The sequence below is a fragment of the Ciconia boyciana genome, chromosome 4, assembly GCF_034638445.1.
Source record: "Ciconia boyciana chromosome 4, ASM3463844v1, whole genome shotgun sequence".
NCBI classification, from domain to species: domain Eukaryota; kingdom Metazoa; phylum Chordata; class Aves; order Ciconiiformes; family Ciconiidae; genus Ciconia; species Ciconia boyciana.
In genome coordinates this window covers 79442774-79503721 of record NC_132937.1, presented here as the reverse complement: position 1 = coordinate 79503721, position 60948 = coordinate 79442774, and the positions used below count along the sequence as shown (strand labels likewise).

At 40.5% G+C, this 60948-nt stretch overlaps 1 protein-coding gene across 1 annotated transcript; it reads right to left on the bottom strand.

Annotated features, from left to right (window-relative positions):
* Window positions 1–12831: 12831 nt before the first annotated feature.
* On the bottom strand, window positions 12832–48561 carry WDR36 (WD repeat domain 36). Its single transcript, XM_072860277.1, has 23 exons — window positions 48396–48561; window positions 47189–47216; window positions 44148–44248; window positions 43547–43664; window positions 42525–42657; window positions 40740–40794; window positions 39761–39893; window positions 37792–37967; window positions 37091–37211; window positions 34844–34909; window positions 33778–33861; window positions 32140–32294; window positions 30897–31011; window positions 29466–29631; window positions 29036–29144; window positions 28178–28257; window positions 24233–24340; window positions 22958–23055; window positions 21299–21441; window positions 20525–20641; window positions 20208–20289; window positions 19018–19205; window positions 12832–17237 (listed from the first exon to the last, which is right to left on the bottom strand). The coding sequence occupies exons 1-23, from the start codon at window positions 48540–48542 to the stop codon at window positions 17088–17090; spliced, it is 2673 nt and encodes an 890-aa protein (XP_072716378.1). The 5' UTR covers window positions 48543–48561; the 3' UTR covers window positions 12832–17087.
* Window positions 48562–60948: the final 12387 nt, after the last annotated feature.

Here is a 60948-nt window from a genome sequence, read left to right as displayed (position 1 = left end):
CTGGCTACGTTTTAATTTAGAAGGCTACTGGTCTGCAGACTGAATAGGTACAAATTAGAAATAGGCCAAGGAGATAGGAGGAACAGACCATTGCAAGTGACAGAAAACCAATTCCAGGCCCTGCCCTTGCTGCTGATGTCCTCTGGCTGCTGCACCAGAAGGAGCATCTGCAGCTCGGAAAGGCAAGCGCGACGTGGCCAGCCCCACCGCCACGCACACCCACAGGGCCGTGGCTGCCCCGGCACAGGCAGCACTGACACGCCTGCCTCTCGGGAAAGAAATGGGGAAAGAGGCCACCTTGGAGGGGAGCTAATCCTGGCAGCAGCAAGGAGAGCTTTTTTGGTGGAGGATGAAGAGGCTGTGGACAGACACAGGCGCTGAGGCTCCTGTGATGCTTCATGGCGTAGGGGAGAAATGTTTGTCAGGGACCTCATTTGGGAAACATAACAGACACTACAACAGACCAAATTTAAACTTCTTGGGCCTCCGTGGCTTCAGGACACTTCCAGTGGCTGAGAGTATGTTCCCCATGCCAGTCTCCCCCACTTGCTCTTAAACTGCTTACAATATATCCAAGAATTTTATAACCAGAATGCAAACTAGCAGATGAAAGGAGAAGGATAGTAACAAATACATGCAAGTTACAAAATTATCTTCAAGAATGGTAATTCATTTTCTCATTAAATGGTAGGTCAAAAATATCTGTTGCCTCCTGGCAATGTAAGCAGAGTACCACCAGTTAGATGCTATCAACATGCTCTTCCCCCCCCCGCTTCCCCATCCAGAGCTTCCTGATCAATTTATCACATATGGTTTATCATTAAAATCTGGCAGTCTTCAGTGAATTTACATTTCTGCCTCTCAAGCCTGCTTAACTCCCTGAAAAACTGTAACAGTCGCACTTAGTGCTCACATCATTGCTATTACCGATATAGCACGTGCTCCTTTTGTAACAGCATTAGCTAGCACAGAATTTTATTCCCAGCAGGGATCAAATAATTTACCACGTGAAATTACCAAAAATTACTTAAGACCATGAGATAGCAGAGTTGCTGAAAATGTTTTCTAGCCTAAAAAAGATAAAGGCAGAAAACAGTATGAGTTAACATGTCTGCAAATCTTTGCTGCCTTGCAGCTGGTGAGGTCCCCTTTGCTTGAAGATCCAAAGATTTTAAATGAGTGATGCTCTCCTCCAGTTTAAAAACAAATCCTGGACAGATTTTAATCTGTGAACACATCAAGAATCAGCTAACACACTGCAGACAGCATACAGAGCACTATTAAAAACTGACTAGGTACACAAACTTGTCATTTATCAGCACAACTGACTCTTGTGATATTTTGTCTTTTCCCTACAGCCCCAGAAGCTGACACTGGACTGCATCCGAATTCAACTTTCAATTTTAAAAAGTTTAAAAAAAGCAAATTTTTATGCTTGTGAGTAACATTTATAGGAGAAAAAATGGAAAAGTTAACGTCTTGAATGCAAGAATTAAGAAAAAAAATAATTCAACAGTTGTTTTATAGATCTCAAGTGTTTTATAAATCTCAAGAGCCTTCACTGGGGAACCCACCTCTCCTCCCTCTGCTACCTCCTATTGAAATGAATGGCAATCTCCTATTGACTGATGGCTCTTGGATTGGGTTGCTACACATGAAGTGGGCTGCTAAAGAGACCATGTTTTCTTGTTCAAGCACTACAGACTTCCTTCTGCTATTTTTGAGTCACTTTTTAACACTAGCTTTACGAGTGAGTAGGTTTTTTGCATTCAGCATCACAGATGATGCCTGACCTCCAGCTCCACTATATCCTGCATCAGATTTTGCTTTTCTTTCTCAGACAGTATCTCAGCAATGGTGAAGTCATTAGCTTTTGCAAGGTAATCCAATGCTTTCACATAGCTATAAAGTATAATAAAAATATCATTCTTAAAGCATGATGACATTCTTAAAGCATGACTACAACAGTGGAAGAATATCTGGACTTTTTTAAGACTCAGAAATTGGTTCTGAACAGACTGACCACTTCTCCACCAAAGTGAGTGACTTTTGCCCCTGAGGCTCTCCTGAACTGCATGTACTAAAGGTGGGGAAGCTGCACAGTGAGGCAAATGCTGTGGGCAAATATACAACAAGAACTTGTCTTAATCATCAGAAGTTCCAGGAGTAAAGGGGAAATGGGTAGAGTGACAGCAACCTATTACTGTAAGGCCTAGGACCTTCAGAGCAGATGCGGAAGCAGGAGAGCTACCCGCCACCTTGTGTGTCAAGAATAAGGAGTGGAGCTTGTGGAAAGACATTTTAGCAGATGGCTTAGGAACTGGATGTGATTTTTTACACCTGATTTCTACTGATAAAAGCACTGTCAGACCAGTCCTACTTGTAGATACCTTCTTTCAACAACACCACATCTACTACCTGCTACCTGCTACTAGATGGCTACCACATCTGCCTACCATCTGGGTCTCATCTATGACCCTGATCTCCCTGGCCACAAAAAAGACTGTCTAAGTCTTGCAGACTCTTCGCAGATAGTATTTTTGGATATGTTTTTTCCTACCTATCCAAACTATTCATATCTCAATTAATTCAAGTTCTGTTCCTGGGCTTCAACAAATGCAATGTACCCTTACTCAGAATGGTACTGATAGAAATAATTTCCCTCCCAGACTGTTGGTTTGTTTATACAACTCCTCTAGTTCAAGTCAACAAACATAAAAATTACTTGTTTGTGCCTCTGAGTCCCTTCAGAGCCTATGACCACACTCCTCACACCTATCACTCACCATGAAGATGACAACTCCTCCATTCACTCGATGGTGCTGCCCACTGACATTCCCTTGTTACGTCTGTGTAGAATTTCAATATTCCTCCACGTTCTGCCCACATGCATGGGATGGCAGTCTTTTAACCACCTGCCATCAGAAGATTATTTCACTGTCCATAATGCAAAAGGCCGAACATTACAATTGTTCAGGAATCTTAATATGCCTAAATTTGGCACTTATGATCAAGAGCTGCCAATATAAATTTGTAGCAAACCATGTGCTTGTCTGGTTTGAGTCAGGTCCAGTGATGTTTCCACCAGTTCCTGTAATAGAAATTCCTGGCAAATGTTTTTCTCCACAACACACTCAATCTGAAACAATCTAGGTTACTGGGAAAAGAAGGAGTGCCTTGGAAGGCATCCAAATTACTCAATCATTCTGACAGTTACGGGAGGCCAACTGCTGGAAAGATTTTGTGAGAGCTAAATGAAACTGTTCTAACAAGACATGTATAAGCATAATATGATACTCCGGCACAGAGCAGGCCACAACCTTTAGGTGCCGATGTATTACTCGCATGTTGAGCAGGATGTTCCCTTCTCGTCTGCTACTTTGTTTAGCTTGTTTTCTAAAAATTCCCCTGAATTCCTGGTAACAGTAACACACTGAGCATTGCTTCACTGACGAAGGAATTCAAGAATACATTACTGATTTATTTATAGGCACTGAGAGATGGTGACAGATCTGAGAACAGAACTTACAACTTTCTGTTCCAGTTTTGCATGCAACACAAGAAAATTCTGCGTTTTCATAATCCCAGTCTTAACTGCAAGTTTTTACCTTTTTTCAACTTTGGTCCTTCTTGTGATCCCTGCCTAGTGTATTTGTCCTTACAGGAGTGGAACCGATCACGGGAATTAGAAAGACTTCAGGCAGCTCAAACTGCTAACCAGATAAAAAGATCAGACAAGAGCAGCCTGAAGTGCTACCGAGAACAAGTACCCTTAATGGGAACAAATACAGGCCATACTCTGTAATTTCCATTAGCTCTGGGTCAGCACAGAATCTAGCATAATAAATGTCACATATAATTTATCAATACCCAGCATTCACTTTACAGCACTTGAACATTAACATTGAATATGCTTTTTGAAGTTTGTACAGAGTCCCAGAGAAGTTGCTGGGTTCTTAAATAGTGTAAGTGATCCCATTAAATAACAAAAACATTTAAACGTGTATGCAAAAGAGAGAACACAATAAACTATATTCTCAGTGATTTTTCTATCTGTTTAAGTGTTAAATATGAGGTCACACTTTGCAACATGGGTGCTCTGAGATGGCCAAACATGCTTCACCAGCTGCCAGCTAACTCCTCTACAGTGAAGGAGAGAAAGAGTGCTTTGATCATGACATCCCAAATAGGGCTGTCCACCATTACTGTTAATGGCTCCATACACTGCAAAGAACCTGCAAAAGCATACTCTCCATCTTTTAGAGGGTCTGCACAACTTGGAAGACCTGTCCCTCTTGGGCCAGGATCTCGTCCAAAGCACTGTTTACTATAAAACTTTCAAGGAAAACCAATGTTATTGTGAAATGGTCTTCCTCGCAATGAAATCAAATGCAGATTTTGGAGTTTGACAAGCTAGGGCATATTACTGACAAAATGCTGATACATTCTGAATGAACTTTTTTTTTTTAATTCCAGAAGCAGTACTTGTTAGTTCATGAAGCATCTGAAAACAACAATTTAAGTTTGTTACCTGTAGTTTGTCTCTCATTTGCTGCTTTGTGAACATTTTTTTAAGATACACTTAAAAACCAGGATAGGGATTCCAAAAGGTTTGCCTGTATTTTCTTTCCAAATTAATACACTGCCAGCTAACTAAGAGGATGATGCAGCCAGTGACTTACTCTCTGATGTTTACAGTTATCCCAAGCTGCCTACAACTCAAGAAATAATCAGCCTTCATGGTTGTTTATGAAAGCATTCAAAACATGAAGTAACATAAAAATTATTTTTCATTTTCTAAATAAGACTGCCTATGTGGCTCAGCATTTATACATAGCTATATCTACACTGCTTAGGCAGAAGTTTTTCCTTCCCATTACAAGGTCATCTTTGCAACGGTTTCCTTTTTAATTTTATCCAAACTAAAGACCTAGAAAATCAAGAGGGGGTGGGGGGTGGTGTGGTGTGCAGAACCCAGGATGGATAAGGATTAACTGTTTGCTGCTTTCTGCAGTGAAAGAACTAAGGGGAATAAGACAGAGTTAGCAGCCAGCCTCAAAGCAAGCAAGAGGAGGTAACTGTGAGCAAGTAAGCTGTGGAACTCCTTGCCATGGGATATTGCAGATACCAAAAACATAGATAGATTCAAAAGAGGCCAGGCAGATTCATGAAAGACAAATCCACTGTTCAATATCCCAGAACAGTTAGAAACCACCTTTGCCTCAGATAGTCCATTAATTTCAAATTGGTAAAGGCTGAGAAAGTATTTCAGAGGAAGTATCAGATATGCTTGCTGTGTTTCACTTTTCCTTGGCACCTGCCTTTGGCCACTTCGGTCAGATCTAACAGAGCCGTTATTATTGTTACACAAAAGTTTCACATTTGTTATCTCAGCATAAGGCAAAACTTAGGCAGCAGGTTGGATAAAAATATGATCTTACTGAAGTGATTCTTCTATAGGTTGTTTTCCTAAATAACTTTTCAGTTCATCACAACACAGAAAAACTTTGGCCAAGAAAATCTCCTGCTGTGTGGGCACTTCTGAAGACTAATGGGTTTGACTCACAGTAAGGCATCTGCACAGCTAATTAGTTAGTTACTAATTGTTTATGTATATATTCTGAAGCCCACCAAGTTTGGAACTCCATATGCTGCCTCACTATGGCCTAAGAGCTGCAAAGAAGTCTGACATGGGATTTCTGATGCCATGCGGTACAAGTATGATTGAAGTTATGTGCAACTAAAACCAGAAACTATGGGGAAATGTTAGGCCACTTTAATAATGCATCACAGTACTAGATCCACAGATAATAAATATCCTGAAAACCAAGCACACTCAAAAGTCAGGCATATGACTAAAGCATATCTTCTCGCCTTTTTGTTGCTCCTCCATGTACATTTACAACCCTTCATTATATGAACTTCAGGGATATGATTTGTGGACTCTAAAGCAAATAGTCAGGGCCCCACAGCACAGGAAGGGAAGTAAATGCATGGCTACACTTCATCTTCAGCTCTTTGTCCCCATTGTTTAAATGTAAACTTCTTTTCACCATATGTAAAAAGAATGAAATAGCTGAGGGACAGCGACACATTCTTTACTATCACTTTGGCTATCCAGATAGTAGTCTTTGTAGAGGAAAAGAAGAAAGAGAGAGGACAGCTTTTAATAAAATTGTGACTAGATTTGTCAGCACTCAGATGACAACATAATGACTCACATGACTGAAGTTACTTGAATTCACAGAGCAATTCCTCATTCATTGCATTTCTGGGTAGAATCAAACCCAGAGGTTGCTATCTGTCCATCTATGAATATGAACACTATTACATGAACTGGTCTTACTAGGAGCCAGACTTGACCATTTAGTAGTCTTTTATTCTTGCTAGAAAGAAATTGGCTTTGAGTTGAAGTGGAGTAAGGCTGTAAGCATTTGACTAGGTGGGTAACTTATTTTGCATAATGGTGATATACCATTCTATTTTCCCTATAAACCTATACAACCATAAACCCCTATAAACTCCTGAAATCTTGATTTTCATTGCTCCTCTTCCTTCACCCCCAACTTTCTCAAGACAGGACTAATACTGAGCGGTAGGACAAGGAGCTAAGAGTCGGAATTCCTCTGTACTATTGTTGGTCATTCTGCTGACTTGTCAGATGACATTCAGCAACAATGGATGTATCAAGACTGCATAATGAAAAAAGCAAGAGAAAGCAAGCTAGCACCAAACTATTTAGGCCTGGAAGCCACAGCTGGGAACCCAACCTCTAGCTAACACTCCTACATGACAACATACAGATATTTCTACATGGTACTATGCTACATGGTCCATTTCCCTACATGTCACACAGTTCTGATACTTACCTATAGTCATGGGTTGCTGTCAAGCTAAATTTATGCAAGTCAAGCAGTTGAAGTCTTTGGATGAAAGGACCTCCCACTGAGCAAGTGGAAATTACTACCAACATTATAAAATGCGTGGGTGCTGCTTAGACTGAGAATTAGCTCTTCAGAACGTGGTTGCTAACGAAATAACAATGGGAAAAGAAGCACTTGCCTTTCAAGTTAGTCTCTAACAGGAATAGAAGCAGACTGTAACAAAGGATAATTGTTACAGTTTGAATCCTAGAGTGGAAATTACAGAGATTAATGGAACAAATAAGATTTTTCCTTTATCTTAATACAATCTGAGGAACAATCCTGTCATTTTAGTAAGATACCCTCCCTTTTAGTTAAAGGAGAAAAGCATAACTAAGCAATGCAAAGAGATAATCTTATTTAGAAATGTGGAACATAGGTGAGAAAATGCTGAACTGACCAGATGTGTCCACAATGTTTTATTCAGCTCTTAACATTTCTGTAGATGATACATGGAAGAAGTGGGGTGAATACTGCAAGAACAATTTCACAGAAATTAAGAAAGGATTGGCAGAAATAATTGGAAAGGTCATCAATTAATGCTAGTAAACCTCTGCTTTTTTGGTTTGGGAAAGATGATAGTTATAGCTAAGAAGATCTTGAGAGTGTCTTTTGGGAAAAAAAGTAAAAGCTGATTGGAAAAGGAGGAAAATGATACAATTCTCTTAAGCACTTAATTTTTATATTTTATTATATTTAAAATCTGTTTTCATTTGTCTGTTGCTATCTATACGTATTTCCAATACCTAGTTAGGTTAATATTTGTGGGAGGCAAAAAGCCTGTGGCAATGTAGACTCATTTCAACAGAACAACAGAGACTGGAACATCACTCAAAACTGTCAGTTGTCTTTTTCTATTTAAAGGCAATGGATTATTTCATTTAATATTCTCCAATGCACATAAAACAGTTACATAGCTTTTCTGAATGTAGTTCTCAATCCTGATTAATTGAGATTCAAGGACTTTATTTAGCAATCTTGTCTTCATAAGCTGTGCAAGTGTCTCTCTTATTTAAAGCTTTTACCCCAATCCCTTTTCAACATAACATACTATTTTATTATGGAAAGACAGTAGAAAACTCATGTATGGCTTATTATAATTTTTTTTTTTTTCCTGTTATTACAGCAGACTGTCTTGCAGTATAGAAGCCTGTTTCTTGTCAGTGGCTACAGATTCTCTGTAGATATCTCTAATCAACAGGAACCTGTCATTTTAATTGACAGTTCACTTAGGGCTGTCAGTTACTAAAAGCAGAGAGCTAACACAGCTTAATAGTTATCTAGACCATAGCATCTCTTTTAGGACTGTAACCAGTATTTAAAACAGTATTTAAATCAGGAGAACAACAAATCTGGACTAGCATCTAAAGCTGTACTTCAGAGGGGCTGCTGTAACCACCCTCTTGCTGATGGAACACACTGAGATGGCAAGAATATTCCACCACCACAGTTTGCGTTTGGCTCCTTCTCCACCATCAGCATTCAGCTTAACATCAACACTCCCCTCCTAGGCACCAGCCCACGGCTCTCGCTAGATTAATTCAAATGAGGTTAGATTCATCTTATCTGAACCATTTTCATGTGATGCCACAGTCACTGCATTACATTTCTGTTTAGGCTGACCAAGCATATCAAGGAGCTCATGGTCATGTTTAAATTGTGTATCAACCTACAGGGCCAACTTCTGCTAATCTGAGAGCTCCATCTGTGTTTCTTAGTCCAGAGACTTAAGTGGAGTTGGGGTGATAAAAGCAGGTTACCTTAAGATTACTGGTAACATCTGTAATGATCTGGGGCTCTAGGATCTCCTCCTCCAACATATCAAGATGATAAATAAGCTGAGGAATGAGTATCTGAGCTGTGCTATGGTTCTGCTTGAAAAAATGTACGAGATTTTTCAAAGCCTTTCCTTTCAGCGTGAAAGAAAATGGCATGTGCCAGAAGAACAGCACCTCCTCAGTCATGTCGAAATAGTCTGTTTTATACTTGTATGCTACAATCAAGATTTATTCTTTAGCTGCCAGTCACTGGGCTCAGTTAAGCAATATTCTCATATGCATGGAGCAGAGAATCTAACATGGTCAAACTTCCATTAGCACATACAGTTTGGAGTATCATTATCCCTTAGGACTGAAGTTTACTTCATTATTTTACATCTAATATTTCATTGATTTTTTCTTCCATTTTGACAATTTCAGTATTCGCTTTCTTTACAAAGTAGATTCATCAAATACTTATAAAGTAGGTTGACAAATTTTCCAAGCTCACAGAAGAAGATATTGTAATGAAAAAATAAATCTTACCTTAACCTTCTATTTTGTAAAGACAAATCTGTTCAGGTCTTGACAACCCTTAGAAACATTCAGTGTATCTCACTAATAGGTTTATGTTGGGGAAAAATTGGTACATTTTCTACATAATTTTATCACGTAAATGCTTTGACAATATCTTTGTATTTGCCCACTACATAATTTCTTTCTGTCACCCTTCAAGATCTTGACACTGGCAATCACAATACGCAGACACGAATCCAAATTTATATAGAAAACCAGCTACAGTTCTGAGAGAAGCTGAATTCCAGCTTTGGCTCCTCTGTTTCAAGGAAATCATTCCTATCTGGTCCCTTAAGGAAGTCCAGGAGACATCTTGCAACTTGCATGTTATCAGGCATATGATATCCTCAATGTTTAACATTAGCCAGCTGGGGCCACTTTTGTACTCTGTGACCCTATCTAAGCAGAATTGCCCATAGGAACTATGTAAGGCATAAAGGCAAGATCTTGCAGTCACCTTGCTGTAAAGGAAAAGAATGCTTCTACAGCATGGCCACAATGCTCCCACTGCTAGGCAGGGAACAGGAGGAACATGTGGATGCCCATCTTTACCCTTTACCACTATGGGCTTTCAGCAATCAGATCCTTGCTTCCCTGCAGGATCACCGCTATTTACTTCACTGTCTCCCATTCCTCCTGTGTAAAAAGAGACTCTCTGTTCCTCTCTTCCAAGCAGTTTTTTTGTCATAACTCCTGCTCTAGTATTCAGGTATCTGCTGTGATATTCTCATTAATTATTGTGGCAGATCCTGCAAAGGGGACAGCATCACTAGAGAGAGGACATCCTCTCCTAGGCCAAGTACCACCCTGTACTGGGGTCCATCCACTTCCTGAGGACTGACAATCTTTCTTACTTCTGACTGTACAGGTTCTTTACAACACCTCAGGTGTTTTCCTTGCTAAGGAGTGAGATTTAATTGCTCTAAGTCCCCAGCTCCTGAAAAGATACATCCCAGTCTATTTCTTGTACAATTTTGAGATTCCTACTGTCTCCAAGCCTAATCAGCAGAATTGTGCTCCAGAAATACATTTCTAGGCACCACCTTTTCCCTAAGACAACCACAATTTGTGTCTCTTTCTCAGCTGGCTACATGCTTTTACAGGCTCTCTTAACAGTGTTTCTTGGACCTCTCACCATTCCCAGACTAAGTGCCTTGTAGCCTACGAAGAGGACCTTTGCTCAAGCACAAATTGTGTTACCAAATGGTTAAAAAATAGTCAGTCTCCAGAAGCTATTATAAAAAGAAAGATCTATAGCTGCAGCAGGGGACATAATATGGTGGTGATACACGAGAACGAAACCTCCAGGGATAAAAGGCAAGAACTTGTAAAATGGTCAAATCTGTTGTGGCACCCACCAATTTTCAAATAATTTTTCTTATCAGACATTCACTTGAAATACTTTCAACTCACTTGGCAGTCTAATTCTTCTACGCCTCACTGCAAATCTCTCAAATGCCAGTAGCATTATTCAACATTGCTGCATCTAATTTATTGAGCTTCTTCGCTACGGGATATTTAACAGAATAATAATGCATTAGGCATAATTAGAACATGACTAAATTAATTTCTGTAATGCCGATTATACTGGATTACTGCAGAAGTAATTCACACCTCTGCTGTAGACCCAGTATCACCCGTAAGCCAACTTGCAGTATAAAGGTACATGACACACAGAATGCAATGAACAAGCACCAAAATTTGCAAAATCTTAACTGACAGCATGCCTGTTGACTTCAACAGTTGCAATTTGCAATGTTTAATAATAAACGATTAACTAATTATATACTGTTACACCTGCACTGAATTTTATCATTACATTCATCGCTATTCCTTTGTCCACCTAACCAGCCATTTCATCCTAGAAGGCAACCAGCTTGGTCAAGCATGATTTGCCCTCATGACTCTCTGCTGGCTGCTCTTCATCATCTTGCCCTTTGTGTACTGGAGATGGATTCCAAAAGCACATGCAGCACATGCTCCATTATTGTTTTGGAGACCGAGATAAGTTTGATCAACCAATAGTTCCCTGGATCCTCCACTTCACCTGTTTTAAAAATGGGCACAACAGCCTCAATCCAGTTGTCGGGGACCTCCTCGATCACAATGCTTTTTTATAGCTGATAGGCAATGCTATTATATTGGACAGCATTTGTGCAGAAGTCCTGTGCAGTCCCATGGTTATAAGGTGACTTCAGAGCACTGCGCTCTGAAGTCTTCCTAACTCATTGCTCCCCCATTGTTGGCAGCTCCTGTCCTTGAGAAAGGATGCTGGTACACACAGAAAATGAAAGCAGGCTTTGCCTGTGAAGTCTGAAGCAAAAAAAGGCATCAGGTATTTCTGCCCTTTGTATTTGCACCAGTAGGATGTCATCCTCAGCCATCAACATGAATGGAGCTGCCGGGATGTCTGTACAGATGATGCTGTTTATTCTAGCACCATGAATAAACCATCTCAATTAAGCACTGATGTAAGCATTGCTGAAATAGTTTATGTTTATTTTGATTTTGTTGAAATGGAATTCTTCTAAGAGAACTGGGCAGTCATCCCTCACCCTTTCATCAACCCAAAGCAATGGGCAAATATAAAGCTTTATCTCAAATGTGAACAACCAGCTGCACAACCCTGTCTGATCGAACCTTACACTTAACAGAAAATGTAACCTGACACACTCTGAGAACACATTTACCTGGGCTTTAAACTTTGCCCCAGTGATAGGAAGGGACATGTTGCGTTACAACACACTGATGACTTTTCAGTTCCAGCCATGCCAAAGAGATGCTAACATTTCCAAAGCAGTAGGGAACATCACTGATTGTAAGAGAGGAATGTCATAACCACTTTTTTAACGAGCTAAGTTTACAAAATCCTTTTGAGACACGTCAATCTGAATAACCCTCAAGGAGAGTGTGGGGTCCTAATGGATGGGATGAGTTGCTAAATTTACATCTTATTCCGAGACGAACATTGGGCAACTCAAGATACAGTAAGTGCTAGATCTTCATCTATATAGCTGTAGGGCAACTAGCAACTTGGCTACAGACTAACACAAGATGAAAGAATCCTCTGGACCTAATTTAAGCAGGTAAGTTTCTTTTTATTTCCGTAGCCTTTACAAACATAGCAACTGAGTGAGGATTCTACAAATATATTATTTTATTCTACCTTATTCTGACTTATTCTATGGGTGATTTCAGGTAACTGCCAATCACCAAGGTGGTCTGATCCTTCAGGGGGAATGACCCTTAACACTGGCATACTCTAATACTCATAGAGCCAGCACATCAGTCCTTGTAACACACTGGAGAGTCAGGGCAATAGTATGTACCTCCATGTAGACACCTGGAGTGTTTTGTGAACCAGCAGTACACACATCAGTGGAGAAAAGGTATCTTCCAGAGACTGCCACTAACTGGCAAAGCTCCATGGTGTGCAACAGAGCATCAGAGACCTCACTCAATCCTGCTGGGGAAGATGTAACAGCTAGGGTAGAAGGATCTTAGTTACTTTGACCTTAATTTTTCTTTCCTCAATTTATCACTGCTTCACAAAAAAGAAAAGCACAGGTGCTAAGGACATTTAACAACAGCATTTTATTCTCCTCTAACACATACTGTGAATCCATCGAAAAAGTAAAGCAGATTCCTTGCACTGACATCAAGTAAGGCACCAACTGGATTCCTCAACTCTAAAAAGGTAAACTATTTTTTTGAAAAGATAATTTTTCATCAAACAAGTAATTCTTAAGAAGCACAAGTTTTACAACTGGTGATATGCTGAAAAGACTGATATGCTAACGTACCATGCTCAGGCAACATCTGCTGATGTCAACAGTCAAAAGGAAAAACTGCTTGTATATTGGTGATCTTTAAACAATATTAAACTCCTTCAACAGAGCTCACCAACAGAGTTCAAACATGCCAACAAATACTTTGGCTTTTTTATTTCAGAGAACACAAACGAGTATCTTCCAGTTTCCTTACTCTGGGACAATGACACTTGCATTACAACCATTTGCACACACTTGAGACCTTTCCTAACATTTATTTTGAAGAAGCAAGAGTTAAATTTGAAACATACTAAGTGTTCAAGTGCTTCAAGTCAGTGGTCTATGCTGGCTCCTGAACAATGTGTAAACATTTGCATCCGCTTACTCTAACTTCACATTTGCATGCTTTTCCTCATAATAACTCTATTTTTACTTGAAAGAAAAAGGAAAGTAAAGATTGCAGTGAAGGCTTATTATGGCTCAGAGAGGAGCAACCTTCACTGTTCAGAGTTTGAATCCAGCCAGCAACCAACTCAGGGAACAAGGTCCAACTAACCAGTTTGGTGTCAAAACAACTGTGAATACCAAATCAGTTTGGAAAGCACAACACAGTCAAAAGAAAATAGTGGAAGTACTGAGAACTAACTTGACAGGACTGCTGTGTACAGGAGTTGCTAAGAGGAGAAGCTATGCTCAGAAGCCAAAAGAGCAGAGAAAATCACGATGAAAATGGAGACAGGTAACAGACTTGAGAAGAAGCTGGGAGGAGTAACAGTAACATGGAGAATCAAAATAGCAAGCTGCTAGTCAGAGCTAGCCTAAAATGGGCTTGGCATTGTCTAAGAGTAGTAAAATCTTCAGTAGTTGTCCTGCTTGGAAGAAAACCTAGGGCTCATGACTATATCCCTTAATCCAGCTAATGATTTTTCTCACACCCTATTGCACACACCATCACAATGCCAATAGGCTAAAGTGAGTTCTTATGGGTAATGCGAAGCCCAATATATCAAATCCAACTGTAATGTGTCTTACCACTTGTAATCAACTACTTTTGACTAATATCACAAGATACTGTCCTTGAAGTCTTGGGTGAAGGAATAATACAGGAAGTAGCAAGTGAAATGTCCACTTGCATCCACTAGCAAGTGGAAATTATTTTTTATTTCTTAAGAAGTTACTAACAGCAAAAAGTGGCTCACCATTTTGATGCGGGGGAAAAAAAAGGACAAAATAAGAGACTAAGAACAAGAAGCAATCAGAGCTATTGGTGTAAGACTGGAACCAGCTTTAAGAATAGTCAAACACTCATGAAATAGCAGTGATGACTAGGAATGTTGAGGAAAAGACAAACGAATAAAGGAGGTGGGATATCACTAACATCTAAAGACTATTTTCTGAAGGAAACAATTGAAGTGTGCCAGGTAGACTTAAAACACATCTGTGTATGATACAAGAAACTGCATTAACACATTTAATGAGATGATCCAGACTGCAAATACTATGTCAGCAGTGTTATACAGAAATTGTTCACAAAAATTAGCTTGCTGGTTCTGCTTTCAGAAGAATAGCCTGTTTGGCAAAAAGTATGTCTTTTTCTCCCGATTACATCAAGTAGTCAAGACAGACAGACAGACAAAAAAACCTCCTCTACAAATCTTACAAGTTTTGTAGGCAAATCTTGTACACACAGATTTAAACATCTGTGCCCAAAAAAGGTTCTTGTATGTCAGTGAAAAAACATATGTGCGCATTCAGTAAAATGAAGTATCTCCTTCGCAAGTAGAAACCATTTTCACAACTCCTCTGTGGCTGAGAGGCAATTAAGCATGAAGACTAGAACATAATTATCATTTCTCACATTCAAGAAGTAGGAGGGGCATATAACATTAGAAAATAGCAGCTCTGGAGTATACAAACTTAAAAACATTATTTCCCTTAGTATTTAATTAAATTTTAGGTCCCATTACTACAGGATGTTGTGAAGGATAAATGGGTTCTAAAAGAGATTAAATTAACTCACAGAGAACAAACAGGTCTGCCACAGAATATTAAACACAACTGTTAGAATACAGCTGGGTCATGAAGTATCTAAATAACTGTCTGCTGAAAGCTGGTGTGATGTGGTTAAGAAAGGATCACTTTATACATTACCTGTTTGCTAGACCCTTTGCATCTATTCCTTACTCCAGCTGGAGATAGGACACTAGGCTTGACAGACTTTTGCTCTGATCCAAGAGGAAAGTTCTTTATCCACTGTTCCTTCTTCCACTGTTCCTTGAGACAGGTCTCCAACTACTGACTTACCCATCTTTTAATATTCTAATGTCTTGGTTCAAAAAATGATTCTTTAAGAGCTTCTAAATTAGTTACAGTAACACCTATAAGCTCACAGGTTTATTATATACTACACTGAAGTCTGAGGGATTTGGGACTGCTTTAGATCCATTCAAGAAATTGGGAGTAATCGGTTCTTGAGAACCATGTCACCAGAAGCTAATCAGTCTACAGTATAAAGGATTTTCTTAAAACTCAGTAGTAAACTTCATAAAAAAACCTCAGGTGTACATCATTCCCATGGACTCCACATTCTCAGTCCTAACTGGCTAGAATGCCACAGTCTGTAAACTTCCATAATATTTCTCTGTTCTCTTCAAGCTTTAACATGAGTCAAAGTTATGGATAAAGAACAGCCGGAACAACACAGAGAAGCTGTAAAAGCTGACCTCCCATCACCTCCGCACTCCTTTGATAACCTTGATGACTTTTCTTGCAAATTTGAGTAGCCAAAAGGATGCTGATCTCATGATACATGTGGAATTGTCACTTGTTTCAGGCAGTATTCTGTACTCTACACTGCATGTACATGTTCGCAGATAATTTGTTCCAGGATACATGACTAAAAAGAGCTCTAGTTTTAGTGAGTACATGACTAAAATTGTGATGGCATTAAAAAAAATCACATATACAGAACAACAAAACCACACTATTGTTTCAGTCTTATGCCAAATGCAATGAACCCATCTTTCAAGTTTTCTCATCAAAATTGCATACATTTGTATCAGTTACTGACTTAGTCTGTGTCTGTAGCTGAAGCCTGTGAAATATAGCAAAGGCCTTGTTCAGGAGATTCTTCTGCTGTGAGACAGTACTCTCAAAACAGCAAAGTTTAAGTTTTAAGATAATCCCATTCATGAGTTCCCAAACTCTGCCCAAACCTTATTATTTGAAACCTAACTATCAGTTAATAAAAATAACATCTCATTTAACAATTAAAAATTCCCCACAATTCAAAGCTTTTATTCCAGTAATCTTTATCTCCTTAAGAAAAGAATCCTAATTTTTGTAAGAAATTCAGCCTCAAAAATTAGAGCAAGAAACCTGTTTATAAAAAATGTGTGGGTTTTTTTGGTTTAGGTTTGTTTTTTTTTTTTCCCCTAAGTTCCTTCATTTATAGTGCAGCTAGAAATCCTTGCTGTCAGAAATAGGTGTCTGAGGCAAAATAGTGAACACAGCTTGCCAAAGTGAGAAGAAAACTAATTTTTACAAACTTTATAGGGAAAGCGCTCTGATTGCAGATGAATGCGATTTTTATATTCATTTGCTTTAACCTAATGTTAATAAATTGTTAATTCAGACTTTGTTTTATTTTTGCATCAACAATAATTGTTCATTAAGCACAATATAGGTTTTGGTCTCCTGCACAGAAATTACATTCCCACTTTTTTTTTTTTCTTGGCAAGTCAGTTCTTCATTCTGACTTACATTTTTGGTCATGAAAGCATAAGGTAACTAGCTACATTACCTACAGCCGTCCAACTGTTTGTTCATTGACAGCACAAACTAATACAACATGAATATTTCAGCTGCACATATTAATTTTTGCTCTGACTGAAATGAATAAAAATACTCAGTTATGCACGTTCTAAAATACTTTGCCATACACAGATGTATAAAATACAGCATCAGAAGTCCCAGTATAATTCTTGGAACCCAGTATTTTTGGTAAGAAATTGTACTATTATTCCAAGGAGAATTTTATGCAGACAAAACCCTTTAGTATTTTACAGCAAAGCACTTTTCATATATGTTAACACACACAGACTCTGATTGAAGAGAGTCTGCAAATGAATCCAAGTTTCCTCGAGTTGCGTTGACAATCTGGATACTTCTTCCAGTAGGTTTGGCTCTGATGAGAGAATCTTAAGATGTAACTGAAAATGAAAACAAGCAGTTAGTGAAACAAATGCAGATAATAAAAAAATTAAAAGATCAGTTTCCTCATTAAATTCCAATACTTTGCTTTCAGGAATGTCCCAAGTAAGGGAAGGACTCTCTTCCTTCATTAATTTCCTCTGCTTAATGCTGCCTCCCTTTTGCTAGTCCTTTACAAGCCATTTTACTCCCACATATATATTAGATGGGATAAGGCAGCAAAATGTCTTAAATATGCTATCGCTTTACTAGATCATCTTCTGCCGCTGCTGCTGAATCTATCCTAATCAGACACTTCTCTAGAGGGTAACTTTCTGCTCTTTCCAACCTGCATCACAAATTCCTCCTTAGGCTAGAAAGGCTAAAAAGATGCCCTGAGGTCAACCAGGATTATTATTTTAATTATCCACATTGCATAAAGCAAGAAGAATGATGCCAGCACACTCTATACTGATATAGAGAGATGATGTCTCTCTGTGTAATAAACAGTAACCTTGGTAAAGCATAAAGAAAATAAATCTATCAATCCTGTAGAGAGGCAATACATTATTACCACTTAATGGATGGAACAGTTATTTTCCTGGCTACAACTTAAATCTAGAAGTCTTGCTAAGCTCAAAACTGTTTTACTTGGAACCTACAAAGAAAGATACTGGTGTTCATGTGTCACAGGGTGAGTTTATATTATTCTACTATAGTTCAGATCAGGAGCACATTTCTGAGGCAAATTACCTAGCTGTGCCTAATCTACCCTGCAAGAACTAAATTTATTTTGTATGAAACTAAACAGAAAGATGAATTCTAACATCTAATATTGCAACTATTAATCATATCCCGTCCATGGGACCAGACTAATAAGAAACAGACATGATAAAAAGCCACTGGTGAATGAATATCAAGACCTCAACTCTAGGTGTTTCACTCTACAGATCTACTCCTATTCATCTGCACTACTTGTTCTCGTGGAAGCTGCCCCACACGTTCTATTTAACCCCAGCAAAAGGAAAAGAGCAAGTCATATTTGACCAGCATTACACTCTATCTTTAAAACCAATCCCTGCAATATTGCTATTAAGAAATATTCAGTTAAATAGACAGTATTACATGTGTCAATGTTTATAACAACTTTTTCCTAGTAAACTGTAATTAATTGCTTTCCCCCAGTTTCATAAATCAGAGCATCTTAACAAGGTAAGCATTTGTACATCAGGAAGGGTTTCAATCTTCTGCAGAACCACTTTCTCTCGAAAAGTAACTGCTATTAATCACAATAACTTTCTAACTTCCACACAGCTGGGACTTATCTCATTAGCTCTATGGTGCTCAACAAGTAACAAAAGAAAGGCAGCCCACTAATATGGAAAGTAAAAGTCAGGCTTGCAATGTCTAGTGATGTCCAACAAAATGCCCATTTTATTTCCCCAAACACTGTGCGTTGAATTATTTTGATACTTAAGACATAGCATTTCTTAGCTTAGCAATTAACAACTGTTAAGAAGTTAGGCATGTTACAAACAATAAAAACAATTCTAAGTAACAAATACTAAAATAAAACCTGCCTGGTATGGTCCTCTTCACAATATCTGTTTTTTGCACATTTTTCTTGACTGTGACCAGATGTGTTGTCAAATTATCCAACACATTCAGTCAGTCATTTTAAAACCATCCCCAACAAAAATCACTTAAGATAATTCTTTTGAGTAGACAACTTACACCCTGTTACTGGACAACCACCATGTTAAACAGGACTAACATAAAATTTTATAAGAAAATTGTTACCTTTAGAAATAGTGCAAGGTACGCTTGAGCAAGTTCAAAATTGTATTTCTTGTTCAGCATTGTTCCAATCATTCTCAAAAAGCTTAGCATCACCTCCATTGAGCCACCACCTTCAGGGGCCAACCCCCTTAGTTCTATCTCAATATTAGATGGTCCCAAGCTTTTCAGTAAGTTAAGTGGAGCTGTATCTGTGTTAAAGCATTGAGGGATACATTATCAGTAACATTTGCAGGAAAGAATCTTACAAATTCTTCATGTGGACAGGTTTATTAAAAAATTCTTAAGCAGTGACTATATGTTCCAAATTCCTACTGTTTCCTTACTTTGTTTTCCACAAAATGCCATCCTGCCTTTAATTTACTGTCCCATCACATACTACAGAGAAGTACATCTCTAATAAGACAGTTCCATTTTATTTGTACATTCACCTTGAAAAATACAAGTAACATCTTTGTATTTGTATCACTTTTTTTCCCATTTCTGTCTTTTACGTTGAACAAAATTTCTTATCACCCACATAACATTGTCATTTTACATCTCTTGGCAAAAAGAACATATATACTTGGGAATGCAAGCTGTTACTGCCAATATATCCTAGAAGAGACAGGGTACTTCTTTTACTAGGAAACAGTGGTCACTCTTATTGACATTAAGCTAAATCAAGGATCATCTGGTGTATCTAAGGTAATTTAAATTATAAATTCTTAAATTATAAAGCAATCAATTCAAGCTCTAAGTTTGCTGAATGTTTAGTGAAGTAGCCCTTGAAAATAGAACTTGCTAGGCAAATTATGTTTTTGATGTTTCAGTGAATCATCAGACTATTACTTACCAGATCATTCCCTTCTTTTCTTACCGTACAAACAATACATAGCACCTTTTCTGCGTGAGATCATTACAATCTCCAAGAACATCTAACAATCTTAGGAACATTACTTTTTTTCTCTATATGGGTTTTAGCCAAAACTGGGCTTCATGCTGCAGGCAAGCTGGAGTACCAATAGATCTTTGATCTAGGTTGGCTATCTATGTATTAGTCAGCTTTATATATAACAGATCATTCTCTTTGCCTTTGCTACTGTACTATGCATATTTTTTTCCTTGTACATGTTACAATTCTGGCATTAGAAATCAAGCGTATATCAAAATATTAGCATTTACATTTTTAGTGAAATGTCTTGTTAACTTACATTCATTAGTGCTCAGGGCTTCTTCAAGATGAATGTAGAAATCAGATTTCTGTGCCAGTACTCCAAGGTTTACTACCTTTGACTAGACCATGAAAGTATAAGAGAGTGTACATGAATACGCAAACATATTTTTACATCTCAATTACATTCTTTTCCTACTAACAGAATTAAAGGCTTTAAGAAAGAAAGCATTAATGTAAATGCATTAAAACTGGTACTTTAAAGTCTTTAGCAAGATTTCACTCAGCACTAAAAAGCATTTCATATTCTTTTAAAATACACTAGATAAACACTATTATTTTAATTCTTGTTTTTACCTGAGTATCATTTTCTTCCTCTGGAGCAATGTATCGGGGTATAAGACCAGGAACTGTTGGGATGAAGAAAGGGGCTGACTTGGGAACTTTTGGTGGCTCTCTCGGTTTATTTTTTTTCTGTTAATTAGATATTTGAATTAAAATAATCATCATAGTAAGAACATGTGGGAATTCTCTTTATCAAGAGTTTTATTTTTAAAATACTATGAAAACTGTAAGGACTAAATGAAAAGTAAATATATAGGTAAAATATTTTTCCACTAAACATGAAACCACTATTGAGAAGAAAAACAGGCCCTCTCCCAAATCCCAGAAATTGTGAAAAGCACCATATACTCCTCCTACTGCAAAATCCTGAAAAATACCTGAAAAGTGGCATCAAATTTTGTGATTAGGTAAATGCAGCTCATAGAACAAAAGCAAATATATCTGGCTGTATACTGCTATTTTTTGCATATTCTCTCTTTTTCCAGTTATGGGAACGCCTGACAGTGATTTGGAGGCATAACCTAGAACAGATTTACAGGGACTTATTACCTGCATTGACATGGAAAGATCTGCCTTCAGACAGCTATTCTGCATGTTGCAGAAATAGTAATGGCAAAAGTTATGAAACAGTTCCTCCCTCTCAAGGTTTCTTGAACATCCAAGTGAATGGTTAAGACAACTGTCTGTTTTGCATTACAGGAGAAATAACCCTTATTCTACCTCCTTCTTAAAAAATACAATCCAAATACTACAGTAGATAAGCAATGGTGTGCCTAATATCATTACCTTGATAACATCAAGACTGAGGAGATTTTTCCATCTTGATTCCGGTAATGAGGAAAGGGTTATCAGCTGCTCTCCCAATTGCTCAGGTGAGATATATTCTATCATTTCATCACATGTTTCTTCTTCTCCTGCCACATCCACATCTTTCAAGAACACATATCTTTTATGAACATACATACTTCACATTTATCTTTTTAAAAATCAAAACAACATGATTATTTCTTTTGCAATTTTTGAAAAAAACGTGCATAACAGCTATATGTATGGGTGCTAGCATAACATTTAGCTGAAAAGCTACAGAAACAATCTTTATTAACCCTCCAAAATACTAAACTTGAATTGCGAACAATTATAGCTAAAAGGCAGAACTGGATAAACAAGATTTTAAAGACTAACAAGACTTATCCGCTTTGGCTGAAATGATATAAAAGCAATTTATAGAAGTCCTAATGGAAGAACAATGGATTACTTTTAAAATTTTATTAACTGTTTTAAAATGTGTACACAGCAATGTTAGTTCTGAGTTACAAATCTGTAAAATCTTTGCATTTAAATATGCACAATATTCACAACCTGTTCATAGGTTATGTCTGAAGTGGCACATAAAAATGAAGAAAATCTTAACACTAAAGCACAACATCACACTACAAAAGATTTGCAGTCTGTCATTAGGTTTTCTCTAGACTTCCTACATGGTCTTGACCAAACACATCTACTTTCCCTTCCTTTTTGCAAAACATTACATGGCTGAAACCACGAATGTGATAAGAAAGACTAAAACAACAAAGAAATGTAAACCCTTAAAAGCTCTGAGCATCTATACAGGAACTTTACATTTGCTGAAGACATAAAGTTAATTAAAGCGTTCAGCCAGAATCAGTTTATAGGATTAAAACATTCAAAGTTTTGGGATGAAATCCTGTCTCTCTAATTTAAGTATATAAAATAAGTATGTGCTTAATAAAGCAGTCATCATCAAGTATGTTCCTCACTCTTCTATGCAGTCAATAGCTAGGTGTGTTTCTCCTCCAGATAAGAGATCTAAATGTAGGCACTGCTAAACTTGGGCAGACAACATCTCCACCTAGAGGCCTTCAGAAACACAACCATTTCTAATAAATTTATCAAAAATGCAATTTAGGCCTCTCTTTCACTGGGAATCTAGCACAGGTACATGGTAGGTCAGCTGAACCCAATTCTCTTGCCAACAAGACAGTGTACAGCAGTGAAACTTCCACGGCATACAGGCAGACAAAAAAGTTGGAGGGAAGTGGAACAAAGAACAATCCCTTTCTTGCTGCCAAACAGTAACATTAATTTCAAACTGGCCTCACAGATGTCAAAACAGAAAGTATTTACACAAGTCTGGGATTAAAGAAAGCCAGGAAATAGCACAGGTGTTTTTATTACCTACAAAATCTCCTTGAAGATGTGGAGATGGTCACAATGTAATTCTTTATGTCTGAACATAGAAACATCACTAGATTTCAGTAAATAATATTACCATATGAGTAAGCATGCAAAAATGGTAGAAGCAAGAGGAACAGTTCAGAGAAAGAATGCTAAGACACAATGAGTTTTCACTGAGGAAGCAAACCAGCTTCTATTTGAAATATAACACCAAACTGAAAATAAAATACTCTTTCATCTGCAGATTACCTTGCACAGGGCAGGTGCTAGGGCGTGTCACCATAGAAGGTTCATAATCTGCTGGAAGGGGCCGTAAAGAGACAAGGGAATATAGAGAACGGTTTGACCTGAAAAATAAGACAGGTATTTTAAAAACAATTTTCAGGTGAATGTGAATATTTTACACATAATTTTTACTGCAGTCTAATACTACGGCACTACAGCAATTTACCAGGTTCTATTCAAGATTAGTTTTCCTCATCTACCGAATAAGCAAGAAATGAAACGTAGTGATATACATCATCTGAAAGTCTGAAACATAAAAGTTATGCTGAAGTATTACTGCCAAGAACATTTAATACATATGGGATTAGAAAGTATGATTACTTCAATCATTGCCAGTTACTGTATTTACTTGAAATTGCAAAATTGCCTATCTAAAAAGCTTGCTTTGTACTTAATATGTGCAATACATTATGCAAATATAAATGATTTATCCTGCTTTCACAGAATTTCAGAGTAGTACTCTTAGCAAATCTTCTTGAGGTTTGGAACATGCATGCAAGTCATTCTGGCAAATGATTTTTTCTGTCAATATAAACCAGGGCTAGGTAAAAACATTTGTCGTTATTCACAACGAAGCACTTTCACTTAAGCATAGGAAGGTCTAACAACCACACACCTCTCAGGCAAAACTACAGAAAACAAATGTAACCTGAAAGATCTATCTATCTATCTATCAAAAGGAAAAAAAACCCAAACCATTTAAAAGGTTTTAAAAGGTTTACTTCAGTACTGGACCTAACCAGTCACTTGCTTTAAAGCCATATCAGGAGGAAATGGAACTAAAACACATTTTACATCTGTGCTGATCTATCATTAATAAACAGAAATAATCACAACTTCCAAATTCTACTCAAAAGTCTCAGACAACATTGCATACCAGGACAAGACGAAAAGCCCTTCAGAAAGTAACACCGTATGAGCACTGACATTTATAAGGGGTAAAAAAAAAATAGTAGAGTCAAAGGAAAACTTTAGGAATGGCATAACAGGAATTCTTTACAGTAAGAAAGAAACATTTAGGAAAAAGAGATAATTTAATAAAAGAATAAATATCTTAACTGCAAGAGATTTCAAGATTTACAAATCACAATACAGTATATCTGTCTTAATTAGAACCAGAGGAGACAAAACCCTGGAGACGATACTTTGCAGAACAATTCTCTATTTGTGATAAAGGTGATTAAAAGAATTCTTCCCCATCTGAAATTCTATGTAGAAATAGATATCTTACATACTCACCACAAATAAATTCCAAGATCATCCACATGTGCGGAAGCTAGAAAATCTCCTGTAGGAGACATAGTAAGGCTCACAGCTGCCGAGTCTACCAAAAAACAATCTATGAGGCTAAGGAAAGAAAACATAACAGAGGAGTTCTCAGCAAGGTGAACTTGTTTATCTATGCATATCTGAATTACACCACAAATACGACTGAATGCAAGCAGGACACTAGAAGCATGTATACAAACTAGCATATTAGAAGTATTCAAATATGGCACATAAACTTAGCAAATGAGCGGCACTGTGTAACAAACCACTCACCTCTATAAAATTCTCTAAAACCAGCTAAATCTAGTACATTTACGCTACTTCCTTAGACATCCACATTCTGTGGAAAATAGGATGACTCATCTGTCCACATTCAACTCCTTATGCCTAACACTAATGTTTTTAGTGGCCATGAATTTCATACTTCCAATCAGCACCATGCTGCTCTGACCTCATCTTTTAATGCTCTGCCGTTAAGTGGCAATTCCTTCTCCCAAGATACTTCATATACACCTGGTTAACACTAGGACCTAATGTTCCTAAAGTAAAGAATGAACTGTACACTGCAAAATTCGATTATCTGCAACAGTTCGTTTTGACATTACCATACCTTCAGCCTGATATACCACTCCTTGACTGTTCTTTTCACTATTGCAGAAAAATGAAAAACACCACATAAAAAGAAAGTTAAAATATTCAGTAGTATGTGACTATTTTAACAATAAGCCACTTTTGAATTCTGGATGATGCCACAAGTCCTGGATGATGCACACCCTAGCAGACTTCCACTCAAACACAGGTTCATAGCACTGCTTGTCACTTGTTGAGGTATAAATTTCAGTTACTTCAAATTGTAAGAAGCAGTTGAGTTTGACAACTGCTTCATTGAGAGAAACAAAAAGAACAAATGGAGAGCTTGAATATTTTGTTCTTGTTTACAGACCAAAATCAAAAGCAAAGTGAGACGTGATGAGAGCAGCTAGCTCTACAATCCTGTTCTGTTCACTAACCATAGAAAAAACATTGATGTAACAAATCAGTTTAAAATGTAAAATCTTGTGGGCATGTATTTTCTTAGGTATTGAGCGCTCCTGCAATGGTTTAACAAACCATGTTAAAAATAAAAGCCATTTTTTTCCCTGTATGGAATGTTTTATTCCTTCTGCGTGCTGTTAGACACACATTACAAGTAAAAAGTAATCAGGTAAGAGACACGTCACTCATCACTTTCAACATAAAATATACAAACACTAAATCCATAAATGCCAGGGCCTGATACATTTTGCACACAGTGAACAATGGCTAGAAAATTTACCATAAACACCGTGTTTAGTTTCAAATCCATCCTTTTACCACAATCTTTATCAGTTACTGAGAAATATTGTTCAATAAAGCAACCGTAAGGAACAACTGCAGAACAAAGCTAACATTAAATTTTTCTACTTACTGAATTTAAATTACAATTAAAATTACAGACTGGGGGTGGGGGGAACGAGGGGGGAGAATCAATCCACTATAGGACAATGAGAGACATTCTTGTAATTTTTACACAAAATGTACAGTAATTGCTAAATGAATCTTGCCTGGGAGCTGAAGGCATTCACCTTTACACTTCCTGCCTAACTGACAAAGTGAGACAATGGAAAGTATAAAATTGCTGAGCTCACAATACCAACACGTTTCTTATACCATTCTGCCTCAAGTATTCCATCCAAACTATAAACAGTCAGCTTGTACCCTTGATTCCTTAATTTGTCTAAGCAAGCTGCACTGCAGAAAGAAAAATTTGCATAATGCTAAGGTTCCTGCTTGTAACTTTCTCTACACAAATTGGTAATTTTTTTCCCCAGTTCTCAAAAAGCCCTACATAAAAACCATGTGCTAGTAATACTTACATTATTGTAAGGACAGTTAAGCAGCATTCCCAAGTAAAAACAGATGTTCAGTAAGTAAATGGTATGACATCTATTAAGGACATACCATTAAGATCTATTTTCGTAATGTAGGACTTAGTAATCTAAAAACATGCTTTCCATCCTTTTGTAAGGACAATAACAAAACTAAGTCTTTAGAATGCACAGTTTACAATTCAGTTGTTCTATTTATGAGCAAATATACCAGTAGAAGTAAATCAAGCATCTGGCTTTTTATTAAAAGCTGTTCTTCCTTTTCAATACACTCCTCTGCCTATAGTTACGGGAAAACCTTTCCTTTAAATTCTGGAAGAACAAGTTAACCTAATTACTTTCAAGGGTTTGTCATGTACCTGCCTAGATTTCAGCTTGATCAGAATTTCTTTTAGTTACTTAGAGAGAAGAGACAAAATATTTACTTAAGAGTTACATGCAAATAAGAACTACTGTTAGATTACTTTTAAAAAACAGTATGAAGTGATTCTTACTGCAGAGTGTTACGTTATTACAGAAATGGAAGATACAAGTAACACTTCTGAAGTTTTATAATTAATGCCACAATTTTTTGTAGGCATATCATTTTGGAAGAGAAAGAGAGTTAGAATGAGGAAGTCCAAACAGAGTGTTAATTTCTCTCCCATTTATACCGGAAAGAAGACAGTTACTGTCCATTCTGTCCTATTTTACACTGTCATTCATCATGTATGAATAGGTCAATTGTTTGTTGAGGTTCAACACCTTTTCGTAGTAAAATGAAAACTTTTACAGTATACAAAATTATTTACCAAACCACATCAACAAAAGTAATCAATCCAATGATGCTCCAATGAATGGTTATTCAGTCCCAGGTATGACCAGAGCTGCACACTGCGTAGCACTACTTTAAATTACTAAAAAAAAAAAAATCTATCTGATGTGCTGTTACAGGAATGCACTGGCAGAACTCAAACTTACTCTTCCGCCTGTTTGTTTTGGGCTCCTGAACTTCTTTTGTGTACTTGTGTACTACTTGGCCAAATTTCATTCTGGGAGAAGACTACTCACAGTGGATCATAAAAGTATTTTTGGCAGTTGCAAGCATCCACAAATGAAAAATATAACTGAATTAAAGCCTTATCGTGTTGCTAAAATGAATTTAAGTGAGAACAGGCTTCTATTTACAAAACCAACTGCAGTACTGCATCCAACTCTGGGGCCCCCAGCACAAGATAGACATGAAGTTAGAGCTGGTCCAGAGAAACGATCAGAGGGCTGGAACATGCTTCCTATGAAGAAAGGCTGAGAGAGTTGGGGTTATTCACCCTGGAGAATAGAAGGCTTGGCCTTTCTTGTGGCCTTTCAATACTTAAAGGGAGCTTAAAAGAAAGACCGAGAGAGACTTTTTAAACAGGGCCTGTAGTGACAGGACAAGGGGCAATGGTTTTGAACTGAAAGGGGGTAGGTTTAGACTGGATATAAGGAAGAAATTTTTTATGATGACGGTGGTGAGACACTGGAACAGGTTGCCAAGAGAAGCTGTTGACAGGTCATCACTGGAAGTGTTCAAGGTCAGGTTGGATGGGGCTTTGAGCAACCTGATCTAGTGAAAGATGTCCCTGTCCATGGCAGGGGGGTTGGACTAGATCTTTGAAGGTCACTTCTAACGCAAACCATTCTATGATTCTACAAATACTTCAGCATATCACAAAGCAATTCACCTTAAGCAATCTCTTGCCATTTAGATCATAGTCCTGCTTCCAGACAAATTCACACTCATTCACACCACATGAAAACTCCAGGTTTTGTCATTAGATATTCAGGACATTGTTATTCTGTATACCCAGAAAAAGGCACATATTGCTAGCATTGCACACAACTAAAATACTGGGTACTGAGTTGTTACACCACATACAACTTTGAATATCACATAGTACAGGTTGGTGACAGATAATCAAGCCAGAAGGCTTTCAAACAGAAAGGGGATTGTAATAAATTTCTGCTATATGTTTTTAAACCGACTCACCATCCAGAGGGAAGGTCCCAAGTCTTAATGGTACAGTCCATTGATGAAGTTATTAGCCAACGACCATCAGGACTGAAAGTCTAAAATAAAATAGTGAATTTAATGACTACACAAGTCAGTCCCTAAAGGAGGTCTTGTTGTACACAGTTCAAGATTAGATTGCTCCCTAATACCAGGATGAAATGGTCTGGCCATGAAACAAAACTGACACCACCTTATTGAAAGCGAGAAAAGGACAAAAATGGAAGCTATTTCAGAACAGGTTTAAATATATGACACAGGATACATCTGGCTGTTAGTAAAGGCACTTTGGTCCTGGCTTTTACATTAATGATGAAAAAACACTGAGCTTAAAACTGAAGAAATCAAATAAATACTTACTAGCCCTTAGAATTAAATCAGAAGCTAAAAACTATTTCAATGAACACCACCAAGCACTATTACACAAGATGTAAATTAAGGAATTATCAGTGCGTTGCATAATCTCAGATCTGTTTACACCTTTTATTTGCCTGGCTTATCTTTTCTATATATACAGTTAAGACTGTTGCACAATTTCACTCCTCAGCATGGTTTTCATTATTCCTAAAGCTTTGTTTTGTTAAACCCAGAATTAGCTTGTTGCAAAGTTATACTAAAATCCCAAAGCCCACTGAAAATACATGGCCATTCCAACACTATACATTTTAACTTGAAAACTAACATTGCCAAAAGTGCTGAAGAGCTGAACTACAACTTTACTATTCATGGCTGGACATAATACTCAGTGACTTAATATACGCAGAGAAATCCATCACCTTTAAAATGAATTAGGTATTTGTATATGTCACCTGTTACAGAAAATGAGTTAACAATTACCATGTCATTAATCCGTCCATGGTGTCCTGAAAATGTCCTAACAATCTTCCTGGTTTCTATATCCAAAACGCTGATACTGAAGTCATCAAAGGCAATTCCGAGAATACCACTGCCAAGAATCATTAGCACATATGACAGTGAATACTTAAGAGACAAAAAATAAAAACATCCTAACATTGCTCCAAAAATCTTTTATCCTGAGATAATCTCAGATAAACAGTATTACATTCCTTCAGTCTCATAAAATGTCTCATAGTAGACATTTTGTTTGACAAATGACAAAAAAACACTTTGTTTTGTCAACTAGTAGTCTGTTGTATTTCAAAGCATCAGAAATTTAAACTTTATTAGAATATTTGGTTGCCATCTTAGACTTACATACTTACAGCAAAATCATATGTACATGAATGAAATAGCTTCAGTTTCCTACCTGTCTCTGTGAAGCAGAATTCCACTTGGAGAAGAACAAAGCTCAGTGGAGTAAACTAGATCTTTAGTTTTGAATTTCCAAAATTTAATTAATCCTTCACTACCAGCTGTGATTATCAGCTGGTTTAATCCATCCACTGCTAACCCCCTAATGGCCCCCTCATGTGCTGCAAATCAAAGGAAAAGAAAGTTGTATTTCAGAATTTAAACACAGCATAGAAACTAGCAGAATGCCAAACACTATTCTGTATGTCCACTAAATGAGCAGCAAGCATGTGACAAACAACTCTAAAGCCACCTGACAAGACTGCTCAATTATTAGAAGTTTCTTTATCAGTACAGAAACCAAATTCCTTTCAAGTAAGCACCTAGAATACAATACAAAAGTTGTGAGTAATTGAAGCTGAATATTAGTTTTTATTTCTGCTTTCAGTTTGGGGGGCTTTCTTTGAATGTGAGATTTGAGGGACTTTTTGAATCACTTATGGAATGCCTCCAGGGGACCCAACTACTCCAGACAAAATTTACAGCTTCAGTTCTGGCACTAAGTCTGGGAGTTTTCCTAGGCTACTTTACACTGCAGTGTAAAGATAAGGCATAGCTCCTCTGGATTTGGATCAATTTTATTTCTTAATCTATGTCTAGGGCTACTGGCCAGTAACCAAACTTAAAAAATTCATCCCACTATCAAGCAATGATGTTATTAGGAGACCACTTCATATTTGCTATGCTAGATGGCTTTCAGAAACCCAGTAAGGTTTAAGGGTTCATCAGGACTCTTTCCTTGTTTCTACAACAAAAAAGTTCGAACAAGGGCCCTATTATAAATTTCAGACCTACAATGCAACAGCAAACACACATGAGGTTACATGACATGAAATATGTATGTACGCAACCATTAAAAGGAAAAGTCTGAACACTGTCACTTACATTAAGTCCTCAGTTTGCAGCTGGGTAATGGAAAATAATAGCATATGCAAAGAACTGGACTTGTTTAGATTTCAATTTCCCATCCATGTCAAGGATTCTTTCATTTTTAAGCAGGGAGCACAAAACAGATGGGAAAATTTATCTCAGAGATAGAACCCTATAACAAGAAGCCAAGTACTGGAAATGTGATTATCTCAAAAAGAGCTGAGGCCAAAGGATCTTATTTTAGTGCTAACCATTTTGGTAACTCACAATTTTGTGTTAATTAAAACCAAACATATGTTAACATCAGAGCTGTTAAAACTAGCAGGGATCCTGTCTTTCAGAGTAGGTTTCAAATTACTTAATTACAGTGCAAGATAGGACAGCATAGGGTAATTAGAGAAACTGAAAAGATTCCCAAATTCAACTCAGAAGCTATGTTAAATTTCCTAGATGACAGAACACCAGGTTGTTGCTGTTCTGTTAAGAGTCAGTATTTTAAAAGTGTAGCAATTCTTACCTCTTTCTTTGCCATAACACCCTCTGTGAATGCCAGACTGCATGTTATACACATCTACCCGTCCAGTTGACAGCCCAATTACAGCGAAGTTCCCACATGAGGTAATGTCAACTGCCTTTCAAGGGAAAAAAAAACCAACTATGAAAACAATTCTTCAAGTGTATATCTAATTAGCAAAGTTGTTAGAAGATATATAACATATCAGGAATACAAAATACTAATAAGTTTTTATTAGACTTCTTCAAGGAAAATTGCACAGAACAAACAACAGATTACATCTCAAAAAAGTAGAGAAAGAAGCTCTTAAAATAAGCAAATAGTCAACAAGCAATAACTATGGCAGTGTGTGCTTATGAAGGACAGAAGTCATATCTAATAATATCAACACTGTAACCTAAATGACTGACCTATATAATCAAGACATCCACAAATTCAATCCCTAAGAAAGTCCAAGCACACCCACTGCACATCTCTTTCAATGCCCATATTGCCAATGGCACCCCAAAATAGGGTAAGTTCACCCAGAGTTTAAACAGTATGAAACAAAGAAACAATGGTCTAGATGTCTTTGGAAAGATACAGTCCAAAGAATCTAGTAGTTAAAAGAAAACCAGGTATTTACAACTGAACTGATCTTGTCTACCACTTAACTACTAAGCATAAGGTAACAAACACAATTTGTCACAAGATACAGTAGCAGTATGAATGCCTAGCACATGAAGTATGCCACAGTAACTACTTGTCTTGCAAGCTTGTAAACCTCAGTAAACATTTATAACTCTTTCATTGAGTGTTTGACTTTCATTGCCTCCAGCTCAACTTGTAAAGCATTTTAGAGGGAATATCCTGCCTGCAATTTGGAAACACATTCTTCTGTATTGCCAGAAAAATACATCTTCAGCAATTTGCATTCACAGAACAAGTTTATCATCACAGGCATATAGTCAACTCCACGTCCCTTTGACAGATTAAAGGTAAACACAAACCACCTATCTGAATCAGAAAATAAAATCTGCACTTCACCTGGATGTTTAAGGAAAAAATGCATATGCAGCATTTTTCTTAAGACCATATGCATTACAAAACAGCTAGTAGGACACATTGAGCTGGCAGAAAGCACTTTGCAAAGCAACTAAACATGTCTAAATAGTGCTTTTTCATTCTAAATATTGTTTCTGTACAAACAGAAATCAAAATAGCATATACTGTAATGCGGAAAAAACATTATCCTAAATAAACTTACTGTTGCATATATATCAATAGGTTTGTGTTTACTAAATTCTTCTGGCCTCAGTTTATGAGCTCCCATGGAAGTTTTCTGATAGTTCCAAGTTGTACAGGTTATATACCCTTGATGGCAGGCAACAATACTATCCCAGTCACTCTGATGTGCCACTTCTGCAATGTAACACATAATCCTTTTAGAAACAATCATTCTAAAGTAAAATACGCTCTTCTGATATCATAAGAAAGAGTACTTTGAAATACCTTTAGGCAGAACAGTTCATATTTAGTGTTCCTGTTGGACAGTCAAAAGGCTACCATTCAGAAAAAACACCTAGCAAACCATTGTGCATATGCTAGTGTAACTAAAGTGCTAACAAAACCACAAGCATTTTAGTTTCATGTCTTTGTATATTTGAGCCTATACAGTTTGAAAAGCATATTTAAACTTAAATGGTTTAAACTGCTCAATCTGTACACATTTCCAGCTGAGTCTCTTAACTGCTTCTTCAGCTGCTTGTTCAGCAGAATCCACTAGATTAACAACTTAAAGCAGGGTTTAAGAGTGACGTCTGCTTCACATAGCAAAAGACTTTTCTGCATTTGCAGGAAAATTGTTCCTCAAAAGCTCAGTATCCAAACTTTGTAGTCAAATATGATATGTGGGGATCTAAATAATGAGTAAATTTGCTTTTTTCCCTGGAATTTACACATTTAAAAAAATTGAGAGCTTGAAATTGGGTATATCTAGAACTTCAAAGAATAAAACAACCAGATACAAACTGGTTCACTTCACCAAACAAAGACAATATAGCAAAAAGAAACAACTCTAATTAAAATGTACTTAAATAAATGTTTTCTTATGTCTCCAAACACATTTAAGGTAGTTCTACTACCTTAAATCAATCAGGCAGGTCTAATATTAAAAGTGCATATATATATACACACACATATTTGCAACAAGTATGTACAGACAGTCTGTATCACTCAAGGCTGCAAATATAAATACCAGATGTAGTCAAATGGCTACACAAAATTGTAGATCCAACCCTTTCAACATATGAAACAATCAACCATCCTCGGAAGATGAAAGAATAGCTACACCTAAGACAAAACAGACCAAGTCTGAAGAGGAGGTCATTAATTTAAAGAAACATATTTCAATGAAGCAAATATAATTGTAATTCTGCTTCAAAAAGTTAGGTTTGCTATTTGCATACTGAATTACAAATGAACAGAGTAATTTAAATTTGACTTTGAAAAGTGACTCAAAGGAACTGGGAAATCAAAAGCAACCACTATAACTAAGATTTCCTCAGCTGACAAAGATCTTCACCCCCTCAATTGCTGGTTCTCCAGCCTGGAATAATACATACACCAGAAGGTTCTGGCTCCCGTGCTGGAGGTATTCAAGCCAAGAGCCAGTTAAACATAAAAGTGTTTGAAATAAAATGTTCTTTTTTTAAATAATAGCAAAAGTTTACCAAGTAAAATATCATTTTAAACTGTCACTCAACAGCTCAAAAAGGGCCACAGAATCTCAATAATCTTGATACATCTTGATACAGCATGAGCTTTCAAAACAGTAGTGTCTTGAGGGTTAAAAGACAAAGTGAAGACATGATGAGCTCTATAATGTACCTCAAAGACTACTTACCTGAAGCAAAAACTGTAATTGGTGGAAGTGCCATCGTATCAAGCTTAAGACCTTTCTTTTTTGATTTCTTTTTGTTAATTGAACCTTAAAAAAAGAAGTTAAGTGTCTCAATCTCATGGCTAGATCTGAGAATAATGGTCTAAAAAGGACTGTTTACTAAATGTAAAGTTCCTATTAAACTCAGAAAAATTTGGCTTACATTAACACAGCATTGCTATTGCCTAGAGTTTGAAGAGCTAAGAACATTAGTAGAGTTCCTGTCAAAATTCATGTGATGCTGAGCAAATCACTAGTCTATTAAATTCACAGATGTACTACTCAACCCATTTGTTCCAGTCTCTTGTGCTGACATCCTGAGGCAGAGGTCCCCCCATCACAGCTAAAACCACCGTCATACAGACATGACTATATAAAGCAATAGATAACACCCAGCCCTTTCAACAACCAAAGAGTCAGGATTTCACATTTATGCCCAAAGGATATATATAATCAATTAATCTACATCTGTCTATCCAAATCTACCTAAATACATACATACCAATATATAGATATAGATATTTAAAAATAAGAATTATTTTAGTCTTGCTGAGCCTTGCTCTCTGAACTGTACAAGAAAGTGTCCCTTAACCATGGCATTGTGTGGAAGATGTGTTTTTTAAATTAAACTCTACATTAAATCAAAGGAACTAAAGTCAAGAAATATGAATTAACTAATAATTTAGCCAATTGAATAGAACGGGAATGGGGTAAAAAGTTGTAATACACATGCTGAAATGTCAGCTACTGCTTTACACATTCTTAATACACAAATCCTGCCCAATGTTTCCCACAGTGAAATAATATATATTGCCAGGCTACAGAAATTACTTTTCTTAAGTACAAACAAACCTGAGAGTACGCTTTATATACATCAGGAAGGACTGAGTTTGCAAAACAACTGAGGTGAATAGTTTTCATACAATAGTTAAAGTGAAACTAAGGCCTACCTAATGTTTTAGCTCCTGTTTACATAAATACTTTTCAGAGCTTTTTTCACCAATATTTGTACTTTCACTGAAATACTTACCACGTCCTAAACTTTTATTGAACTTTTCATGCACTGTTGAAAAAGACTGCAATGTTCCATCTTGACCTGACAAGATATTAGCAGAAAGCAGTGAAGGGCAAAAATCAACTTTCTGTTTACTCATATGCTATCTGGTCAAGAAAAGCAGAAGATAAGAACTAAGAAACCTCAAACACCATAATAAAGTCTTTTCTAAAAATTCTGGTCCAAGAAAAAATACAGATACACTATAAGCAGCGGAACTAACAGAGCCTAATTTTCTATGGCCTATATCCCATTCCTACTACTTTGCCCCACGCAAGATCAGAATGACACCTCTTTTATGGACATCTCCATATTCAAGTCCTCTGTCCCCCCGCTCCTTTCTCCACCACAATATCTACCTGTTTCCAGCTTTCTATGATTAAAACCTGAAGTAAACTGTTACATCCTTCAAATACCTCCACAATACTTCCAAAGACTTCCCATGACCCCATATACTCCCTCACCAACTACAATATTCCTTTCTTTATCCTTTGTCTAATCAACACATGCTGTGTCTGGTTAAGGACTACACCTCGGTTAGCCAGTAAGCTAACCCAAACAAGAATGGTAAAAGCTGAGTTGTCCATCATTCCTGTAAACCAGGACACTAATGGGACTTCCCTCCTCTACCCAGTGACCAATGTTCACAGAACTGGTAGGAATTTAATGTAATTTAATAGAGGGACAGAAGGCTAAAATTTGGAACTAGCAAAGGGGTCCACTCTGTGGGGGAGACATGGACAAGGCAGAACCAGAAACTAACAGAAAATGAAACTGCACAACGCATGTAAAATTAAAGGCACTGAGATGATTTTTAAAATTCAGAAGAATCACAAAACATTTTTACTAGGCCAAACAAGTAAGGCAACAGAAAATTAGTGGAAGTGAACTTAAAGAATCTGAAAGACAATGGAACAATTACAGTATTCAAGCAACCTTTCCTTGCTGCTATGATACAGAAGTAAGGCAGGATGTATATACTGGGAACCGGGAGAAATGTTAAGCAGGATGAAAGCCAGTGATATTGGTGAAATTTATAAAGTTCATTTGTGGAGATGCCTGTTCTAAGGAAATCAGTAGCACTTGAAAGGCAACCCACAGGACTGCTACCTCATTTCTGTTGCACAAAGTTTTACCACTGGTTCAGAAAGTAATGTAGAGAGTCAGTGTCCTTACACTGCAGATACATCGTATCTCAAAGCTTGAGACCCTTTTCATTTTAGTGGTTGCCTCTGTGCCATCTCCATACGTTTCAGTACAGCTAACAGAGCCGTAAACTACACAAGCAAATGTGAGGATTTGTTAAGCAACTTTTGATTGTTACTGTGGCTCATTTGGTGTGAGCTGAATTACTGTCAAGTAACTAGTTACTTGAATCCAAGTTACTAGTTGAACAACCAGCAAGAGATTTTTAGCACAGCTGGTTCTAGCATAGGGTATTGCTGTGCCGTATTAGGTGTAACATTCATCAAAATGTAGCATCATGTTTTCAAATGTTGCTCAGGTAGACAATTTCATTACTTCAGAGTAATTAAAGAGTAGGTGAAGAGTCTCTATTATTCCATTACTGAAGTGTTCTGGGCCACAGAACAGTCTGATCTAGTACTTAATTTCCTAAGGGGTTTATTTATAATTTTTAAATATGCTCGTTTCTAAGGAAGGGTAGTCACTTACACATTTTTCCACTTTTAGATTAATATGTTGGTAACAAGTGACCTTCAGAACATGTATTACAGTCACAATTCAGCTGTAACAAATTACAAAGACACTGCAACCCATAAAGCTTGCTCAAACTAGTGGGAAAAGTGGAAAGGGCTCCTCAAGTTACTAAATGCATTACGCTGCTTATTTTTTCCCTGTCACAACAGAATTTCCCTAGTTGTTACAGGTTTTCATTTTGATCAGCTGACAGCTCCTTAGAGATAAAGAAACAATTTTTATTCACCAAACATATAAATAGGCATGACAAAAGCAGCTCCTAAGCTTTTCTGCTTGTAACTACTTTTCAGCCTACCTGCTGATATACATTCCTCTAGGGAAACTGAAACAGTTTGATACAGTAATAAATGATACTGTCTACACTAATCACTTACTATGTTTCATAAATAAACATAACACATGAAATATAATCTATTGTATTAATAAAACAAAGACACTTAGCCCTGCACGTTTTCTTTATCACAGCAGGAAATTAGACTCAAGAATAAGAATGAGAATTCATACCTGCACTAAGAATTTGCTCTCCGTTTTGCCCATGGTATCTGATTTTTGTCGGTGGTGCACTATGTCCCATTCGGCTTCTCAATACACGTCCTGTACCACCAGGTCCATCAAAAATCCACACCTGTCTCCCAAAAAAAAGCAGAAAAATGAAGCCGATAAACATTGCCCTGCCAATAATTACACCTCTTGGCAGTGGAACAGGCTTAGCTGGCAGCTGGTGCAGCAAACTTCACACATTGGCTTTCATCCTTGATCCTAAAACTCTGGAAGTTTCCATCACAGAAGCTGATTGTTTCCTGCTGTTCATTCCACTCCTCCACCGAAGGCTAATGGCATCAGAGGACATGCGGCACAAGGGACTTTTATCAACAGCAACTGTTCATGACCCAGAATATTATAAAAGTAGATCAAGATTTAAGGTAGTGCACTAGGATATGAAGTGTGGTTCTGGAAAAGTAGATCCAAAGCTTTGTTCTTCAAGGCTATCATGAAGCAATAAATAAAGCAATGACATCATGGCAGCAAATCCTTAAACTTCCTCACTACAGATCATCTGAGAGCCAGCAACTTCAGTTACTTTAGTTTTGTTGTATTTGTTTCATTTGAGAACTGCTACTTCAATCCAAACTAAACATTTACACTTTGGAGGACTATAAGAGAAAAAAAGGTAACAGCAAATAGCAGCAGCTATTGTAACTTACCCGTATAGCGTTATCAGCACCATTGGTAATAAGAAGTGGCTCTCCAGGGACAAACGACATACCAGCTATTGCTGTGGAATGGGCATCTTGCATCTGACACAGTAGTTTCTTCTCTTCTAGATCCCACAAAGCAATGTGTCCAATTGGGCTACCAGCTGCCATTACTGGGTGTCCATCTGCTCAAAAAAACCCCCAAAAGTTCAAAAGGTTTGCTTATTGACATTCAGTTCATCCTTATTGACTTCTCACATGTTAAAACTGATGCAAGAAAAGGCTACAATCACAAGAAAAAAAATATTCTCAAACTGATTCTAAACATGAGATATGTTTTAACCAAAATATTTTACTATTTCAAACAGAAAAGAAATGAAGTTCACTGATAATAAAACCATTTTTTTTTTCCTATCAGATAACAACAAATATATCTAAATCCAGCAGCCAGCACTAGAGGTTTTGCTTGAAAGCACAAGACATATTGTACCTATACCATTTTCAAAAGTTACTCTATACCCCAGATTCTTCCCCAAAGTTCAGGATATGAGAGCTACTGTATCACCACTCTAGAAGTTATCAGTCCTTTTTTTAAATCCTCTTAAGTTTTTGGCTCAACAGCTTGCAAAAATAAATTCCAAAGTTGATTACATGTTTATTCAATCATTCTAAGCAATAATTTTCACAGAATTTCTGATTTTGTTCTATTTGCTCTATCCTTTCTAGTATTAAGGAGATAAACATATCACAATAATTGCTAAAAACATACTACAAACATTCAGTAAGATTTTAAACTTATCAAGACAAAATTCCACCAAATATCCTGCATAATTGGTAACTAATCTTTTTGCTCCAAGAAAAGAAAAAGCCAGTTTCCAATTTGCAATTACACACATCATAGATAACTAAACCAGACAGGCCGAGGGTTTTCTTTTTTTGGTAAAGCTTCACAGATATGGAAATTTGCCAAGTTCATTTTAATTTAAATGAAGAGCACTTTACTGAAAGACTAAAATGAGTACATGAGTTCAAAACAACCAGGTTATATTTACACTAAATTTCCTAACAATAAAGACAGGAAGAGAGAGAAATTAGAGAATGTCTGAAAGCCACACATTCAAGCAAGCAATGGAAGTTATTTAACTTTATTAACATTTTTAGTTAAATGGCTGACACAAAAAGGCACTCTTTCCACTTCTCACAAGTCTTTCCACAAGTCTCTCCAGTAGCATTCTTCCTCAACATCATTCTATATTCTGTTAAGATTTTCAAGTTTGTCTATTCAAATGAGAGACTAGATGCAGTATCAACAGCTCTGCAGGCAGGATCAACATTAAAGTAACTAGCTTTAGTAATTAGTATATGCTCATTAGACAAAAAAAAAAGCTGTGAATATAAACAGTGTTACCTGGTAACATCCATAAAGTAGTCACCCAACTATTAACATTCTAACTGTTTTGGAGGGGGAAGACACTTCTGAGAAGTAGGTTTGGATACTAACTTACAGTGTACTGATTACTCTGCACTAACTCTGGTAACTGTGTACTGTGTTAGCTCTTGGCACATTGTAAACATAAACAGTCTTACTTTTCTTTGAAAAAGGAGTACTGTATGTCACACTTCCTGTGGACTGAGTCAGTATCCAAGAAAATGCTATAAAACAGCCAGTATGATGAAGATGCATGATCTCCCTTACTTATTGGTAACTTTTCTGGATTATCTGCAGCCTTTGAAAACTAAAACTCTCAGCCCAAATTTTCATTCTGAAATGCTTTATCAAAACTTATTTTCCCACCTTCCACTTAGTTTTAGTGATTTTATACCTATTTTCACTAAAAATGCTGTTGTGGTTTAGCCCCAGTCAGCAACTAAGTACGCCGCAGCCACTCATACTAAATCCAAAACACAGCACTATATTAGGTACTAGGAAGAAAATTAACTCTATGCCAGCCAAAACCAGGACAATGCTAAGACTTACCTGTACGAAAAGATATTGCTGTGATGGGACCCCAGTCTTGCTGAAATTTCATCAGAGTTTCATCAAACTTAATATTATGTACTATTATATGACCAGATATAAGACCGACTGCAACAACATCCACTGCTGGAGCCTGCAAGAAAAATTGAACAGCAACTGAAATGAAAAAGGAAAAGCTTGTTGCTATTCTGCTAATACCAATACATACAAGACAATGTATCTAAGCCTAGGACAAATACGAAAGAAACAAATAAGGCATCTCGCATGAGATTTATCTATATTACCTTAATGCACAACCGAACATCTGATAAATCTAAACAAGAAATGAGAGATGCAAGATTTTGTGCGTAGTCTCCATTGGATGACACAATTCTGTTTCCAGAAGCTGGAACTCCTTTGAAAAACATCTCACTTTAAGTTTTCAGTAGTTCTGGTAGACCATTATACACCCTGCCACACACCCCCAAATTTACAAGTTTTATCCAGGACAACTGCAGACCATTTTCAAAGCTGTCATCACTGCTACCAATAAGTTTTAATTAATTTTTATAGCTACAAAAATACAGCAAGTACAATTACAAAATCTTTTCTTGAATCAGCAAAATCTACATTTTATTAACCTCCAAAGCAAAATAAATTTAGCAAAAAGCTACCAGTATAATAGAAGCTACAGGATACACATACATCTTGCAAACAAACTGTTCCTGTGAATTCATTCCATCATTCAGTGAAAAAAGACTACAGATGTGATGAACACAAAACAGCTAAGACACTAAATGCAAAGAACTAGCACTAGAGGAAGGGCAGATAATAAGCCTTCAAGTCTACACCTCTTCAATGTCTAAAATGCTCAAGAAAGGGTTATTAAAATCACCGGAGAGAATACAAGTCAACTTTATTGCTGTAATTTTAAACAATTATATTTTGCCTGCTATTCTTGACCAGTTACATAAGAAAATAAGATATCAAAAATACTAACTTGTTCAAGAGTTGTGACTGCTAAGTGCCATCCTGGAAACGAGTATAAGAGTTTGCTGGAAAACAAACAAACAAAAAACATAAATCAACCAACCCCTGGGGATTTTCCACAACAAAATGGATGGTTTATATGCACTTACACAGAGAAGTTTGTCAGCTTTCTGTCCTTATAAATCAATTAAAAGGAAAAAAAACCTCTGATACTAATAAGTAAGGTTAAGAATAAAACTTACGGTTAATTTTCATTGAAAAAGTTAGCGTCATGCATTAATACCTCAAAGGTGACATAATTACATAACATGAATAAAGAGGAAGACACCTTCTATGCCACTTGCTCCCGATGTGTTTCTGTTCTGAACACACCTCTTCAGAATTCTTAACATCAACATAAAAAGCCAATTTTGGTCCAACTTCTAATAAAAACAAATCCTTCATTTGCAGAGTAACTTCCCTAAATGAAGACACTGATGCATATTACAAGCACACGCCACCTTGGTTTTTTTTCAGAAACGGTAACAGACAAAATGTGAAGCAGGACTGTTCACCAACAAAGCAGTCATGCAGTACTTCCTAAGGGTGATACTACGAAGACAGTATTTAAGAACAGACATGATTAAAAAACTATTCCATCACCACAGATTTAGGCTGTCATTCCTGAAAGACTGCTAGCAGCCATATGTTACCATCTCTCACTTTCCTTTCTTGCCAGAGACCATCAAACTTTCCCCTCAGTTCTTCCAATTTATTTTTTTGTCTAATTGTGCCCATAGCTCCCTACAAAATAATCTACGCAGGGAAGCTCCCTACAAAATAATCTACGCAGGGAACAAACAGTCAAAACCAGAAATTGCTTAACCCAGCAACATTGCTAAAAGAGCAGTAATAGTCCCATAAGTTTTTACAAAATTAAAAGAGAAACTAAGCCATCTAAGGAAGACTTTTTTGTATTGCATCTCAGATGCTGCAACAGGCATCGAAGAGACATAAGAGTACTATGTTATAAGAGCCATAAGAGACAAAAGAGACACTTACTTTTCTGTATTTTTAGGTTATTCCTATTTCCTGATTTATATAGCATATACGGCATCTCCAAAACATTAGAATATTAAACAAAAACCATTAGCAGTGATATCACTGAAAGTATACAGTAGTTTTGAGAATAAAACACTGAACTATGCAAGCTGAGTTAACACCTATTTGCAGTATGTACATTAACATGCAGGGAAGTTCATTGTGGCTGCTAACTTTCATGAGTTAGAAAAGCAGCTGATTGTGGTAAGCATGAAATACTGCCATTACGGACGGTGCTCTACCGGGACATGCTCAGAGACAACTACATGTCTACACATCTCTTATTTGAGTAGAAGGATCAAATGCTAATAATTACCTTCACACTACCTGCCAGCACCTCCTTGGTCCCACAAAAACTGAAAAATTAAGCTCAGAAGAAGGGAGGCAAAAGGCCTGAACATGCATTTACTATTATTTTAATTATTTTCATGGGAAAGCTATGTGATTCCAAAAAACAATTTAAGAAAAAGTAATTTTAAAAAAAATTCCTGAACAAACCCTGACATTTTGCAGGGAGAGTAAAAAACACACAACTTGAAAGGCATCAGTATTCAGGGAGCAGCAGCATTCTTTGTTCCTGGACACAGACCAACTGAAAACTTTTGCCAAAGGACTCAGTAAAAGCTTCCATGTTCAAAAACTACTGTACTTAAAAGTATTATTTGTTGCATATGAAGCTACTTGGAGCATGAAGTATATCCAAGTTAAGTCTTACTTGGATCTTATATTCCATAGCTGCAAGCTCCCTTGTTCACTCCCAAGAAGAATTTTATTCAAATAGGTGCTGGGATGCAGAACTGCAGAAACTGCAAAAGTGGCCTTATCAAAATCCACTTGAAGATACTCCTCTGCAAAAAAGTAAGAAACAATGTTAGTGTGGCTACCCCTACAAATCTGCAGGCTTGTCATCCCTTGGCAAATGTAAAGGCAGAACTGATGTTTACTCTCTACAAATCCCATCATCGGTGTTTCTTGCATTAAAGTTTTAGCTAATATGTAACAGGACAGGCTAAACTTGTTTACGTTATAACATCTGTTGGCTGGAAGGTATATTTTTTCCCTATAAGCCTGCCTAGCACAACAATGCTGGCAAAAGTGTAGTGATTTATATCTTTCTGAAGGATTCCTGCTCCTGCCCGAGCAAAACACCTCATCTGATTAACATGCCTTTTGTTTGTTATAGCAACTTGAAATCTCTAAAGCCTGTCTGCAGCCACTTTCAAGACCCGGCATCCAGGAGACGACATTGGTCACATCAATAAGAATGCTTTCTAAAGAAAAAAATTCAGGGCACTGAAGCAGGATTTCAAAAAGCACTTTACAATGGCATGAGAAGATGTTGACACAATCAAAAGATTATTGTAAGAATTTAGTCTTACCCAGACTGGTAAACATCAAGGAACGACAGGATTTCAGAGATGGTGCCAAAGCTGCTGTACCACAGTCTTTACCAGAAAATGGAACACTAAAATGCAATTTCCATACAAGCATACCTCTTTACACGTATATGGAACCTTACTGGGTCGCTGCATGTGGTGCAGGATCCATTAATGAAAAATTATTGCAGGATTAGGACTTCAGATTACCATTTAAGTAGCACTATCATTTAAGGATTTTTTTTCTTTTTTAAGAATAAACTACTTCTGAACATGCACATTAAAAAAACCCTTTTTTTAAAATTACTGAATTTAACAATGCTATTCTATAAAGTAGTAACAAAAATAAAGTGTCTCTCACCTTCTGACTGTATATTCCAAACAATAAGAACATTATCAACATCCACAGAGATGACATGATCACCAAAAGGCTGCAGAAGATGTATCCTTGCCTTGTGACCTTCATAGGTATGAACCACCTATAATTTCAAAATAGAAATGTCTTCAATATAAGCTGTTCAGGTAGCATATCATGTTAACGTAATACCTGAGCCCAGCTAACGTGTCAGCAACAAGTTTAAATAAAATACAGGGAAAGGCTACACAACTTTATGGGGACGATACATAATATTCTCTGATATTTAAACCTGTTGGCAAAATATTTTTAATTATTTAATTTAATTTTAATTCATTTATGTGAATGAACAATTTATTTTTTATCTTTAAGTAACTACTTAATTATTGTAATTAATACATAAAACACAGGTCAGCCATTACAGAATTAACTCTTACGTTCTCCTACTTCAAGCTTTTTATTCCTCCATCCACAGTTTTTGTTTCCCTAAGATTGAAGGTACTAAACAACTACCAAAATAGATGTTTATAGAAAATTAACTACCTTGAAAACACAAACACTACACAACTGTTTTGTACTATTAAGCAATAAGTAAACTAATAAAAACCTCTTTGTTCCTGGCAAAAGCATGGAGAATATTGTCGTATGAAGCAAATATCAACATGCGGTCTGCTGCCAAACATGTAATGTCTTGTGGCAAAGCATTACCTGTTAATCAAACAGAAGAAAAGTTCAACAAGTTTCAGATTCATAACAAAAGAGAAAGCCTGACAGTGTATTTATTTAGCATGGTGACCCACCAGGAAAGCTCTCCTGTTGAACGTTTTGTTGAATTTTTAAGAGAAATGCACACATTTCAGAGGAATGCAAATGTTACCATAAATAACATCCAACCGGTAACAACAACATAAGTAACATCAGACTGATAGATCACAAGGTGGTTCTTTTGAAAAACACTTAATAATAAATTAGTGAATTTTCACTGTAAGTAAAGGCACATGTTAGCTTCATGAGGGCTCATAAAGAAGTTATCCCAACATAACACTTCTATGGACTGTCAAGAGCTCCACAGCCCACTGGACTGGAAACAGATGATAAATCGAAGTCTCAGCATTAGCAATGCCTATGAGGTTAAGGCATTCTGCAGACCTGGAAGCTAGTGACCTGCACCCGTTTCCTGATTACAGCTAAAGGCACCAAGACTTTGCTGCTCTAAGAATACATCTCACTCCCCACCTGGTGACTGCTTCAAAAAGAGTATCTACTATTCTGATCTGCTACTTTACTAGCTCAAATGGTAAGAGTCAAAGCTTCAGACCACATTGAGAAACTGCTGGTGTTGTCCCAAATGGTAGAAAAGTGAAAAAAATATGCTAGGGAAAAATACTCTCAATCTAGGGAAATATAAAAATGCAGATCACAGTACTTAACAATTGTACAGAGAAACAACAGATCAAAAATCAGTCACTGTGGGAGTCCGTCTGTCATACAAACTTACATGATCATACATCAGCCTTCCCCACAATGTTGCTTTGTATTATAAATTATTATCAGACACAAAGAATCCTGTACGCTTTACTGTACTGCAACACAGCTTCAACGGAAAGAAGTAAACTAAGGAAATAAAAAAGGCTGCACTTTATCAGAGGTTTCATTTGTTTGAACATGTTAGACATCTTCCCTCTGAAGTGACTTAGGCCTACAATCAGGTTACAGATACCTTGGTACTCCACATGAGGAGCTGCACCCAAGTCTGCTTAGGCCAAGACAGTTTTAGGCACACCCCAACTAAAAAGTTCAGAGCATCAACCACATAACATCAATAAACCAACAACACCGCAAAGAGAGGTAAATCATTTATTTTTTCAATCACAATTTTGTATGTAAGCATCTCAATTTCTCAAAAAGCTTAAATGATTATGTCTGTAAGAAGATGTAGCCCACTGAAAAGGATTTCACAGAATATGCAATGTTTGTATGATTTTGTAGGCTGAAAACAGAAGTTACACTAATGTGTTTACAGCTGTAACTAGTCACTGCTGATCTTCTAAATCTAGTCCCAGTTGTGTGACAGTTATTTATTCTCGAGTTTATAGGTGCTCTGTTAATGAAAAATATTTTGCTTTATGAGGTCTGTGTAAAAACTTTGTGGTATACAGAAGTTAAAAACCTACTTTTCAAGACTGCGTGCATCTCACTGAATCCTCTAAAAGTTGGCTGGAAGGGACCTTTGGAAATCATCTAGTTCAACCTCCCACCCAACTCCTCCCAAAGTTGTATTATCACCAGTATTAGATTGGGTTAACTGCAGCTATGCCCAGCTGAGTCTTGAAAACTTCTGGGGAAGGAGATCGCTCAAGCTCTACACTGTATTACAGTTCCCTGTTAGTCAGAGCCATTTTTCCTAACCTCCACTGTGACCCTCTCAAGCTGCAATCTGTGGCTGTTGCCCCTTGTTACTCTGTCTACCACTACCACCACAAATTCAGCTCTGCCATCCAGCTCTGCCAGCTCTGCCAACAGGCTGCCTCTAGGTCGCCCCATCTTCTTCCCTTTGCAAGACTAAACAAATCCAGTTACTTCAACGTCTCTTCTCATACTGTGTGCTGTAGGCCCCTGAGACTGCCCAGTTCCTCAGCATCGTTCCTGAAAGAGAAAGGGGAGCAGTGCAGGAGGGAAAACCACACTAACTGGGTGTCGCAGTCCAGGTATGGCCTCACCAGCATGAAGTATAGGAGAATAACAGCTTTCCCTGATCTGCTGGCCACGTTCCTAACGCGGTACACAGTACAGCTTGTCTTATTCACAGTTACTGCGTTGTTGGTCCACGTCCAACCTGGCACCAGCACAACCCCAGTGCCTTTTCAGCAGGATGCCACGCAGCCAGTCAGTTCCTGGCTTGTTCTGTCCCAGGTGCAGAATTCTGCATTTGCCCTCACTGAACTTGGCGAGGTTTCTGTTGGCCCAGGCCTAGCGTTTTGCAACACCTCCCCGGACTGAGGCTCTGCCATTCTGCTTGTCAGCTACTCCTCCTAACATAGTATCGTCTGCAAATTTTTACTAAGAGTGCACACTACCTCATCACCCGGGCTGTTGAAGGTGCTGAACAACATAGGCCCTGCTGTTGACACCTAGGGTGCTACGCCTTGTTACCAACTGCCAACTGGACATCAAGCCATCGATTCATATCCTTTGTATCCAGCAGTCCAGCCAATTTTTAACACTCCCTAAAGACTTTTACTCCCATCCACACCTGTTCTGTTCCTGTAATTATTTTCCTCCTGTAACACAGGCTTCTAGCAACCACAAAAACAACAAAAAAAGGGATCTGGAATTAACAGCTTTATTCACTGCTCACTCCTTAAGGCCTAGGGGTGTTCTTGGAAGAGCAAGATGACAAGAATAGGAGGTTCACAAGGTATATCCCTAAGAGAACTAAGTTACAGTTGCAACAGCAGTCTTATTTTGCAAATTGATATCCCATATTTCTGAGACTCCTTTCAACATATTTCAGTGTAAATATTAGTACACACAATTAATCTTCCATTTTCGAGTTGAGAATCAAGTGCAGATGTCAGATGTGTTAAAAAAAAACCAAACAAAACCAAACCAACAAAACCCAGGAATGAACAATCAGTGCATACTTACTCACAGCAACAATACCAAGCTTCTTCACCTGCAGTGAAAATGTTAAAAAGACATTTTTAGTGATTGGTTGTAATGAATTTGCTATAAACAGAAATTCAAAATTCTAGGAACGAACATAGATAAGATAGGGAATTTGCATGCTTCACAAGACAGAAAAATTATTCCTCTTAGTTTACAACAGTATCTACAGAAAAACCCACAGATAGCAGGTCAAAAGGAATGGGACACTATATTTGCCAAAAGACAACCATCCAGTAACAGTAGGTTGTGCTTCCTGATATACTTTAATGCACAGGAAACTAAGCACATGTTTAGACACCTTGCAGAGCTTGGGCAAATTTGTTTTCCCATCATCTCTGCTTCTACTTTATTTCCACTACAACCACATTATGTTATTATCTCTATTCACATAGAATTTGCTTCAGTTAGTTATCTTTGCTCAGTGATGATCACTATTATTTTAGTTCAAAGTTGGTGGAGAAGATTGACAGGAGTGAACACTAACAGACTACCATAAAGGCACAGGAAGATCTATGCTGTCTGCTCTCCGTTCACTGTACTCGATTCAGTTCTGTTTTGTTACTGTTTCTATACACTGAAAATGCTTTTGTCGTACAGCAAGAACGGAGTCAATATCACAGCCTTTCATCTTGGAGAACTGAATTATGCCCATCTGTTTCCGAACAGGAGAAATTTTAATACGATCTAATGAATTGCCCCCCAAAATTGGAGCCTTCGAACGCTAAACCGCTGCTATCCAAACTGCAGCTTTGGTTTATCCAGCAATGAAGGAAAAGCTTCAACATCTGAGCGCTCCTCTGCCCGATGGACGGGCTGTGCTGCACTCCCCAGAGCACACAGAAACCCGCCAGGGCTGCCCACACGGCTAAACAAGCCTTCTGGCCTGCTTAACCAGCAGCCTCCCTTCATCCCAGCCGACGAGCAGCCCCGCTTGCCGCCGAGGCCTGCTACCGGGGCGCCGCGGCCCTCCGCACACGCTCCCGCCTCATGATAGCGAGGCCGGCGTGGGGGGAAGGCAGGGAAGGCAAGAGGCGGCGGCCCGGCCCTGCCCCGCGCCCGGACGGGTCGCCCCGTGCGGCCCCGGCCTCCCCAAGGCCCAACGCCGGCCAGCGGCGAGGCGGCCCGGCCGCCCTGCGGGGGAAGGAGGCCGGGGAAAGGAGAGGGGGCCCGGGGACCGCGTACTCACGTTGTAGGTGTGGACGCTGCGCCCGACGGCGGTGGCCAGGTAGAACTCGCGGTGGCGGCCGTGGTAGCGCAGGACGTGCGGGACGTGGCCGCTGAAACGGCCGAGCACGCGGAAGCCGGCGAACAGCCCGCCGCCCTCACGCGCCATTGCTGCCGCACGCGCCCGCCGTCCGCCCGCAGGAAGCGTCCCCCCTCCCGCTTCCGGCCAGCCCGCCCGGCACTCCCCCCGGCGTGCGCCGCCGAAAGCGGTCCCCGCGGCGGCCCCAGTTCCGCTAGCGGGGCGGCGCTGCCCGGCGGCACCGCGCTGCGCTGGCGGGGACGCTGCCCCGCAGCCCCGCGCCGGACGCGGGTTTGCCCGGCGAGGCGCGGAGGGGAGCGTCAGCGCCGCCAACCCCGCCGGCTCGGCGTCAGGCAGCCCCCCGCCCCGAGGGCCCCGCGGTGGCCGCCAGGGCACGCAGAGGACTGCCACCCGCCGGCGCCTCTACAAATACTGCCCACAGCCACGACTGCTCGTTTCTTCCTTTTATTCTTCTTTTCCCCCCTTCCCCTCACAAAGCACCGGGCCCGGCTCAGGCTCTGGGTGCGGGGCAGCCCCGCCGCAGAGGCGCGCAGCGAGGCGGCACAGCGCTCGGTGACCGGCCGCCGGCGGCGCGTCCCGGCGGGGCCGCAGGGCGCCTCGGCCACCCGCGCGAACGACCTCTGTACTGCCGAAGGTGTTTGGTTTTTTTTCTTCTTTTAATAAATTATATTAAAAAAACCCAACAACCCGCAGATTTCGTTGCGATGACTGCACGGCGGACAATAAATACTCAGCAAAGTCCGGAGGAGGGGGAAAAATGAAATGCCACCCCCCAAAAGCCACCTATCCCAAATTCATGTAGCTCCTCCACACCGCCATCAGCTCCCGGGCCTTGCTCTCGTCGCACGGGCCTCGCCTCGCGTTCCCGGCGGCAGCGCCCTGCCACCGCACACGCGTTAGCCTCCCGCCGCCGCCCGCGGCGGGGCTGCCGGCGCTGCCCCCGCGCCTCCCCGCAGCAGGGCTGCCCCGCCCCCGCCCCCGCCCCCGCCCCGGCCCCGCACCCACCTGTGGCGGCCGGTAGCCGGGGCAGTGCCGCCGCACGACGGAGAGCGTGCTTCGCCACAGCGGCGGCCGCTGGCCGCAGCCCCGCGCCCTCTCCAGGACGCACTCCAGCAGCCGGCCCGCCCGCTCCGCCCGCCGGGAGCCCTGCGGGCAGACGGCCGGTCACGACCCCGGCCCCGCCGGAGCCGTCAGCCCTCAACCCCCTTTCCCTTCTACGCCTCCCCGCGCATCCTGAAAAAAAGGCTGCCCACCCACCCCTCTCCCCCTCGCTCCCCACCCCGCCCTCTCCCCGCTCTTCCCCTTTTCCCCTTCCCCCGTTTTTTCCCTTCTCCCCTTTTCCTCTCATTCCCCCTTCTCCCACTTTCCCTCTTTCCACCCTTTCCCCCTTTCTTCCCCCCTCCCTTCCACCCCGCCTTTTTTCTTTTTTTTTTTTTTTTTCTTTTTGCATGGAAAGGGAATGCCACCTAGCCGCCGGGGGATGCGCGCACCCGGGCGAACCTCGGACTCCTGCGGGCCCGCCGGCAGGGAGGGCGCGTCCTCGCAGGTGTGAAAATCGAGTTGTAGCTCCTGGAGGGAAACAACAACAGGGGACGCCCGTTAAAGCCACGGCCCCTGGCGTCGCCGTCGCCGGCTGCCAGCCCGCCTCGGACACCCCGTTACAGACGTCCCCACCGCCCCGGCGCGCCGCCGCCCCCCCCCCGGGCCGCGCAGGGTGCGGACGGCTGCGGGAGTCGGGCGGCGGCGGCGCGGGGCAGCCGGTGCTTGCTGCGCGGGGCTGCTCCGCCCGAGGCAGCGGCCGGGCTGCCCGCAGGCTGCGCCGCCCTAAAGCCGCCGCCTGATCTTTCCGCTAAGCGCCGGCTGCGCGTGTGAACCATCCGCGTCGCTTCTAGATCACCTTTGCAACCGTGACACCATCTTCAGGGTCGGTGAAGCATTACACAAGCGACTTTCTGTCCTACGGCTCTGCAAGGCGCCGGGAAGAGTCGGGTAGCGCTCTGGCAGCAGCCGCCCGGGCTCCTGCTCTCCGTCCCTGCCAGTCCCAGCTTCAGCGAAGCACATTTTAGGAAGGTCGCCGGAGGAGAGTAGGAGATAACTTCCCCGTCCTGTTTCACAGGCACCGGTTTACTAAACTAGCCAACTCCCGGCTTGCTAATCGAGATTTTCAGAAAGTAGCTGCCGGCGGTCAAGGGTAAAATCGTGGAGGCAGTGCCGTCCCGACAGTTTCCCTCCGATGCCACCAGAGAAACCACCAACCTCTTTTTTAAAGGCCATGTCTGGATCCAAAACGTTTAGGAGATCCTCTTGTATCTCGTCGTGGTGACAGAGGCTGAAATTGTAGGTGGATCCCCGCAGTAAGTCGGCGATCTGAAGAAAGATGATCAAGCCACAAAAGACTGTGTAAGAAAAAGCCAAAGGTTAATTCTCCTGCACCGCTACATGACCCGACAAGGCACGGAGGACAGATCTGAAGAGAGGTATGCCGGTGCTTCGGGAGCACTAGAAAAAAGGGTTGGTTACCCTTGTGGTTATCCATGGTGTCTTTACACGTTGTTTTTCTCCTTCTGATCGTTGCTGGCTTCATATATGTACCTGTACGCCTACGGAAATGAAGGTTTCCAATTCCATAACCGGGGCTCATTTGGACGTCTCATGTACCTCTTTCCAGAACTGTAAATAACAATTATTCAGAGTTGAAGTTGTGTCACCGATTCGAAAAGAAAACCGGCATAATGAATAATAATCAAACCCCAAACAAAAGAAACCAAACAACTCCGCAACAGCCAATCCTGCATGAAACAAGTGTGAACAGCCCTCCCCATTACCCCCACCTTCAGCGAGGACTGTTGCAGTAACACGCGGTTTTCTCTCAAAGGCGAGGCAAAACGCCCCAGGGCACCTGCAGTTCGGCTGCCCAGGGGCGGACGCCCATGCCCTCCATACCGAGGTCTCAGGGACATCTCCAGTGCACCGTTGTAACACGTGAGCGCGGGAGCGGCCACCCGGGCCGCCTACAGCTTTTTGTCTCTCGAAAGTGAACATTTTACCTTACAAATCGCTTTCCCCGGGGAGCCCCTTCGCCCGCGCAAGCTGCGGGGAGTGCAGCTGACGGGCATTTGCTCTGCCGTGGTGACAACCCAGCTGACAGAGCAGCCGGCTGCCCCGGGCACTGGGGACCGGGATGCCCGGGACGTCGGGGGCCAGGCTGCCCCGGGCACTGGGGACCGGGATGCCCGGGACGTCGGGGGCCAGGCTGCCCCGGGCACTGGCGACCGGGATGCCCGGGACGTCGGGGGCCAGGCTGCCCCGGGCACTGGCGACCGGGATGCCCGGGACGTCGGGGGCCAGGCTGCCCCGGGCACTGGCGACCGGGATGCCCGGGGTGCCGGGGGAGGCTGGCGAGAGGAGGCATGGCCCCGCTGCCTCCCTCGGCCCGCGAAGCCCCCGGAGCCCTTTCTCCGAGGGCGGCCGGCACCGACGCCTCCGCTAGGGTCCCCACCAGGTATTCCCTGGTCCCGCGAAAGCGGTTCGCGGCAAGTGCCCCGGGAGCCGCTGCGGAAGCCCCGGCCGGGACGGCGCGGGCCCCGGGCCGCGGCGGGGCTGGAGCGCGGGGTTCGCACTGCAGAGCCGCGCCGCGCCGACCCCAGCCCAGCCCAGCCCAGCCGAGCCCCACGTAGCCGCGCCTCCCGTCCCGCCGCGGGCACGGCCGCGGAGGCTTTAAGCCCAGCCTCAGCTCAGTTTCAGAGAAAGTTCGTGTTCGTTTTCGGGGAATGCTTCTCCGGCATGAGTCATGAGGGAAACCCAGGACTGCCACCGCCGCGGGAGAAAGGGCTTTTTTGGCCAGCTGAGCTGGGGACGAGCCAAAGCAGATTAGTCAACAGTGCGTGCCTGTCCGCTTGAGTGGGTTTCCCCCCCGCCCCCTCCTGGAACTCTCCCTTCCCTCTTACTTTCTTCCCGTCCTTCATCTCGCAGCCTCGCCTGCCGCCCTGCCGGGGGCTCGGAGCGGGGCGGCGGGAGGCGCCCGGCCCCGGCCCCGGCCCCGGCCCGTCCCAGCCCGCAGCGGAGAGGCGCGGAGCGGGGCGCGGCGCTTCTCGGGCTTCGGCGCTGAGGGGTCCCAGCCGCTGGTTCAGAGTGTGGCGTCAGCCCTGTGGCTCTGTGTATGTGCGTCTGTGTTTATAAATCTAATTCTAGTCAAAACCGACGCTTTAAAATCGATGCCTTAAAAGCTATTGCACTAATTGAGATGCAGTTGCAGAGCAGGTGAACTGAACAGTTGCACTGAACTTTAGCCGAGCTCGGGTAGCCCTTAGCACTGGAGAGTTCTTATCGGGGTGCTTCCCTTGATCACTCTCACAGTGTTGCCAAACAAACCAACAAAACCCAGTTTCCTAAAGGATGTCTTGTTCTCATATGCCAGAAGCTGTTGGGGTTTTCTTAACTTGCAAAGTCGTGTGCCTTCATCTTTCTCCGGGGCTTTTTGTTTGAAGTTGCTAACGGGCTTCATAAAACTTAGTAAGTTAATAAAAATACAGTTATTCTAAATAGCTTTGTGTTTCTTGTTTTACAGCTGCATAAGCAAAGGTGCGTCCTAGCATAAAGGGAGTCACTTTAGGTGAGTTTTTTGTACTCCTGAAAACCAGCAGCATAACCAACGAAAAGCCTCTTCCTGCCATGAATTCGGTGTAATATTGACATAAGAAAGGCATTCAGGACCAGGAACATGTTATTTTTTACTTTCCATTGTTAATTTGTCTTTACTGAAAGGGACACAACAACCCTGTGAATAGTTAAATAAAGGTGTTTATTTGTCCTTACTAAACAGGACATAGTAATTCTGTGTATAGGTAAAGGGTACCACTTGTGTTAATGCAAATAACACTCGGTTGAAATTCTTTTCCATCACTGTTAATATGCACATGCCTTTATTTCCAAAGTTGTGTCTCTGAAGTTAGCAGTAGAACAAAGTTGCAGCAGATATTAGCAATATAATTAGATCAGCAAATGAAAAATGTGGTTTTTAAAGGAAGCAGAAATGTATTTGGCTATAAAAGAAATGTGACATTCAAAACATGCTTGTTAGTTCAAATGAAATATTATTAAGAAAAAGGGAATTCACTTACTTTTTCTTTAATCACTTTTTTGTATGTGAAAAGTTCTGTTAATAAATAGTATCTGTCAACAACTTTGCTAGTCTCTAACTTCCACACAACAGTAATCTCAGAAATGGCAAATTATGGTGAATATATTTTAAAGTTTGTTTTCTATTTTAACTTCTTCAGAGACACAGGTTCAATTACTGACATATGTACCAGAGAGGTGGGAGGGTGGAGGGAAAGAGGAATTTAGAAAAATCTGTCCATTTTTATAACTATAGCAATTAAAAACTTTTAACTTTTACTTGCTCCAGCCATAAGAATGCTGAGGCCTCACTTCTGACAGCAGCTTTTGGCTTGAGGAGTTGTCCAAAGCTGAGGGATTTGGAAGTGGTTTCCATTAAGAGAAATAACTCGTGACAAGAGGCATTCTTCTGATGGAGCTTTATACTTATAGCACATCTACTTTCTTCCCTAATCCCTGCTGCCTTGTTGCCTTGAAGACCTCACATTTGTGACTGTGCCTGGGCAGCAGAAAGATGGGATTGAGAAATAGCTGTTGCTATTTTGTTGCAGGTCGAGACGGTATCTGTGTGGGTGGGACTGCTGCCAGCCCTCACCGGGAGAGGAAGAGTTCGAAGCCAACAAGAAGTCACTGACTTTGGTAGATATTTCTGATCAATATTATTATATTACTGGCATTAAAATTTGTCAGTTTGACTTGTATTTGCTGAGCCAATTTTTGATTGTTAGATCTTGGTACATGTAGCTGAAAGGCAAAACTTATGCTTTTTTTTTTTTTTGTACACATGAGCAATATATTTCTTCCTAAAATACCTCACTGCTACGGAAATGCTGTCATATCCAGGATGTTTAACATAATTATACTTTGGATATGTAGGATATGGGAATTTCTTAAATTACGAAATCATGTACTTGGAAAGGAGAGGTGGGGGGAGACGGTGATTACCCAAGGGGAGCTGGGGAGGTGGGAAGGAAGGGGGTCGGTGGTTGAGGACATGCATGGTGTATGTCACAGCCCCAGTGCCCAGGACAGCCTGAGGTGAGGCAGATGCACACAGCCTGTCTGTGACCTGCCCGCCCTTCCCAAGCAGCCACACGGGCAGGAGAGGCTCCATCTGCCTGGGCAAGCACTGCTCAGGTTTCCATTTTCATGGATCAGGCTGCAGCTGAAGAGTTCCCTGCTGGCCCTTCCACAGGTGCAGAAGGCACTGCACACTTCTCTGGTGCCCAGCAATGTCTAATGGCTGGTGACAGCACCCAGCCAGCTAGCCAAAAATGCCCTGCCTGTAGCAGCTTGGGTGTGTGAACGTCACCATCAAGAAACCTGCAGTTAAGCAAAGATGAAGAGGACGTTAGAGATACACTTCATGCACAGAGCATGGGGATGAAAGCTCAATGGCCTCACATTTTTTCATATGTTTTTGTTAAAAGTTTTATTTCAGAAAATTATGTAAAATTTTTTTTGAAGTATCATAATTTCCCATTCAAAGTGTTGGCCACATTTTTTTCCACATTCCCATCTGATACCTGGACCCTGCTCTTTCTGGTCCCAGACACACAAGCTTAGCTGGTTGTCCCTACGTATGTTTAGGAGCTTACCTTCTCGAACAGCATCAGCAGCTGACTGCTGATGATGACCTCCACATGCCACTTGGAAGAGGTGTGTGTATACCCGTCAGGAGCACCTGAGGTTGGCTGGTGGCTGGCAACCAACAAAACAGCTCTGAGAGAGTGTAGCAGCTGTTGCCTTTGGCACTCCTCAGCTTCCCCCAGGGATCAAAAGACATGTCAGCAAAATACAGGAGTATGTTGCGTTATTGGAAAAAAAATCTAACCTTTTTGATCTAGTAAGGCCATGGTGATGGTATTTATTTGGGTAGCTGCCAATTAGACCATCATCACACCAGAAGGACTCAGGTATGTGGGTCCTGAGATGAATACAGAATACCTTTCTCCCAAACCTCCCAATGCTGGTGACTTCTACATGGCACATAGAAAACCCCAGATTTGAACACCAAGGCATCTAAGTCCTACAACATCAACAGCTGGCACAGCCTTTATTTTAAGAACTTCTTACAGATCTATAACATTATTCTCAGGACTATTTGTTTCTAAAATTGGCTTCCTGGCTCTTTAGGAAAGCTAACACCCATCAGGAAGAGAAGCTTCAGCACCAGATGCCAGACTGATGGCCACTTTGCTTTGGCAGGATCCAGACTCTCCGCTGAGGTTCTTTCCATCCAGGTTGACTAATCACAGCAGTAGGGATCTGTTATTCTCTGTGCAGGTCAGTTGCTAGGAGGAAGAAAATATACATTCCCAGGAGGAGTGACACTGATTCATTGCCAGAAGAAGACTGCAAAGATTCAGCACACTTGCGCTTAATATTAAGGCCCTTAAGAGACTGCGGTCTGTGGGTTAAACACATTTGTCCCTACTGGCCTACCCACTGCCATCCCCTGAACTCCTGCCATCTCCATTTCATCTGTCCAAGCATCTTCTGCCTCCACATTTCCAATGTCAGCCTCTGAGTCTTTTACCCTTCTATTCTTATCCAGTCCCACCATTTTCCAAGTCCACCCTTAAATGCTTATTTTTAAGCTTTTACCTTTCCTAGGTAGAGAAGAGTCTACCTGCTGTCAAACTCCTCCCTTGCTTCCTCCTACTCCTCATCTTTTGACATCCCATGAGAAGTTATAAACAAATGTCTTAAGACGTCAGTTGCATCTACTCTGGTTCACAAATGCTAAAATACCAGAATTGTAACCATGTCATGATTTTGAGGATTCTCAGCTCATCTGAGTTAAGGCTGTTCAGATACTGTGACAGGTACGCTCGCCACCCGCCACCCCCCCCCATAAAGCTCGGGGCTTTTGGCATGTCGACCACCGGCTTTTCACGCCTCATTTTCGCGCCTTTTGTGCTCTTCCGTGCCCCCAGGCACGCACACACCTCGGCAGGGGGAGCGGGAGAAGCAAGACCCCTTGGTCACCGGACGAGGTCCACAGCCAGTGAGGTGCCTTGGCTCGGAGAAGCTTCTAGATCATGACCAATTCTGACCACAGCTCAGATCCGACCCAGGGTATAAATGGGGCACCGTCGGAGACTGCCTTTGAGTGGTCTTCTTGGAGCAGTGGGGCTGTGTTTGGGACCTTTCCCCTCAGGTTGGGACACTACCTGAGGAAACTTCCCGGGACCGAGTGTCCTCACCTCCTGTGGTGAGTGATTTCTTCTGGAAATACATCCTTGAGTGAGCCCTCACACCTCCCCTCCCCCAGGGTGACCGATTGTATTTTCTGGGTGCCCACGAGGGAGAGAGAGTTTCCCCCTCTGTGAGTGAGCGTGTGTGCGCACTTGGGATCATCGTTCTTCTGTGCGTTGATGTGTAGTAACAATACCCTGACTGACACCTCAAACCTGTTACGTGTTAAATGTTATCAGGGTGTTGGCTGATTTTGGTTCACCCTGTTTCTCACTCTCTGTTTCTCTCCCTGTTCTTTTGGTTTCTGTTGTGTGGTTTTGGCTGTTTTGTGAAATAAAGTTGTTGGAGCTTGTCCCTTGTTTGAGTTAGTTTCAGTGTACCGCTGTGACAGATACTTTAGTCTTGCGTGTTCATACTTTATTAACATGTTTAACTTTCTTTGAAGTGTAGCTTGCATTTCCTGCGTTAATAAATAGTCATTACAACAGTGCTGCCATCTTTTTTACCCCTTTCTTTCAGTAGTACTCCAGTTTAACTCTGCTATTCTTCTCTCTCAAGTTTAAAACACTTACACTGTAACTTACTGTCCTATGATTTGAAATGTAGCATTGAAGAAGAAACTGAAAAGAAGCATATGGAAGTACTTCAATCAAGTCCAGTGTGCATGCAAAATCTGAACAAATGGAAGACATCACTTCAAACTGACGACAAAATAACTCTCAGCATGCTGCTGGAGTATAATGAACCTGCCTTGCATCAGAATTGGATATCCACTGGCGGTCATTACAACTGCATATGCCTGACCATATGAGAAACATTTTTTAAACCATCAAAGCAGGGTTAGGAAACTCAACTGACCTTTTACTCCTCAATAATTTTTCCTTCAAACTCTAACTTTGAAGCCACCACATGTAGCTAAGTCAGTCAAAGGTTTTCCAGCTAGCAAAGATTAGGAAACATCAGTTCCCTACTTTTGAAATATTTCACCAAATATCTGGGGTTTGTCTCATCCAGGAATTATTTCAGTAGAAACCCAGTTGGATTACTAGTGTGGTTTGTCAAGGGAGAAACCCTGAGGCCCTTATTCAGCAAGGTCAATTAAAAACTCTGAATTCTTGAGAAAGTCAGTCTTACCGCTGTTGAAAGCAGTGAAACTGAAAGGATATCCTTGTCCTTGATCAGTCAACAGATCCACAACTTCTGGAGAAGCTGAAGAATGATATGTATCCAACTGGAAACATTGATTGCTAAATAACATTTTATTTTTCTGATACACAACTGATAATCTTTAAAACAAACCAGTAGCCTGTTCCTTCTATATTTGCTCTTCCATGCACTTTGTTGCTTACTTTAACTTTAGGTAATGATGATTTTATAAAATGTTTCTGAACATTTTGGTTGCACACTGTTTAACAGGAATGTAATCAGACAAACACTGCTATGAATTTGACATTATTGGTGTAATTAAAGGGTACTGTAAAGAAAAAGATAGATTTGTAAGATTTTTTCTCACAGGTATTAGTAAAGTAAATGATTTAAATCACACGTGACTGAATGAGAAGATAAGCTCTAAATTAAGCAGTAATAATACTGAGATATCACATTCACTATAGGGAGCAACATAACCTTAGTATTACAAACAGCTTGCTACAAAACAGTTTCTTATCTTGCCATTCCTGACTGAAGCACAGTGTTGACAAGCTTGTGCATTTGTGGTGACTTGGTAAAAATTTGGAGCAGGTCTAGCCAGTACTGGAAGGTTCACCTCAAAACGGGATTAAGTTGTTGTATTTCTGGGGCTGCAGAAATGATCAGAATTAGTCTTCTTCATAATCCCCTGATCCGTTTTGAACCCAACTACAATATGCTTTACTTTTTATTAAAGGAACCTGGCATTTAACTGAATTTTCCCTCCCCCTACTCTCAAAAAGAGCAATGTGCCAGAAATCTGCTCTATGTAAATAATGCTGAGTTATATTTTGCCAGGAAAGATTGCCAAGTAGAGTAACAGATAGATGTAGTACAGCCTCAGGGAAGGCAAATGGAAATTCCTGCTGACTAGAACCAAGAGGATGTCTAACTCTCACTTTACTCCTGGTTTAAAGTACCTTCACTCAGAACAGCAATCCTCAATGCTGATGCTCAGCTGTTGCATATCCCAGGGATACTCACTCCCTATAGGAAGCCCTCTACTGAGACGTCTTCCTTAATAACATCCCAAATAATGTCAAGGACTCCTTGCAACTCATAGCCTTGGATTTGCATCTGACCCATGGTCTCAAGACAGCCCAGGGAAGCTACAGCACATGGCAGCACCTTACAGGACACAGTTCTGGACTGCCCTACTTGTCAGCCTGAGAGAGTTGGAGGAGTATCTGCACTGAAAGCACAGCAGTTTGTTTATTTGTTCCTGCGTTCACGGCTCCCTCCCTCCCTTGCCAGCCCAACAGTAGAGAGAGGCAGGCTCCCTGTCCCACACCTGGGGAGGGCAGCAGCATTTCCCACCCACCCCTGGAGCCCAGAGCAGCCATGCGAGGAGCTGCTGCCTCCCTTCTGGAGGTGGCGGCTTCTTTGGCACTGCTTCTGGGGGGACTGGAGCCTGGAAATGGAGCTTTTGCCTCCTGCCAGAACCACCCCCCTCCTGCTGGTACTTCCTTTTCTAGCTGGCCTGGTAGCATGCTTCAAGGTACGTCTATCCCAAAAGCCACCGGAGTATTACATTGGATAAGGTAACCTGTAGCTTGTGTGAGGCTAACAAAGCTGGAACCCAGTTAAAATGCATATTTCACCTTATTCACATACTACGTCCTGTTTGAAGTTTGACATCCCTCCCGATCCCTGGGAACGCACCACGTCTCTGCGCAGTCCCTGCCTGCCGGGGCCAAGATACTCCCTGTGCCCCAGCCCAGGTGCAGGCTGCCACGCCTTCTCTCAGCCCTGCTGCTACCCCTGCTTGCTCTTTCCAAAAGTCTGCTTTCAGATAACCCAGATGTCTCCCATCTCTCTGTCTTTAACTTTCCTCTTACTGTTCTGCTCATGCCACCTGTTAGTACAAGCCAGGTTGGGTGCAGCGCAGAGAGTAAGGGGATGCTGTGGCTTCTGCACCCATTCCCAAACGGGAAGCACCAGTTCAGACCTGCTGCTGGTGTGGGTCGGTTGCAGTCGTGGCTTAACTTGAGTAAAATGTTTCCCACATGTGTTCTGTGTGATTAGGAAACATAGCGTGTGGTAGAAGCATCAAAACAGAGCTTGCACCCAAGACAAGTTTAATTTGGCAGATGGGGTGAACCCTGAGCTCAGGCAAAGAAGAGCTCAGGTCTCTGCATAGTCGTGACAGCTGCAGGGCAGAGGTGCCCTGCATTTAAAGCAGGGTGTGAAGTAAGCGGGATGGTCAAGAAAATGAGACTTTGAATTTAGATCTGTGCAGTGCTAGGGAGAAGGTTCTTCCCTGCAGAGAGACAGAAGCCTCATCCCTGGGGACCCACGGGAAGCACGGTGGGCCATGCGGCAGCATGGTGCCGACTGACTGCATGCAGCCTGACGGGTGGCCACGTAACAAAAACACCCATGTGATGTACTGCTGAGTAAACTTGCATCCTCCGCTGTCACAGCGAGGGGGCTGTTTCGCTCAAAGTAAGCAGAAAAGAGGGAGGTTGTAGGTAGAGGAAAGGGAAATCATGGGGATTTTTTCTGTCTCCTTCCCTGTGGCACAGGAGATGCAGGATGCCTTACTGGGAATTGCCCTTGGACGGTAGGGCCCCGACACCCAAGGAATTAAAAGCAAATATTTGCTTGACTGCAGCTGCTCTGTGGCAGCTCATAAGCAGCGGGGACTAAGAGGAAACTGGGAGCCAGACCCGGCTGCAGATGGGAGTGGGGTCTGGTAGGTTAAACTAAACTAGGGGACATTGTTCTTACAGCCTAGATGAGCAGGTTCAAAAAGTTTCCTGCTGGGAAATGCCTGCTTAGTCATGCAAATGTATCTCTGTTTAATGTCTCTTGATGAAAATTATGAGCAGCTGGAGCCACCTCACTTTGGCATTTTAAAGTTATAACTATTCGTAAGTTGGCAACGAATATCTTAATCACAGTTTTAAGGGCTGTTCCGAAAAGAATGTAAAGCCCTCTGGCATTGACATTTGTGTAAAACCAGCCA

Bases quoted from the DNA above. Each gene is read 5' to 3' on its own strand.
- WDR36 (XM_072860277.1), bottom strand. From the start codon at position 48,542: ATGGCGCGTGAGGGCGGCGGGCTGTTCGCCGGCTTCCGCGTGCTCGGC. The intron at 43,665-44,147 runs GTTTTTATTAGT...TTGAAATTATAG, and splicing joins CTTTTGCCAGGAACAAAGAG to GTGGTTCATACCTATGAAGG. The intron at 39,894-40,739 runs GTTAGTATTTTT...TTTTTCTTGCAG, and splicing joins CAGTCACAACTCTTGAACAA to GCTCCAGCAGTGGATGTTGT.